This window comes from Populus alba, chromosome 1 (assembly GCF_005239225.2).
Source record: "Populus alba chromosome 1, ASM523922v2, whole genome shotgun sequence".
Classification (NCBI taxonomy): Eukaryota; Viridiplantae; Streptophyta; class Magnoliopsida; order Malpighiales; family Salicaceae; genus Populus; species Populus alba.
The window spans coordinates 16432786-16504874 of NC_133284.1; the positions used below are offsets into that span (position 1 = coordinate 16432786).

At 32.9% G+C, this 72089-nt stretch overlaps 4 protein-coding genes and 1 long non-coding RNA gene across 8 annotated transcripts; 3 read left to right on the forward strand and 2 right to left on the reverse strand.

The window, feature by feature from the left end:
• Positions 1 to 628: 628 nt before the first annotated feature.
• LOC140954350 (uncharacterized) lies at positions 629 to 14976 on the forward strand. The gene is made up of 7 exons (XM_073403690.1): positions 629 to 1011; positions 1310 to 1851; positions 2751 to 3115; positions 11612 to 11727; positions 11809 to 12029; positions 12758 to 14023; positions 14192 to 14976. The coding sequence occupies exons 1-7, from the start codon at positions 629 to 631 to the stop codon at positions 14974 to 14976; spliced, it is 3678 nt and encodes a 1225-aa protein (XP_073259791.1).
• A 791-nt stretch (positions 14977 to 15767) lies between these two features.
• Positions 15768 to 17255, forward strand: LOC118034905 (uncharacterized). The gene is made up of 3 exons (XR_012169440.1): positions 15768 to 15837; positions 15959 to 16088; positions 17003 to 17255. It is a non-coding gene; the product is annotated as an uncharacterized lncRNA (long non-coding RNA).
• A 1702-nt stretch (positions 17256 to 18957) lies between these two features.
• On the forward strand, positions 18958 to 24270 carry LOC118034903 (uncharacterized). 2 transcript variants are annotated; one of them, XM_035040343.2, is made up of 7 exons: positions 18958 to 19440; positions 20126 to 20261; positions 20503 to 20584; positions 21441 to 21616; positions 22886 to 23023; positions 23109 to 23248; positions 23661 to 24270. In XM_035040343.2, the coding sequence occupies exons 1-7, from the start codon at positions 19323 to 19325 to the stop codon at positions 23921 to 23923; spliced, it is 1053 nt and encodes a 350-aa protein (XP_034896234.1). In that variant the 5' UTR covers positions 18958 to 19322; the 3' UTR covers positions 23924 to 24270. The 2 variants fall into 2 exon arrangements, with proteins under 2 accessions (XP_034896234.1, XP_073263235.1); XM_073407134.1 differs by lacking the exon at positions 23661 to 24270 and adding an exon at positions 23511 to 23649.
• Positions 24271 to 30567: 6297 nt separating this feature from the next.
• Positions 30568 to 36009, reverse strand: LOC118034897 (protein ANTI-SILENCING 1). 3 transcript variants are annotated; one of them, XM_073407224.1, is made up of 6 exons: positions 35904 to 36009; positions 34122 to 34522; positions 33592 to 33760; positions 32701 to 32862; positions 32369 to 32607; positions 30568 to 30819 (listed from the first exon to the last, which is right to left on the reverse strand). In XM_073407224.1, exons 2-6 carry the CDS (start codon positions 34473 to 34475, stop codon positions 30760 to 30762), a joined length of 984 nt encoding a protein of 327 aa, XP_073263325.1. In that variant the 5' UTR covers positions 34476 to 34522; positions 35904 to 36009; the 3' UTR covers positions 30568 to 30759. The 3 variants fall into 3 exon arrangements, with proteins under 3 accessions (XP_073263325.1, XP_073263324.1, XP_034896224.2); XM_073407223.1 differs by lacking the exon at positions 35904 to 36009 and adding an exon at positions 35245 to 35374; XM_035040333.2 differs by lacking the exon at positions 35904 to 36009 and having other exon boundaries at positions 34122 to 35152.
• Positions 36010 to 41469: 5460 nt separating this feature from the next.
• LOC118034896 (uncharacterized) lies at positions 41470 to 46642 on the reverse strand. The gene is made up of 7 exons (XM_035040332.2): positions 45982 to 46642; positions 45535 to 45845; positions 44528 to 45259; positions 44041 to 44169; positions 43224 to 43427; positions 42203 to 42403; positions 41470 to 41810 (listed from the first exon to the last, which is right to left on the reverse strand). Exons 1-7 carry the CDS (start codon positions 46259 to 46261, stop codon positions 41688 to 41690), a joined length of 1980 nt encoding a protein of 659 aa, XP_034896223.1. The 5' UTR covers positions 46262 to 46642; the 3' UTR covers positions 41470 to 41687.
• Between the last annotated feature and the right edge of the window lie 25447 nt (positions 46643 to 72089).

Genomic DNA, 72089 nt, shown 5'->3' on the forward strand with positions numbered 1-72089 from the left:
CATACAACTCAACAATCTATATTTATAGTGAAAAAAATTTAGGTGAAAATTTTTTTTCATTAACGCAAGCAACACCATACAACTCTGATCATCTAATCAGTGATCACTCGCTTTTACATACAACTGATGATGGTGCATCGTGTTTCTACTTCCTTACAAGCAAATTGTTCAATCTCGAATAATAGTACTTCTTCATCGATAGCATCAACAAGTCAGGCACATTTTGCATATGGATTGACCATCGATGAAAATATCAATAACAATACTAGCTTTGAGACTAGCACCACACAGGGACCAATTGCTTATCTAAGCCTATTGGGTGGCCAAATCTGAATACCAAAAAAAACGAAAAAGTGAGTTTACCTTGAAATTTCCCTAGCTCTCATTTGCTTTTATATATATATATATATATATATACCTTATAATCATCCATGTTCTTTTTTTTCATTATCTTTCATTTCTTTGTAATTTCTAGGGGAAACATGCGAGTATGTTGACTTGGTGATAAGACTTTTACATGTCCCATTGTAACGCGCTTTTTGGCTCCAAGAACGTCTTGCACGTTCATTCCAAAAAGAATCCATCTTTCTCACTTTGTTGCCTTAATGGTCGAGTTTCCCTTCCAACTATGCAACCAACTCCTCCAATTCTTGATTTTCTTCTTGATCCCAGCAATGGCTCTGCCTCAAAAAAATTTCGGGACAATATACGAGCTTATAACTCTATGTTTGCTTTCACATCAATGGGTGCAAAGATTGATACTTCTGTTAATGATCAACCAGCTCCATATGTGTTTAAGATAAGCGGTCATTGTCATCATTTAATGGGCTCCCTCTTACCTGTTGATGGAGAATCACCAAAGTTTGCACAGCTCTATATGTTTGACACTGCTCATGAAGTTGCAAATAGACTTTTACCATTTACAAGAGGCTCCAAATCATCATCTCTGGATGAGAATATTGTTGTGGATCTTTTAAGAATGCTTGATGAAACAAACGAGCTTGCCAAATTGTTTCGCAAAGCTAGAGACAAAACTCAAAATATTCAATCTATTGATTATAAACTTCGCTTGCTTGGAAAACAAAACCATGATTCACGCCAATAATGATGATCCTACAATCAAATGACATTGGTGGTTGGTTGTTGGAGATATTAGAGATTTTTTCTCGGAACGAGATATAATTATTGAATCCTTTTCAGGTTCTTTAAAAAGGATCTCAAAATTACATCCAAAATTCATGGCATTACAATATCCCCTTTTGTTTCCTTATGGTGAAGATGGCTACTCCTGTAATATTATGTTTGTTAGCCAAGGACATGAAAAAACAAGGAAAAGGTCAAGAGTTCCGATGCGAGCTTATTATGCTTACCTTATCAATGAAAGGCCTGGGTGCGATAATACCATCATTAAAGGAGGTCGTTTGTACCAACAATTCTTGGTCGATGCATTTGTTAATGTTGAAGAAGATCGTCTTGATTATATCAGAGCTAATCAAAAAGATTTGCGTTCAGAAATTTATAAAGGTATCCATGAAGTTGTGCTTAATGGGGATGTTGAAGGTTTCTCAACTGGGAAAATCATTGTTCCATCTTCTTTAACTGGTAGCCCACGTTATATGATCAATAATTACCAGGATGCAATGGCTATATGTAGAGCCTACGGGAATCCTGACCTATTTATTACATTCACATGTAATGTTAATTGGCCTGAGATACGAAGGGAGCTTACAAAAGGTCGAATATACAAACATGAAGACAAGCCTGATATCATTACACGTGTTTTTAGATCGAAGGTTATTGATATGTTAGCCTTCATAAAATCAGGCAAGCCTTTTAGTCAGATAATTGCAGGTGCCTTATTTTTTATCTCATTTCTTCTAAACATTACAACTTTCTATTCTTATTGTCGCACCCCAAAAAAAATCATCAGAAGCGCGGCATCGGGCTGGCGATTTAAGTCTCGTTGTTGCATTTGCTTGAATTTGGTTCGTTGGAGTCGCCACCTAGTAATTCATTGAGGGCTACTAGGAAACCTGATGTACTGGTCTTGTCAGAGATCTGCGGGTAAGAGACTGGTTGTGGTTAGGGAAGGTATTAACACCCCTAACGCACCCTACCTGAGGTAAGCTGCTTCGCGAATTTGATGTGTTAAAGAAGTTTTAATAATTGTCTTTTCATCGGAAATTAGAAATATCACTTACGTATAAGTTAATAATTCTTAACCGTGATCCGATCAAAATATTAAATTCTTCTTTAATAAATTTGCAATTTTATCATTAAAAGAAAATAAATAATAATTCAATAAACAAAATAACACACACATACACTTTCACTATTTTTTTTGTTTCTTTTTCTTTTTCTTTCTCCTTTTCTTTTCTTTTCTTTTACATCCATATTTACAAAATACAAATGGTTCAAAATCAACAAACAATTACATCAAACAATTCAAAATTACAAAATAAACCCTAAAACATCCTAAGGCTTCAGGAACAGTGCACGGGAACAGTGCTGGGAAGGCTTCTGGGGGGAGAAAACAGTGGCGGCGCGTCTTCCCACGCGCCCCCATCACTGGCGGCGCGTGGGTTCACGCGCCGCCGCAAGAAAAACACTGCAACAGGGGGGGGCTGGATCGACTTCTTCCCATCATCCTTTCGTCGCCGGCGGTGTGAAGTAAAGCCACCTGCAAAGTCAAGAACACGCAACAACAGTAGATTTTAATTTTTCTTGCTCCTTCCTGGATCTGTTCTCAGGTCTTCTTCTCCGCTTCAGATCGGCAAATGGGTCTGTTGTGTTCTTCTTCTCCTCTGCTTCAGGTGGCCGCCAGGTGACTGGGAAGCTGCTGGTGTTGTGGATCTGTGACCGTCGGGTCTATTCGGGTGACCTTGTGACCTGCTGGCGGGGTGGGGGTCGTTACTGGTGTGCTGCGGCCGGCGTGAGCACGACGTTGAGAGGCAGATCGGAGGAAGAGACGCTGGATGGTGGTCTGTCGGTGACTCCTGGTGATGGAGTTGAGACGATGGCTGAGAGGAAGGAACGACGCTGTGGCGTCGCTGCGGCTGACGGAGGCAAGCTCGTCCGGTGTTGGAGGAAAAGTGAGCGGCGGCTCTGTGTGCAGGCCGAAAGAAGATGACGGAGAGATGGGGGCTGCGGGGTTGTGGTGGAAGAGCTGGAGACCGTAGGGGGGGAAGAAGATAGGCCGGCTGTCAATTGGAAAGGGACAGTGTATGGCTGAGGGAAGTGGCTGTTTGGCTTTTGGTTTGTGGCCGGCGGCTGTAGGAAAAAAAATTCCAAACCAGGGGGGAAGAGGGGGCGGCCAGGCTTGGTAGAGATAGGTTTTAGGGTTAGGTTATTTTTTTTGTATTTTCTGATATTTCAAAATTACCCCCCCTTTTGTTTGAGTTAAAGACCAGTATTTATAGGCAAAAATGTTGCTAGGTTTTTCACTTGGTCCCTCAACTTCTTCTCTTTTTGTAAATTTTGATTTTTCTTATTTTTTTGTATTTTTTTGAAACGAGCAATATCAACGTCGACTCAAATGCGGAAAAATCAATGATTTAAAAATTGACGCGTGAAAAAGTCGAGCACGTTTTGAAAATCTTTAACAATTTAAATTCTTTTTTTAGACGACGTTGAAAATGCTAAAATGATGAAAAATATATTAAAAAAACATATTTTTTGGATTTTCATTGTTTTTCTCTATTTTTGGATTTTTTGAAAAATAATATCAAAAAACATGGGTCAAAAATGGGGTAGCAACAGATGCCCCCTCTTTAACAATGCTTACGAAGCAAAACTCCTCAAATTTTGCATAGTAAGCTTTGTAAAGAAAACAAAAAGGAAAATGATTTCATTATCTTGGGCGACCTGCCCACACACTCACACTGATATGTTTTTCACGGGCGAACCTGCCCACACATACTCACTCAAGTCTATTTTCACGGGCGACCAACCCACACGTACTCACTCAAGTCTAATTTTCACGGGCGAACCGACCCACACATACTCACCCTTGTCTATTTTCAACGGGCGATCCGATCCCATCTGGCGCTCTCCCAATAGGTCTAATTTTCACGGGCGACCTGCCCACACATTGGGTTTACCTGAGATCCCATCTGGCGACCTCATTCAACTGGAACGAAAATATTGCGTAACCCGGTTAACCTGAAATCCCATCTGGCGATTCCCTTTAACCAAAGCTACATGAGATCCCATCTGGCGACCTCATTCAACTGGAACTAAACTGTGTAACTCGGTTAACCTGAAATCCCATCTGGCGATTCCCTTTAACCAAAGCTACATGAGATCCCATCTGGCGATCTCATTCTGGTCTCATTGTATGGGTGACTAACCCTAGAAAAAAGCTGGTCTCATTGTACGGGTGACGAACCCTGGTGCTGCTGGTCTCATTGTACGGGTGACGAACCCTGGTGCTGGTCTCATTGTACGGGTGACGAACCCTGGTGCTGCTGGTCTCATTGTACGGGTGACGAACCCTGGTGCTGGTCTCATTGTACGGGTGACGAACCCTGGTGCTGGTCTCATTGTACGGGTGACGAACCCTAGTGCTGTCTCATTGTACGGGTGACGAACCCTAGAAAAAAAGCTGGTCTCATTTGTACGGGTGGACGAACCCTATGTTGGTCTCATTGTACGGGTGACGAACCCTAGAAAAATGCTGGTCTCATTGTACGGGTGACTAACCCTGGAAAAATGCTGGTCTCATTGTATGGGTGACCGACCCAAAAATAGAAAAAATGTGAAGAAGTGTGGTCTCATTGTAATGGGTGACCTACCCACGTGGAAAGAATATGAAAAGGTGGTCTCGTTGTGATGGGGCGACCTACCCAAATAGAAAGAATGTGATGTGAGGGGCGGTCTCATTATAAAGGGTGACCTACCCAAATGAAAAAAATATGATGAAGTGTGGTCTCATTGTAATGGGTGACCCTATCCCAGATGGAAAAAATATGATGAAGGTTGCGGTCTCAATTATCATGGGTGACCTACCCGAAAATGGAAAAAATATGAAGTGGGGGTCTCATTGTAATGGGTGACCTACCCAGCATGGAAAAAAATATGATGAACGGTCTCGTTGTGATGGGCGACCTAACCCAAATAGAAAAGAATATGAAGTGGGCGGTCTCATTGTAATGGGTGACCTACCCAAAAAATTGGAAAAAAAATATGAAATGTGGTCTCATTGTAATGGGGCGACCAACCCAGATGGAAAAAATATGATGAACGGTCTCGTTGTGATGGTGACCAAACCCAGGTGGGAAAGAATGTGAAAAAATGGTCTCATTATGATGGGTGACCTACCAGATGGAAAAAAATATGAAGTGTGGTCTCATTGTAATGGGTGACCTACCCAAGAAAAAATGTTTGCGAGGGCCCAAAGGCGCACTCGAAATGAGTAGGGTTAGAAAACGCACTACCTGGGAAGTGAGGCTCAACGGCGCACTCGAAATGAGGTAGGGTTATAAAAACGCACTACCCGAGATGATGGCGAAACATCGACCATGCATTATGATCAATATGCATGTATACTTACCTGAGAAAAATAGGTCCCCCTTTCTTCATGGTGTGTTTCTTTTCTCAAAAGTTGGAGTGTTGGCAATGAACTTCGATGGCTTCTTCGTTCTTGCTTACTCGAGTCATCTCTTGTGATTTTGATCTCTAGGAAAGACTTGATATCATCGTACTTCTTTGTCCTCCGCTTCTTTATCTTAAAGGTTGCCAATTTTGCTCGACATTTTCTTAGAATGGGAATCATGAAGCCAGCCCTATCATATGTTTCTTTATTGCCCCCTAACTTGATCATGCCCCCAAGTGTGGTACTGCTTGATTCATCATGAAGGATTTTCTCTCCTGGCTTCTTCTGAGAATTATCCTCTGATTGATTGTGTGCATCATGCCAATACCCATCAAGATTGTTAATCAGTCATGAACTTGCCTCTATTTGAAACAGTACTCTTTAAGTACATGTTATCATCAGCCTTCTTGGAACTCATTCAGTCATCCAATCATGCATCTCATAGCTTGCAGTACAAAGGCTCATGGTTGTATGCTCAGTGCTCTTCTCATAGACTCCTTTCAACTCTTCTAATCAGATTGTGAAAAGAAATGCCTCGGCCTCATCAATGATGCTACTTCTATCACCCATACTCATGCGGTGAAGTGCTCATCTGGCTTCAAAACAAATTGTCCCACACAGTCAGTCTTCGGGGTGGGTGCCTTTCTGACATTCATTCAATGCAGTTGCGTGGTAACGTCTGTCGATAACCATGTTTCAAAGGATGACAATATGAGATTGTCCTTCAAGTGCATCATTGTTCCACAGTCAGTCTTGGTGGTGTGCATATGTTCGATGTTCATTCAAATGCACTCACCCGATAACATCTGTCAGGAGTCATAGCCATGTTTCAGAGGGTGACCCAAGATGGAGATATGAAAATATCCTTTAAGTGCAGCGTTGCTCATCAATTGCTGCTGAAGTTCACTGAATCATGGATTGTCTTTGAACAACATTGCCCCAGCAATGATATGAATGCTCGTTCATCAGTTTATACTCAATGATGTTTTCCTTTGTCATTGTCAGATGATAATCATAACTTTCCGGGACTTTGATGACTCATCATCTGATTCTTTCTTTGCCCCCAGCTGATCTGGATACTGTTTGTTTTCCTTCTTAAGGTCCACTGTATTGCCCCCAGCTGCTCAACTTTTCAAGGAGTGTCGAGGACTTCAATGTCATTTCTATCAATGATTTTGCATACTCAATCGATGTTCTTCTGTGTTTGATAATCTTCCTTGTTCTGGAATCAACTCTCATATTTCAAAGATCATGTCTATTCAAAGTCTAGTTTGTTGAAATGAAATCAGAGATGTCCTTTTTTGGAAATCTTTTGAAAATCAAGCTTTTTGATCAAAGACCCAACACACGTTATTCGAAATACACAGTCCTTTGATTGTCTTGTATTTTGAAAACAGAAATCGACCCGTTGTAGGATTAAAATGGCTTTTTCCATGGTTCTTTGTATCAATTTGAATCCTCGATATTGGGTATATCATTTGATGGTCTGTGATGAGGTGACATTTTTGTGAATTTCAAAAACAAGATGCTCAGGCTTTATCAAGAAAAGTTGTTTCTTTTCTTAGCATTTATTTTATCAGCATGCATAATAACCAGTAGCTTAATTCATGGAGTCACGACCCTTATGGAAAAGCTCTTTAAGTTTTGAAGCGCCATTTATCGGTTCAAATTTCTTGCTTGATTAAAAAGGGCTTTTAAAAACACGTAATGCAGGCTATGGTTCATGGCTATGAAAGAAAGGAATTTCACAGGCTCAAAAGGTGTTTGAGGGTTTCAAAGACCTAGGATCAACATCAACTATTCATCAACTCTTTTCTATTGTTGTCTTTGTAGAGGAAACGACATATAACCTTGTTAACCTCAAAGTTTAGACTTTTCTTAACATAAGTCATAATGCAAATCCACATTTCCTTGATGAATAACCAACCTTAATCATCTGATAACATCAGAGGCTTTATAATGGACACCAAAAGTCACGTTTATAGCTTAGTCTTTTTTTCTGGTATTGACTTTTGTTGTGTCCTTGATTGAAATTGCTTTTGCTTTTCATAGACATGATAGGCGTTTTCTTTCCTTTATCTTCGACTTGTCTTTAAGTGAAGGCAATTTCAACTTCTTCTCCTTTTTTTTTCATTTTTTTTTTCATCATAGCCTTCCTCAAAACTTTCTTATATGCCCCCAGTCTATGTGTCTTCTTCTAGCTCTCTTTCAATCATTGGACTTTTGTTCTAAGCCTTCCTCTTTATCCATTAATTATATCAATGTCTCCAACATCTCTTATCTGCCCCCAGTATGGGGTGTGATCCTAGTCAGGGTTTTCATGAAAAGAATATTCTATTCAGCTCAAAATGGGACTACAAGGGATATAACCTTTAGAAAGTGAAGGGATATCAAAGATGACCTTTTCTCATTTCAAGCAAGGTCAGTTAGAACTGATAAATTTTGACCTCATCCAATGAATGATTTGGACTTGTAAGAGTCATGATTCACGAGTCCATAACTATCGAATCCACTACATGTCATTATGCATACTGCTAAAACTTAGCTAAATGATGTGTGGTTCAATTTCAGGAGGTATGAGTTCAAAATTGTTTAGTCACCTCATGTCATTTTCAAGTATAGAGTCATTTCTGTAATCAAAACACTTTTAATCTTCCGGATTGATTAACCTTTATCGCATGTTGGAGTTTGATCAAAATATTTTGTCAGGATAAAATGCTAAACATTTGTTGATTTCAAAACAACAAAGAGACAAAAGCAAGGCATGTTTCGTTGAAGGATTAGAGGTGATCCCAAAACAAAATGCAGAATTCCAAAACAATATGATTGACTGTTCATCACCATTCTTGAATCAGCTTTTCTGGCAATATTTGCGTTTTGTCAAGCACTTTCGATCAACATGTCATTCTAAAGATGTTCGGGGGACAATATAGCCAATGACCCCCTCCTTCACGGGACTTCCTTATCTCTTGCTTACCAACTTTCAGACTCAATTCTTGCAATTCTTGCAACTGTTCACTTGAAATAGTTGAGGACCCCATCATGACATCACATCTCTTATCTGGATTATACCACCGAGAAATTGGTGGTTGCATGAGATCTGTCGACGTATAGCAACAGTCTGGAATCTAGCAGATTCTGGTAAATAAACCCACATGGCCACTGCTCAATTAAAATTCTTGCAACTATTCCACTGAAATGGTCGAGGACCCCACCATCACATCGCATATATTGTCTGGATTACGCCACATGGCAAATGAACTTCTATCTTGGCAAAGACATTGGAGTAGTCAATGATGCTTGAGCGAGACTTGACTAGGCAAAATAACTGAGGTTTCTCAATCGAGAGTCATCTTCTGATTCAACTCCCTTCGCGGTTCTGGAATCCATAACAAAACCTTCAATCCTTCACTTCTTCATAGCTCGCTCAATTCTTTCAATGATCTTCACAACATCATGTCAATCTTCCAATGTTGTCGTGGTTGGTTGAGGATTGTTAGAAAACTTTCTAACAGCTTGGTAATCTTGGCAGCGCCCAGAAACTTGTAGTATCGCCACTACCGACGTGTGGAATCACACATTGTCTCTATTGGAAGAGCACCTGATGAATCTAAAACTCCTTTGTCCCCTCTTTGATTTCTCACTAACAGTGCAGCAAACAAACACCTATAGAGGAAGTCCTGCTCTGTTAAAGTTTCAGTCTTCTTCATGTTTTTCAGTCTAGGCATGTCTCTTCTCTCTACTCTTGCATTTTAATACTGACACTGTTGGAGGAAAATCATAGCTGATCTGAAACTACTGTATTCCTTCTTGGATTTCCCATTTGCGGATCTACAAACAGATTCCTGTCGAAAGAGCTCTGCTACGTTGAAGTTTGAAGTCTGCTCGTATTTTTCAGACCAGGTATGGATCTTCAATGTACTAAGATGTCTCCATGCTGAAACTGATGAGAGAAATATTTGTAGCATATGCAACTTATAAATCCCCTTTTGCCTTCCCAATTTGCAGAGCCATAAATTGATTTTTGTAGAGAGAGAGTTCTGCCACATTGAAGTTCAGTGTTTAATCATTGTTATTTTCAGACCATCTTGCTGCTGAAATGGAATTGAGCTCATAATTAGGGCAGCTTCCAAGAAGACTAATGCGCCATGTACAGGAGACCGGTAGTTGTTTGGTTCCATTAGATGATGTGGAGGCGATGAACATTTAACAATGCAATTGGATAAGAACCAGAGTTGTCATTAGTTGATGACTGAAGGCGTTGTTGCTTTTGTTCATGACGAAAAACGGGAGATACAACTTCAATTAGATATGAACAAGCAGTGTTCCCACAGAAGACTGTGCAGATATTCTCTTTCCATTTGATGCTCAACACTTGTTCGAGCAGATCTGAGTCTAGATACTTCACATTTAATGCTCTCAACCTTAATCTGATAATGAGCCTCTATCTGACATCTTTCTTCACCTCCATCATTTTTCTCCAATCACGTGCAGCACAGCTTGTATAGGGGACCTACCTTTCATTCTGGTGCATGCATGACAAATATATGAACATGTAATCTATATGGTGAACTCACCCTTCGAGAGGTGACAATATGGTCGTAACTCTTGTATGATGGACAAGAATCGTGATTTTTGCCCAAACTCTATAATGAAAATTTTCGGAGCAACGGCCAATGTGTCACCCATAAGTCTTGAGTTCAAGATGCTTCAAGAAGAGTTTGCCCTTATGCAAAAACGATAGCACATACAACCTAAGGACAGGTTCTATTCATTATGTGAACATGGGTAGGTTTTCTATCTGGTCTCAAAAGGATCTCATATCTGCCCAGTGACGTTCTTCGTAAAGACAGTATGGGGGCGTTGCAAGGAATGGTTAAGGCACGTATACCCACCATTACCAAGCAGGCACTCAGATATGAGTTGGGTGTTTCACGCATCTGAACCCTGACCAATAGTCTTAGGGCAGATCGCTAGTTCCCCACCTAACCTAGAAGTTTGTGTGTGCTTTCAAAAATAAATACAGGTGATGCATGAGACAATTCTATAAAATGCATGGAAATAAATATTAACAAAAAAGATAAAAATGCAAAATCTTAAACACATAAAATATACAAAGCTTAGTCCAATAATGTCAGAAACAGTACCTTCCCCAGTGGAGTCGCCATTCTGTCGCACCCCAAAAAAAATCATCAGAAGCGCGGCATCGGGCTGGCGATTTAAGTCTCGTTGTTGCATTTGCTTGAATTTGGTTCGTTGGAGTCGCCACCTAGTAATTCATTGAGGGCTACTAGGAAACCTGATGTACTGGTCTTGTCAGAGATCTGCGGGTAAGAGACTGGTTGTGGTTAGGGAAGGTATTAACACCCCTAACGCACCCTACCTGAGGTAAGCTGCTTCGCGAATTTGATGTGTTAAAGAAGTTTTAATAATTGTCTTTTCATCGGAAATTAGAAATATCACTTACGTATAAGTTAATAATTCTTAACCGTGATCCGATCAAAATATTAAATTCTTCTTTAATAAATTTGCAATTTTATCATTAAAAGAAAATAAATAAATAATTCAATAAAAAAAAATAAACACACACATACACTTTCACTATTTTTTGTTTCTTTTTCTTTTTCTTTCTCCTTTTCTTTTCTTTTCTTTTACATCCATATTTACAAAATACAAATGGTTCAAAAATCAACAAAACAATTACATCAAACAATTCAAAATTACAAAATAAACCCTAAAACATCCTAAGGCTTCAGGAACAGTGCACGGGAACAGTGCTGGGAAGGCTTCTGGGGGGAGAAAACAGTGGCGGCGCGTCTTCCCACGCGCCCCCATCACTGGCGGCGCGTGGGTTCACGCGCCGCCGCAAGAAAAACACTGCAACAGGGGGGGCTGGATCGACTTCTTCCCATCATCCTTTCGTCGCCGGCGGTGTGAAGTAAAGCCACCTGCAAAGTCAAGAACACGCAACAACAGTAGATTTTAATTTTTCTTGCTCCTTCCTGGATCTGTTCTCAGGTCTTCTTCTCCGCTTCAGATCGGCAAATGGGTCTGTTGTGTTCTTCTTCTCCTCTGCTTCAGGTGGCCGCCGGTGACTGGGAAGCTGCTGGTGGTTGTGGATCTGTGACCGTCGGGTCTATTCGGTGACCTTGTGACCGCTGCTGGGTCGTTACTGGTGTGCTGCGGCCGGCGGTGAGCACGACGTTGAGAGGCAGATCGGAGGAAGAGACGCTGGATGGTGGTCTGTCGGTGACTCCTGGTGATGGAGTTGAGACGATGGCTGAGAGGGAAGGAACGACGCTGTGGGCGTCGCTGCGGCTGACGGAGGCAAGCTCGTCCGGTGTTGGAGGAAAAGTGAGCGGCGGCTCTGTGTGCAGGCCGAAAGGGAAGATGACGGAGAGATGGGGGCTGCGGTGTGGTGGAAGAGCTGGAGACCGTAGGGGGGGAAGAAGATAGGCCGGCTGTCAATTGGGAAAGGGACAGTGTATGGCTGAGGGAAGTGGCTGTTTGGCTTTTGGTTTGTGGCCGGCGGCTGTAGGAAAAAAATTCAAACTAGGGGGGAATGGGGGCGGCAGGCTTGGTAGAGATAGGTTTAGGGTTAGGTTATTTTTTTTGTATTTTCTGATATTTCAAAATTACCCCCTCCTTTTGTTTGAGTTAAAGACCAGTATTTATAGGCAAAAATGTTGCTAGGTTTTTCACCTTGGTCCCTCAACTTCTTTCTTTTTGTAAATTTTGATTTTTCTTATTTTTTTGTATTTTTTGAAACGAGCAATATCAACGTCGACTCAAATGCGGAAAATCAATGATTTAAAAATGACGCGTGAAAAGTCGAGCACGTTTGAAAATCTTTTAACAATTTAAATTCTTTTTTTAGACGACGTTGAAAATGCTAAAATGATGAAAATATATTAAAAAAACATATTTTTTGGATTTTCATTGTTTTTCTCTATTTTTGGATTTTTTTAAAATATATCAAAAACATGGGTCAAAAATTGGGTAGCAACACTTATTAGGATTGTTTGGCTTAGTTTTCTTTTTATTTTGTAGATGTTTGTGCAATTGAATTTCAAAAGAGGGGTTTGCCACACACTCATATATTAATTTGGCTACACTTGAATTTTAAATGTCGTACACCTGAAGATGTTGATTCCATTGTTTCAGCTGAAATCCCTGACAAACTTACAGATCCAAAATGCTATGAAATTGTTTCAAGATTCATGATGCATGGTCTATGTGGTCTTGCAAATCCAAAATATCAGTGTATGAACGAGGGAGTTTGCTCAAAAAGATTCCCAAAAAAATTCAAGACACATACTGTTTTTGATGATAATGGCTTTGTTTATTACAAGCGTCGTGATCTTAAAGACAATTTTGTTATAAAAAATGGCATTCAGCTCAACAACAGATATGTTGTTTCATATAATAAGGAACTCTTATTACGATATAATGCCCACATAAATATTGAGATCTGTTGTCAGTCAATGTTAATCAAGTATCTTTTTAAGTACGTAAGCAAGGGATCTGACAGATGTAGAGTTGTTGTTGAAAAAGATCATGCTGATGAGATCCATACGTATATGAATTGTCGTTTTATATGCCCATATGAAGCGGTCTGGCGTCTTCTACAATTTCCAATACATTCAAGATCACCTCCTGTTGAGCGACTTCAAATCCATTTGCCATTGCATCAAAATGTTGTTTACTCAGGAAATGAAAGTCTACCATCAATACTTCAAAAACCAGGTATTGAAAAAACAATGCTCACAGAATGGTTCACACGTAATAGAATTGATCACGAAGCACGTCAGCTTTACTACTCAGAATTTCCACATAAATATGTTTGGGATGCTGGTAAAAAAGAATGGATTCCAAGATCAAAAGGTTTTAGTCTTGGTCGATTAACATATGTTCACCCTGCCTCAGGAGAGCTCTATTTTCTAAGACTACTCCTTAACCATGTAAGAGGAGCATTGAGCTTTGATTATCTAAAAAATGTTTCGGGTGTTGTGCATCCAACATTTCAACTTGCTTGCAAGACCTTGGGACTTTTAGGGGATGATAAAGAATGGGAAGACGTCTTTTGTGAGGCTATGGCTACTGCAACATCTCCTCAAATTAGGAATCTCTTTGTCAGTGTTGTTCTTTTCTGTGATGTTGCTGATCCAGAAGTTTTGCTCAATAAATTCTGGCGCTCAATGCATGATGATATTATCACCCGTTTCAAATCCAGCTTTGCCATGCCTAATCTTAAATTATTCGATGATGAGCTTAAAAACTATGTTCTATATGAGCTTGAGCTTCTCTTCAATGTTGCTGGCACATCTCTTGAAAAGCAGAAGCTTCCAATGCCTGATGGGCGTTTATTGTCAGAAATAAAGAATAAACTTTTGAGAGAAGAGCTTAACTACGATATTGCAGATCTTATATGTCAACATTCATCAGCTTTCCCACAACTTAATCAATGTCAACTAAATGTTTATGATTGTGTTGTTAAATCTGTCCTTGAAAAAAGATAAGAATTAATTTTTGTTCATGGCCATGGAGGAACTGGGAAAACATTTTTGTGGCATACAATAATCAATCGGTTGAGATCAGATGGTTTGATTGTCCTTGCTGTTGCATCATCGGGTATTGCATCACTTTTGCTTCCTGGTGGTCGCACAGCTCATTCAAGATTTAAGATCCCCCTTACTGTTTCTGATACTTCATCATGCGAGATTAAGAAAAAAATCGATCTTGCACAACTTCTACAAATGACCTCTCTAATTGTATGGGATGAGGCTCCAATGAATAATCGGTGTTGCTTTGAAGCATTAGACCGCTCGCTTCGTGATGTCCTAACAAATGGTAATGACTTGCCCAATGATAAACCATTCGGTGGAAAATCAATTTTATTAGGAGGAGATTTCAGGCAGATTTTACCTGTTATTCCCGGAGGAACAAAGGAAGACATTGTTCATACATCTCTTTGCAGCTCTAATTTGTGGTCTAAATTTAAAGTTCTCACTCTTACAGAGAATATGAGGCTATCATCCAATGGACTTTCAAATGATCAAAAGAAAGAACTTGCTATTTTTGCCAACTGGATTCTTGCAATTGGTGATGGAACTCAACATGATGTTTTATTCCCTGATGATTATGATGCATCCATGATTAAAATACCACAAGATCTTTTGCTTGAACCTGGATCTAACCCCATATTGGCAATTGTTTCAGCAGTGTATCCCTCTATTCGTGATATCGATATCGATCCATGCTATTTTAGAGAGAGAGCAATTGTAACTCCAAGAAATGCTACAGTTTCTGAGATCAATGATTTTATCTTAAACATGCTGCCAGGAATGAAGCGAATTTACCTGAGTACTGATACTGTTTGCTAAACATCGAGCGATGGTGATAATGCAGATATTTTGTATCCCGTTGAATTTATCAATCAACTTGAGTTCAATGGAGTGCCATCCCACACAATTTCCTTGAGAATTGGCACACCAATAATGCTTTTACGCAATCTTAATTTATCAGCTGGTTTATGTAACGGAACAAGACTTATTGTTACGTAACTTGCTGAGAGGGTCATAGAAGCTCAAATAATAACAGGCTCTTTTATTGGCAATCGTGTATTTATTCCCAGGATTGTTTTTCCAATAAATGATGCAAAATTTCCATTCACAATTAAACGAAGACAATTTCCTATAAGACCGTGTTATGCTGTGACAATAAATAAAAGTCAAGGACAATCATTGAAAGTTGTCGGGGTTTTTCTCAAGGATCAAGTTTTCACTCATGGACAATTGTATGTTGCTCTTTCACGGGTTACATCAAGACAAGGACTGAAGATTATCACATGCGATGCTGAAGGAAATCATTCAATCTATGTGAAAAACATTGTGTATAAAGATGTTCTTAGCTCCTTATCAGTGTCTTGATCTCTCAGAAGCACATGTTATTCTTTTGTCAATCTTTTGCTCCCTGTCTTTTTTTCTTTTCTAAGGTGATGCTTTTTACAAAAGAAAAAATTATTTGATTTATCATTTTTAATTTGGACATGTTTCCATTTGTTGTTTTTCCCCATTCATTTTGAATTAAATATTTGCAATACATGTCATTCTTTTTATTAATATTAGCTCTGCTATTTTTATCATTGCTCCTAATATTTTTTTTATTAATCATTTGCAGGAAACAAGCATAAACAGTGAAGCACGACGTGCACTTGATTTTGAAGATGCAACACAGCAGCTCAGGCAAGTTTACATTTCCCCACACTTTCTTTACATTTTTTTTCCTTAACACGTGCTAAATTTGATGGTTCTTAACCTGTGATGGTTCTGCCTTGCATCTCTTTAACTCCTTTGGTTACAATAGTCATGAAGATGAGCATGACAAAGCAATTGAAGTCCAAGGAAACCTGGGAAACATAGCTACATCTGAGACATTTGATCACTCACTTCCACCTTTGAAAAAACAACGGGCAACATCCTCATCATCCTCGAAGGTTTGATTTTTAACCTCACATTCTTATAAATCAATTTACAATTTGTCCAACATGCCTTTTATTTGTTATTTATTTTCTAATTCTATTTGTTTTTTATTATTTTACGTTTACCTATTTCTCTTCACTTCACAGCCTATAATTCATGAGTTCTTCTTTTCTTTACATGCAACAATGAGAAGAAAACATAATTATTATGTGCACACAATAAATACTTAGATAAAGAAGAAATCATTACAATTATATATGTGCATATGTTACTTAAACAATTGCAATAAATATGGTTACTTTCTTGGTGAATGCTGTAAATTAAAGTCATCCCAGAGGTTGGGGAACCATGACACCAATTCCTGATACATGATATGCACAATGGATGATCCACATTCAGGCAGGACTGCAATCCTTCTTTTAGGTGTTGTAGGCTTTGAAAGCACACCATCCATGCATACATTGCACTCAATTTCTTCACTATGATTTAATGCCACAAGAAACTTTTGTTTCGTTACTTCTCACATGATTTCAAATGCTCCCCTCTTTCATCTTCCCTGAAGGAATAATCACAGCAATGTGATGCTGGAGTTTTTTGAGAAAAAAAGTTTTTCCTTTTTTTTTTCAATTTAGGATTTTTATTGCTTTGAAAAAGGTTTTATAATGACTAGATAAATTGTATATACAATAATGTAAAAAAAAAAAAAGCATGGTCAATTTTTTATATCTTGCTTCATCCACACATTTTAACTTCATCTACTACACAAATGTTCACAGAATTTTCAAACCTTCAATTGCATCTATAACACAAAACAAAAAAAAACAAAAACATTTTTGTGAAGGCTATTTAACATGTCCAAAAATTACAAACAACAATGACTTGGATTTGTTGTCTTTACATAATTTATTTTATTGTCTTTACATTGCAGAAAAACTAGCAATTCCTCTACAAATGACTTGGATTTAGATTTCTGTAGCAAGAACATGGAGAGGAGTCTGGCAACTTATTTTCACTTTCGATGTTGTTTATAACTTAATCTATATTATCATGACTGCTGCCTCTGTAATTTTGATATAGTTTGGAAACAACAATGTCCTTTAAGTGCTCAGCAATCTGACAGCTTATTTGCATTTTGTTGTTGTTTATAACTTTATCTATATTATCAAACATTTGATACTATACCTAGATGCAGTTCTTTTTATCATTGCTTAGCAATTATTATTTTTCATGCATGTTATGCTTATTCTGGTAAAAAACTGTATTTTCATTCATAATCTAAAATCGCCCGCAGCAAAGCGCGGGCAATCATGCTAGTCAAATATTAAAGTTGAATGTTCAAGTTGAGAGTTTAGAAACATAGAACACAAAACCTAGGTAGATCAAATATTTCACCATCTTAGGAACAGTTTATAGAATTGCAAGCCAATATTCTTCTATCAACCAAATGCCAAAGCTCTTCGAACAAAATCTTAAGAACATTGTAGACAATTAATCAGCAAAATCAACTGTATGGGACAACCAAAGAGCCTTGAGATCTTTCATTCATCCACTGCAAAATCTCCGAGCTTCAGTAAAATTTATCTAAACAAAAAACAGTTCAAGGCTTTTTCATCCCTCTGATGAGACCTAGAATTCACTCTTTCTGGGGGCTCCAGTCCATTAATAAGGGTAATGTATGTTTCTATATTTTAAAAATATTTTTAAAAAATTTAATTTTTTTTATTATTTTATTAACTTCAAATTAATATATTTTTAGTATTTTCAAATTATTTTGATGGGGTAATGTCAAAAATAATTTTTTTAAAATAAAAAAATATCATTGACATATATCTTGGCATAAAAAATTATTTAAAAATCAACCACAACCATACTATCAAACAAGCTTTAAACCCACATGTGCTTGGGATTACTTGGCTCTCTATTTGCGGCCCCGAGTTTTAATAAAAAAAATTATTATATTTCTAAATGATTCTAATAAATTAATATATTAATATTAAAAATAAATTTTAAAAAATATTATTTTAACATATTTTAAATACAAAAATAATTTAAAAAACATCCTCAATTATACAATAATCCAATTGATATAGCTAACCCCGGGCCAGATAAGATGAAAAACTCCCAAGCTACTAGTAGGACTGGATTTTGGTTCTTTGGTCAACCTAAAATTCTTCAAGAAACGGGCTTTCTCAACTTAGCCTAAGAACTTGAAGCTAATGTAGATTAACTCAATGGAACCAATTTCTTTGTAATTAATATAATTGAACTTTGTATAGGTCAACCATGACTATTTTCTATGTAATAAAAGGTAATAAAAAAATACTAAATATAATATACCAAAAAAACCAATAATGGAAAATGAATTCATAGCACCATTTTGTGTCAAAGAATCCAAAATCTATTTATAGTACCCCTTATTATCATTATTATATTTATTTTTGCATCTAAAACCTTCTTAAAATTTGATATTATTGTAACTAAAAAGACTTATAAAGAATTACTAGTATGATTTATTATTATATATCATTCTATGCTCCATTTTTTTAATTAAAGAATCATTTGATAATTATTTTCAAATTATTTTTTTCAAAATAAAAATCTCTTTTTAAAAAAATCCTCAGCTAAAAAAGACTACATTATATATTTTTTTCTTATAAACTATGCATTGCTTATAATCTTGATGACGTGATTATGATAGTGTTATCTGCATTACAAATTTTACTGATATGAATATAATGTAGAGTGTGGGTTTAATAGGCGATAGTAGAAATAATAGGGGGTTGAATTTATATTTCCAAGAGAAGCAGAGCCTTAATGCAAAAGGACCGAAAGGAAAAGGAAAAGGAAAGGGGGAAATCAACCCTATAAATCCACTCCCCATCCAGTTCTAGTCTTCTGCGATTAGCCCTCACATAGTAGTAGCTCTCTATCTTTTCTTTTCTTTTTTTTAATTTTCATTTGATTTTTGTTTCTTTTTAATATATCACTAAAACTCTGTTTCATAGAAAACAATTTATATAGCCTTAACAAGAGTAAATCATAGCTTTAGCCAGCAACATTCCCTGCAATATAGAGAGAAAAGGAGATTAATTCTGACGTCAAACTTTGTTGTGTAGTTTAAATAGGTGAACTGGGTTTTGTATCAGTGCTTTTTTTTTTTTTTTTCTATATAATTCTGTCTCGTTTTGGGTTGTTGGATTCTTGATCCACTAGGGTTTTTTTGGGGTTTGTTGTTGCTGAGGGGCAAAATGGACAAGAAGAAGGTGGCTGTGCCATTAGTGTGCCATGGACATTCACGTCCTGTTGTGGATTTGTTTTACAGTCCTGTCACTCCTGATGGCTTCTTTCTCATTAGTGCTAGCAAGGGTATACCTGCTCTCTCTTTATTCTTCTTAAGGTTTTCTATTGTTTTAAGCGGTGAATTTTATCCATTCTCATTAGTGCTATCAAGGTTATACCTGCTCTCTCTTTATTCTTCTTAAGGTTTTCTATTGTTTTAAGCAGTGAATTTTATCCATTTTCATTTGGGTATCTGTTGTTAACTGTGATTTTGGATTCCATTAAGCAATTGGGTTTCCTTTGAATGGTCATTGGTCATTAAGGTTGTTACTTCATTTCTGTTACTTATGCCATTGAAATTTGAATTGTTCTTACATTCATCTGATTTAGTTGAAAGCTTGGTCTAGGTTTTATTGACTGCTGTAAGATGTGAATTTGATACTGTAGATCTTTTTGTAATTGTGGATTGGGAATCGAGATTTCAACATTGATCATTGTTATTTTCTCCTATTTACTATGGCAACACAGAATCAAATAGTCGTTATGTTTATCCCTTGTTCCACCACTTCTTCCAAATGCAAGATAACCCCAAAGGGCTGTGGATCATTTTATTGTCTCTTTGTGCTAATGTGAATGTAGTCATGAAATTACTGAACTAGGACTTGCACAATGATTTATTCGTCATTTGTTAACTGAAAATTGGGGTTGAACCTCTATTCATTGAGACTTTGTAATTCCTCACTTCAAAATAACGTTATCCTTTGAAATTCAGATTCTAGTCCCATGTTGAGAAATGGGGAGACTGGTGATTGGATAGGAACCTTTGAAGGGCACAAAGGTGCAGTGTGGAGTTGCTGCCTGGACACTAATGCTTTGCGTGCAGCATCTGGCTCTGCTGATTTCTCTGCGTATGTTATTTAAGTTCCTTCCATTTATGTTTTGAAATTCACGAATATATATTGACGTATGTATTCCTTTCAAGTGAACCTGTATACTTCCTTATTTAGGCAATTTTCTTTTAAGACCCCTCTCTCTTTCTCTCATGTTTGTGCACACGGTGGCAAGTGGAAAGATGCTAAATGATCAACATATCATAAATTCAATCAATATAGAGGGGTTTCTATAATATGTCTGGTATATTGTTTGCAGGAAATTGTGGGATGCATTGACAGGGGATGAATTACAGTCTTTTGAGCATAAGCATATTGTTCGAGCATGCGCCTTTTCAGAGGTAGAATTGAATTTTGCTTCTATTCTATTACTTCTTTATTTTCTTGAGCCTGATTTGTTTTGTTTATTTGTAATGTTTCATTATAGAAGGTATTGTTTTGTCAATAGTACAAGAAGGGAACATTTTTCTCAGTCTTTAAATGTCCAAGTTGTCATAGTCTTCACATTTAATGACAGAGTGACATGCTATTCAATGTAAGAGGAGTCAACATGCAATTGATCCATCAAAAGGAGATGCTTAAACCAAATTCCAAATGATTGTAGCAATTTAACGATATTGTTTTCTGATATTTGTTTGAAAGTGCCTTCAAAAGTTTCAACATTGTCTCAATTGCTGTTAAAATTATTCAATTAAGCTGATTGTTTATACATTTACCAAGTTTTTATTCTCAGCGGAGTATTGAATTGGGTTTCTTGCCTGACATTACGGGCCTGGTCCTTGTGCTGGTTGTGTTTCCTTTTTGTTCTTTCTGTATTTTGGTGCACCTAAGTTCTAAGACATGTTAGTTTGAGATAGATTATAAGTTGGTAGCTTTAGTTGTAGTGTCTTTCAATTAACTTGTATGTAACCTTTTATTTTTGCTGTTGGGTCTCCTTTCCTTCATTTGTATCACTTCCATTTGATTTTGCTTTCTATATCCACCGTTTGATTTTTCCTTTTTAGAAATATATTATTTGGTTCTGGATTTATATAATCTGATTCCTTTGTATTATTTGCATTATTATGCAATCATGTAGGTGAGTTTAAACATTAATAAAAAAAATAAAATTTCTGAGTGAAAATATGTATCTGTTTCTATGGCATTTTCCTTTTTTTCTGCTGTATGCATCCAATAACTAAGTTGTCCTTTGTGCAGGATACTCACCTTCTACTTACTGGTGGATTTGAGAAAATTCTTCGCATATTTGACTTGAATCGTCCAGATGCACCCCCAAGAGAAGTTGACAATTCACCAGGTTCAATCAGAACTGTTGCATGGCTTCACAGTGATCAGACCATATTAAGTTCTTGTGCTGATATTGGTGGTGTGAGGTATGGACAGTAATAAATGATCAAGCCTGATCCCATGTGATGTCATATAATTATTTGCTTTCATTTGTGGCTGCGCTTTGTTGTTTGATTGGTTGAAACGGGGTATTTTGTGCTGTTATATTTGAGATTCTACTTCATAATGAACTATCAATATGCTGTGTGTGTCATTAAGCTTAGTGCTTTTTAAAGATATGGGATATGTGAACTCAAGCTTGTCACATCCTTACAGACAGGTACTTGTAATAGTTATCTGATTTTGGTTTTTGTTTTTGTTTTTTAACAAGAAAACCTTTATGAAAGTTCCTGTTGGTTTCTTTACATTATTTGGTTCAATTTAGAGCCATGTGGATATATACTCTTAAAAAATAAGATGATAAAAAAAATAGGAGAAATTTTTGGGGTTATGTGAACTGAACTTAATTTGATGGGGTTTTTTTTTTTACAATTCTCTTACATGTTGATGCATTTCTGTGTTATTAGAAAGTGAACAAACAATAAGAATTTACAGTCTTTGATCAGAGACTGTTCCAGTAAAGTCAGTAAGAGGTGGTCACTCAATAAACCTACCTATATCATTCTCAATTCTAATACTAGACGCTGCGTTCAGCACTTAGGCAACCACACTAATACTAGATGTTGGGTTTGGCACTTAGACAGCCACAAGTTACTATCTCTTGTTGTTAGATTTAGTAAGAAGATGTTTGTTTTTGCGTTTTAAAAGTACTTTTGAAAAAATAAAATAAAAATTTATTTTCTTCTTTGCTCCAAAATAAATTATTTTTGGTGTTTTCATATCATTTTAATGTGCTGATGTCAAGAATAAATTTTAAAAAATAAAAAATAAACACTATTTTGATGCATTTACAAGTGAAAAACATTTTGAAAAGTAACTACTACCAAAATACCAAAATACCAAATGGACTCTTAGTTTTGGTTTAGTGTCATCATAATCCTTGAAGGAAAGCAGTTAATTATTGTGTCTTTGTTTTCACCTTGAGTAATCTATTGGAAAGTGTGCTTTATTTATTTATTGGTACAGAAATCCCTCTTCTACTTTATTGTTATCATCATGGAAGGAAAAACAGTTAATTAATTGTCTTTGTTTTCACCTTGAGTGGTTAATTGGAAAGTGTGTTCAAGAAGGGCTATATATATATATATACAGCCCTTCTTGATTGAGTTTCGCCATAGATGTATTATTGGTACTGAAGTCTTTCCTCGACTCATCATTGTATTGTTGTACTCCTAATTTAATTGCTGACTCTATAGGTTATGGGACATACGAAGTGGCAAAATTGTTCAAACACTTGAAACAAAGTCACCTGTAACAAGTGCTGAAGTGAGTCAGGATGGTCGTTATATAACTACTGCTGATGGATCTACAGTTAAATTTTGGGATGCGAATCAGTAAGTTGTGGTTTGGATTCTTCCTTTTGCGCCTTGGTTATTTCATAGGAATTGCCTTGTAACTTTTCTCATTTTTGTTTTCCAGTTTTGGATTGGTGAAAAGCTATGACATGCCATGCAATGTGGAATCAGCTTCATTGGAACCAAAATTTGGCAATAAGTTTGTTGCTGGAGGAGAAGACATGTGGATCCATGTGTTTGATTTCCATACTGGAGAACAGATTGGTATGTGTAACTGCTCCAACTTTGTTTTTGTTTTTTTTTTTTTTGAAGAAAAAGTTCAACATCTAAACACAAAAAGTTGGTTTGAATCTCTGTGCTGTCTATTCTTGTTGAATGGGAAATTTAGATTTCATAAACGACTTCCATGAAACTTTCATGTTAAAATTGCTTGTCAATTTATGTTTTTGAGGAGCAATGAAATGCAGTTTTTCTATCAGAATATCTGTTGTTAGCTAATGCCTTGACCTGAATGTTCTTTTACCAGTCTTCAACCAGGCGAGAAAATGATGGACCTGAGCTGAATATATGAGTAGTAGTACTAATGGTTGATGGCCCCTATATTCTTCAGAGAAACATCGCTGATGTTCCAAGTTTCAGTAATAACCATCATCTTGCTCGTGCTCTGTATATGCAGGATGCAACAAGGGTCACCATGGTCCTGTTCATTGCGTACGATTCTCACCTGGAGGAGAGTCTTATGCATCAGGATCCGAAGATGGAACCATCAGAATATGGCAACTCAGCCCAGCGAGTCATGATGAGAATGATTCTCTTCCTGGGAATGGACCAACTGGGAAAGTGAAGGTTTCAGCTGATGATGTTGCCCAAAAGATCGAGGTCTTGCATATCAGCAAAGAAGGAAAAACTGCTGAGAAGGAGAAGGCAACTGATGCCTGACTTGGGCTTCGTATTGCTTCACCCTCTTCTTGTTTTGTCTCTACTTGGCAAGTGGACGCTGCTTCTTTTGCATTTGCTCTGCCGTGGAAATAAAAGGGTCATGAAAAAAAGAAAAAAGGAAAAATCTGCTTTGTTGGAAAATCCATCTTTCGAACTTAGCCGCCTTTATAGTTTTAATGATGTAGAACTTTAAGAAAATGACGATTGTACGGTTGCTAATTACAATAGATTTTTGTTAGCTTGACTATCTAATTCGTACATGCTTCTTCTGCACTGGCTGGCATAACTTTTGTTTGTAATAAGTTTTTAAAAGTGTTTTTGATTTGATAAAATATTAAATTAATGTATTTTTAAGTGTTTTTTTTTAATAATTTTGATTTGTTGATATTAAAATTAAAAAAATTAAAAAATATTTTAATATCTTTTTATTAAAAAAATTATTTTAAAAAGTATTGTACAACAGTCTCAAACACTTCTTATGCATGCTGCATGGATAATTTATTTTCATGCAATAAAATAAATATAGATATTGTTATTCATTTTCATATTCAACCTCCTTATTGTCTCTTGTAAATGTAACTCTTCGGTTTGGACACTAAGATGCAATGTGCTCCTTCCCTAAATATTTAAAACATTTAATATATTTATCACAAGTAGGTTGATATTTAGATTTACCTTTCCTATTCGTATGAGTATTCTTTTTGGCCTTAGGTGGTTTGGCCTTTGCATAAGGTTTTGGTTGGGTAGCCCCCTCTCTCTTCAAATTCGGCCTCCATATCGAAGAAGATGAAGCCGAATTGGTCTGAAAACGTGTATTGCCCTTTCTTTTTATTTGCCTCTCCATCTTCGTTTCCATATGGACCATGTCCTTCAATTCCACACAATGTTGTAATTCTACAACATTCGCAATGTTTCTATTCAGTCCATTTAGAAATCTAGCCATAGTAGCTTCCCAATCCTCAATCACATTGGCCCGAATCATGGCGATCTTCATCTCCTTGAAATAATCATCCACGAACCTAGAACCCTTATTCAAACCCTGCAATTTCATATATAAATCTCTATAATAGTGGTTAGGCACAAATCACCTTCTCATCAACACTTTCATCTCCTCCCACGACATTACTGGCCTCTCTCCACTACTCCTACTAATAACATTCTGATCCCACCAAATCAGTGCATAGTCTGTGAATTCGATGACAACCAATTTCACTTTCTTTATCTCCGAATAGTTATGGCAATCAAAAATCCAATCCACCTTTTTCTCTCACTCCAAATTTGCCTCGGGATCATTTTTACCTTGAAAAGAAGGTATTTTCAGTTTGATAGCATCCAAATCACCATCCAAATCAACATGTCCCCCAACACTACGGAAATTTTCCCTTTGGTCGAATTGGCCCCTAGTTCTATTCCCAAAATTCCTTCGGTTTCTAGGTTGTCGAAAACCTTCCCGATGGCCTATAGCCTCATACTCAAAACCATCATCACCAATATCATCAACGACCTCCTCAAAATCCTCATAATCAGCTCACCTTGGCCTTTCGGCCCTACTGCCACTGTTTGCTTTCAGTTCAGCCCCAAGCTTCCTCACATTTTGGGTGCTTGTACCAGCCTCATTACCACGTTTCTCCACCCCATCAAGTCTGTCACACACGTTTCCCATCACAAAATTCATCTTCTCCATCATCTGTGTCATAGCTTGTATTTGGAACGTAAGTTCTCCCTTGGGATAGGGTGGTGTGTTGTTTTGATCTAACATGATAGTACCTGCAAAAATTGGTTAATGGTAAAAAAAAAAAAAAAAAACATTATCCTCACGTTGCTTATGTTTCGCTCAAACACTCTGAATGCAAAACTGAAACCAACACCAAATAAAACCAACTTGACAGCGCAATCCAAATATATATATATATATGATTTAAGAAGCAATAAAAACCAGAAAACAAGCAAAACGAAACTGCAGCAGTCTATCGAAATATGAACGAAACTGAAGACTCGAATAAAAAAATGGAAACAAAATATGAAAAAATGAAACAACACCCATATATGTTGGATATGATGAAAATAAACTGCAAGAAATGAAAACAACAGAAAGAAAGTGAATTTCAAAAGTTGAAGCAAAATAAACTCGTTTACGACAAGTTAAGTTCGAATCTGGAACCTAAAGTCAATGATGTCCAATTGAGCTAAAATTTCAGATATAGTGCTCTACCAACCCAAATAGACAGAATATGAAATTTGAGTAATTTACGATAAGGTTTGATAGACTGACGCAAAAACATTATAAATCAAACTAATTAGACCTCGAATTTGAAACCCAAAGCAAACAATAACCAATTGACCCCAAAATCAATATGTGATGCGATTAGGGTCCCAATAATAACAGAATCAAATTTGAGCTCATTCCGAGTTGATTTGGTCAAATTTTCTTTTGTTTAGTTTTTTTGCGGCAGAAACAAATGAATGACTTTTTTTTTTTTCTCTGTTTTTTTTTTTTTTTTTACTCTCTTTTTTTTTTTTATGCCACTGATATATATTGGTCAGGAACCAAACGAAATAACTTTTTTTTTTTCCTGATAGGATACCAAATCAAGAGAAGAAGAAATTGAACACTAAGGAATTTTTTTTTGCAGAAACAACAAGAAACAAAAATTTTAGAAGGATATAACCTAACTAATGGAGTGTGACATAAAGATAACTTGTACCTAGGCACCAACACTATTGAAAACGGAAACCCTCACCCAACGAATATTGATTCGCGAACGAGAAGTATAAGGATGACACCACGAAGCCAGTTGTTCTTCGATAAGTCATTTTCAGTTCTTTAGAGAACCAAGGAAGGGAGATTATCCCACCAACACACAACAAGTGCAGCAAATAAGTTTATTGATTTGAAAATTACGTAACCTTACATGTTTAGTTATGCCTTTATTTATATTGACTCTAGACTTCAAAGAAATCCTAATTGGCCCCCTTAGGTAGACTTATATGAAGCACACTTACAATTGACCCAAATAAATAATAATAACCCAAAAACTAAGAAAAAAATAATAAAAATAAAAAAAAATTAGCTAGAATCAAATTTGTATTGCTGAGTTTTTTAACTTCAATAAAAAAAAAAGAAGTTTGATGTTGAAGAATTATATATATTAATAAAAAAAAGTTGTTAATGTAATATTGCATATAGAATCTCAAAATAATTTTAACTAGTGGGAAAAAAAATAGAATTGTTGTGGGTATGTAATGTAAGGATAAGGATATTGTTTATGTTAAAATAAATAAATTTTAAAATGTATGAACAAATAAACTAAGAAAAAAATTTGTATTGCCATTTAAATTCTAATAATTCTAAATAAAAAATAATCATTCACATGAAAGTAAAATATAGATAAATATGATATTTAACCCAAACTTTTCCATTTTAATGTATACTTTTTTTTTTATATCTTTAAGGTTTTTTCTTACCAAGAAAAAATATTTTTTATTTTCATAAACACATCTTGAAATTAAAACAAAAAACACAACAATTATAGATAAATTAGAATAATTTTTTTGAAAAATTAAATAAATACAAATTAATTATAAAAAAAACTGCTATTTAAAAAGGATGAAATACACAATCTAAAAAATCAGATAAAAAGGAAGTATTAATTGAAATTTAAATAAAAAAAACATAAAAATATATCAATTAAACAATAAAACAAAATTAAAAAGAAAAAAAAAAGTTGAAATCATGTTGGGCCTAGCAAGTTAGGCTCGCTCATGGGCCTTTAATTTTTTTTTTTTTGGAAATAGGGTGGATAACATGTTATTTATCCCTAATTTTTTCAAAAAAAAAAAATAAAAAGGCAAGAAACACATTATAAACTTTTCTAGTTTTCAACCTCGAACTGAAAATCAGACAGGATGTTTTTTTATCCAAAAATACAATTTTAAAATAAAAAAGCACCTAAAAAAGTTTATATGATGTAAATAAACTAATAAACCAATCAAAAAACCTTAAAAAATAACATAAAAACACAAATCCAAAGTGCAAACAAAATCCTCTCCCAAGTTTAATCTCATTCTTGTTGTTTTAAGATTAAGACAATAATAACACCTAAGAAAGTTGAATAAGGTGTTTCACTAATATTAATAAATAATGCAATTTAATTTCAATTAAAAACAATAAACATGATTAATCAATAATATAATTAAAGTGTTTAAAGTGAAGAGTATAGAGAGAGAAATTGCAAACTCATTTTTAACATGGTTTAACAAGCTTACATTCACACCTCAAATACCAAACTGTAATTGAGTAATTATATGTATTGTATTCTTCTAATAATCTAAGCTTAAGAGTACAATGTTCTTAATAAATCCACATCAAGTTTTTTCCACTACTTGAAAAAAAACTCTTCTTCAAGATTTTTATCCATTTGGAGATATACATTCTCCAAGATTTTTTTCACTTGAAGACATGTCATCTTCAAGAATTTTTTTTTTTTTTTAGTAATATTCTCTCACCAATATCAAATTTTTTACCTAAATCTCATAAGTTTACAATTATGTTTTTTGTTTACAACAAAAAACTCTTTTAATGAGTGGATAATACAATTAAAGTTTGTATCTCTATAACTCTCTTAATAGCATTTATAATATTTGAAGGTGTTTAGGTGTAGTGAGCACGAGGATAAATATTGCAGTGCTAGGATATAAAGGTTAAAATTAGCTCAACTTCAAGTATAAAAAGGATTTGTTTTTCACTTGAAATAGTTTTTTATATCATATATGTCCATTATTCTCTATTATTTCTGCAATTAAGAGTATTATTTATAAGTTTACAAAATAAACTAGTCATCTATAGCCGTTGGAATGCCATTAATAGTTGAAGCAATCGATTGGTTCATTTAGAATTCTAGATTTTAACAATTTAAACTTGATGAATTCTTTAAACTGATTAATTAATCTTATATGTATGCAGAGTGAAGTGTGTGAATTCATTTTAATTGTGTTATCAAAGATAAGATGTACAGATTTATACATTTCACTAAAATGAATACTTAATTCTATGTCTTCACTTGCTTTTGTTCTTAGACTTCATTCCATTTTGTTTATCCAAATGTTCTTTAAATAAACATGTTTAAACTTATTCTTTATGAAACAATATTAGTCCATTTTCTATTTAGTTGTTATTGTCAAATATATAAAAATATGAATATATGACCCAAAGGTCAATATGTTTTTCAATAATTTCAAGAGAAAACACCTCAATGAAACTCCATCTATCAAATAAAACTCATTGATATCAAAACTATTGTTTTCATAGTTTAGAAATCGATGTCAACCTAAGATATTTTTTCTCTATTATTGGAGTCTGACGACTCTCTCTATCTTCTCTCAAATTAAGAACTAAAAAATTAGACAAATAAAGTTATGAACCAAAAATAAAAAATAAACAAGCTAAAAGGATCAAAAATCCATTATTTGAAAAGTAGAAAAATCAAAGTGAACTTTTCACCCTAATTTTGAAACGACCACCAATTTCCTTTGCATTTTTTGCTTTGGTCCTTTGCATTGCAAGTTTTTTTTAACTTCCATTGATTTTCCAGTGAACGCGAGGTTACGTGGGGGATGATCAAAACGCATTAGTTGTAAATGACACAAGCAGCTCTTTGCAAATAGCTGAAGGCAAGTTCTGATGATGTTTTCTTGCATATAAATGTGCCCACGTACCCTAGGACTAGCTCTTTTCAGTTGAATCAATGACTGGCTATTGTGCCAAATAAAGCAATTATATCAATTTAATTAGCTCTGTGAGAATTTTTCATTTTGAAGATGCAGAAATGATCACAAACAATACATTAGTCATCAACGATGCAAACAGCTCTCAGGAGGCAGTAGTTAGGGGTAGTAGGTTTAAAGATCAGAAAATTTCAGCTAGTTATGCATGAAGGACTACTGATGGTTCAGCTTTGTATATAACGAGTTGCAATGCCAAGGGAGTTCATATTATTATCATTTATCAAGCCTAGCTAACAAATTTGTTCCTGAATTTTGAATATGTTAGAACTAATAAGAAACTGATCAATGATTCGGGCAGCAACAGGCAAATACTGTCGATGGTAAGTAAAGTGCTGCATGCTTAATACGAGTAAAAAAATCCTGTGTCTTCAACTTCTGGTGCTACAGTGTTTTAATATAGATACAGCAATGAAGAATATAATGTTATATTATAAAACAAGATTCTAAGCTTTTGACAATATTGGACTCCATTAGATGCAGGATGGCAAATCTACACACGCCTGCTCCAAGAGTAGAATAAATTTGGAACTTGCAGGCAATGAATCCCATCACAAGCTCAAAGACTAGCAAAAAAATCGTTTGCACAGATATTCTTTATGGCAATAATTAAAACATGTAATAGATGTAATTAAAAATGCATATAACTGGAGTGTGTGTGTGTGTGTGTGTAACTTCAGCAGCTTTCCTTATACTTGCAGTGAAGCTAAAATATATCGAAATCCCAAGGATGGACACTTCATCATTGAAGTGGGGCTGGCCTAAAATCATATATTCTAGGAAACACTTGGGCAAAAGCTAAATAGAGTTCTTTTAATCAGGCAAACAAAAAAAAAATGGGGGGCAGAATAGGAAAATTCTGTTATTTGCACATTTTATGTACGGGTGCATGCCTATCTGTCCACCACAATTCCCAAAATCACCTGTGTATGCCAATGTATCCACCAGAATTCACAAAAACAAAAGATAAGTTCATGCAAAAGCAATAGCATCCACGGCGAAATTGGATTATCGACTGAGCAAAGTCTCACTCATGGGCTTGATGCATCCAGATGTCACTTGTTACATTTCTTCTTCAGCTGGTTTCTGATTTCTTCTAATTCCTTCCCTTGTCGCTACAGGAATGGAACCGGTAACAAAATTAATTTCAATAAAAAACAACTGAATAGGAGGAGAAAAAGGAATTTCTAGAGCAGAGGCAAGACAAAATGACAAAATTATGGGATTTCTGGTAGCACAAACGCACAAGCAAGGCCACGAAGAAGTATATGTGATTCATCACCTAAGACAACTAGGAGGAACTGGATTTTTCTTCTAAACAAAACAACGGAAAGAAGAAAGCCTTGCCGGGTGGTTTTAATATAGTAAAGACATAAATCATTCATATACACTTGATAGTGATTGAATTTCTCAAGCAATCACATCCATATAGACTAAAATCACATCTAAAAAGAAGGCTTATCAAAACATTGAACTCTTTTTATTCTTTTTTTCTTTTTTGCAATTAACAATGAATTGACAAGAAACTGAAAGGAAAGCCTCTCACACTCAATTGCTTCTATGCTACAAATAAGCAAGGCTCAAGGCTAATTTGTTAAGATAACAATTAATTCAAGCCTATTCTTAAAACTCGCTTTATAAAGGAGCCAAATTAGAGATTTAAACTCATTTAGGCTCATAAGCTAGCTTACCAGCTAAGCTAGGTTTAAATTCTTTAGTTGGAATATTTATAATGTCATGAAAATTCACAATAATAGGAAACAAAATAAGTCCATGCTTAAAGTTTTTATATTTTTTATTATAAACAATTTTTATTTCAAGGATTAGACTAATCAGGGATTTAGCCCATGCTGGATGCTGGTGCCCTAGATTTACTTTTCTCGCCCCAGACCTCAAAAGTATAGTGCTATAAATAAGTGAAGGTAACCTAGTAAAATTTAAGCTAGTCAAACTTGAGCTTCATGTATTTGGCTCCTTATAGACAGGAGTCAGGCTTGAACCTTGCTAAAACTAAACAAGCAGAGTGATGCTCGAATCTGCTCAGCTAATTTGCAACCCTAATAACTTCCACTTGTTTATAACAGCCAACCTTTGGGTTTATCATGTCACCTGTTTGATAATATATTTTTCTTGTTTTTAGTGTTTTTTTTTTACCTAAACTTCTTTGATCAAATAATTTCCTTTCACATCTTTTTAGCATTTTAAGTTTTTTTTATGAAATTTCTCACTGCCATTGTTATTGCAAATTCTTTCCAAGTGAACATGAAGAATTAAGGATGCTTCAAAACTAAAAAAGTTTACATATCAACACTCTTTTCATCAATGTTTTTGGTCAATAAAGTCTTTTCATGATTCATCTTACAGCCCTGCCTAAGATTTGATGTTACAGGGACAAAAGTGTTGTTCCTGAAGCCTATGAGACAAATGGGAGGTGCCTAAAACTCTGACTAGTTTGTAATCATCCCTGATAGAGAAGTTCAGAAATACTTCAAATAGAATGGCGCAAATGTTTATAGGAAAGGAAAATATGTTTTTCTTCTTTTTAGTGGATTGAAAAACCAAAGCATATTGACTTCTCAATAACATTCTAATATACCAAAGAAACTTCACAGGGTAATGGTCGCGACTCCTGAGAAAGGAGTAAAATACTTTGTGAGTACTTACAGGATCCAGGTTTCGAGTAACCTGCACAGATTTGTTGACAGTTTTTACACCACTATCTTGTCGAAATCCAAAACCTACTTCATCAGAAATTTGGCCTGCCTTTTCACCCAGAAGCTTTCTCTTCTTATAAGGCCGGGTACATGATGCATTTGGAGGCCAGGGATCCTCGGAGAACTTCGATTTGTAGGGCTTGTTTGAAAAGTGTTGCTTGTCATCCACATTTGTACGAGTCTTGGACTCTGGACAATCAGAAATGAGAAATCTCACCCACTAACTTGAATTTTTTATTTAAACAAAAAAGGAAACGCATTTAAAAGCACATTGGATATCACCTTTAACCACTGGGCTGCTGCGTCCCAACTTGCCATCCTTTACTGCATGACGATTCATTTTTTCCAAAACTACTGATTTTCCAGTCAATTCTTTTACTTTTGGCTCGAGAGTTCCAGGATTGCCAAGCATCTGATTTCTTCTTTTATTGAAAAAAAGCTCCACTGCACGTGTTCAAAATTTATGAGAGACCAGGTTTTTGTAAATGTGCATCGATAATTCACCAAACAACGATCACTTTGTTACAAGAAACATGGGTCAGAAAGAACTTCGCAGACACCTCACACCGGTCTCCAGTTTCTAGTATAGAGAAGATTCAGAATCCAACATCATATAAATTTGCTCTTGCCAACAATAAAAAGATTAAAAAAATTGGTCCGATACAATACGGAAAATTGATTTACAGATTAGAAAAGATCAATACCAGTATTGTTGAAGGGAAAAACAAGGGGTGCCACTTGTTTATGAGGACCAAAGAAACCATTTACAAAACAAAGAGACAACAGAATCTAGTTTGGCATCATCGTTAACAGATACTTCCATGTACAAGCACTGTAGTTCTAAACCAACTATCCAATAATTAAATACAAGCCTACATCTCCCTATTTGACTCTAGAAACCACCTCCTCTTCAGACATTTAGATCCAAATTATATAGATTTAATGCTAAGCAAGGAATAAAAGGAATTCAAAAGATGGGAAGGGATACCCCGTCATACAACCTGGCCAAATCTTTTACGAGAAATATGCAAAACCAACTTATCCATCCATTAAAGACAAAGCTGTCCTGCTTGGATGCTAATTAATGAGGAAATGGAAAGCAAAATATGGCAAAACTCTTCATTGTCAATTGGAAGAAGAACACAACTGTACATGAAATAACAGTAGCCCAACCTTTAAATCCACAGATCTGATCTGCAAAGCTCTCAGATATGCTGCATGTTCCAACATCAAAAGAACGGTAAAAAATGTAGTCAGCCATTTCCAACTGTTGTTCAGATGCTTGATGATTTCTATGGTCATTTGATGCACAAACAACATTACATTTCCCAACAATTGATTCCTGAAAAGAGCAAATCATTTTATATAAATTTGGACATGGCGATGAGAATCATCATTTAACTGTAAAACCCAATGTGGACTATAATTAGGCAAATACCATCATTTTTAATCAGCAATACAGAAGCTTGTTCATGCCATTATTAAGCATGAAATTATATGAGCTCTTCCTGCTAATTAAGTTCACAAAAACAGTAAAGGTCCCTTAAAGATGATTTTGCACAAAAAAGAAAATTATCATTCTATGGTTTTAGATCACACAATATTAGAGCAAAACATTATATAAAAAAAAAATCAATTGCATTTGCACAGCTAACCAACTCGGAAGAAAATACAAATTGATAGCAATTGAGAGTCTGATTTACCACACGATTAACATTGCTAAGGCCTTTACCCTTGCCAGAAGCCAAAAATAACTCATTCCTGTTTGGCTTATAATCTCCCAAGAAATTGCGTATGTCCTTGGGACAAAAGAACCACACTGCCCTCACCATCCTTTCATGGGCTGCAGTCTCAAAGATTTGCACAAGTTTACCAATGTTAGCCCCGGAGTCACCTTCACGGTAAAAACATACACAATCATGAAGACAGTATTTAACTCCATCATATGTAAATGACTCATAAAACTGTATCTCTTTATTCAACCGCCCAACTCCCCTCTTAGTACCCCACTTGAATATCTGATTCTCTAATCCATTTTCCTTCTTGAGATGCGACATGGCGTATTTATTTCCCGCTAGCAACACTCAGCCCCTTATTTATGAAACTGCCAATCCAAAAATGGTAAAACCAAATGAATCATACTTTGTCAAGAGCAGCGATACATCTCACATGAACAGAAACCTCTACCAGGTTAAAATAACAATGAATGGGCAGAAACGAAGCGCATAACAATGTTAAGGCAACAAAAGTCGAAACTCTATAACCAGTGTATTTAAACAATAATTCCTTCGTAAGAACAACATGTTTCAATCAGGTTCTTCTTTTCATCTCGGTACTATTTCTATGATAACAAAGCAAGAAAACAGAACATGTTTTTGCAAGGACTTGCTAGCTTACTGATGCTCTAACTTTCAATTAAGCTTCTTGCAATAAAGAAATGCCTTTAGAAATACTCCTTGAACTATTTCAAAGAACCCTCGTGAATAGTCTCTAAATTGAACAGCCAAGCATTTCACACTTATAGTTTTAGAGGAATTCGTATGGCAATATAATTCAAGTTGCCGCGCCAAAAGCGAAAGAATAAGGCCCATGACCCTTAAGTAAAGGCGCCACTAGCAAGAAGTGGGCACCAACATGAAAGCTAAACTGGAGGAATTCCAAACACATATAACCATTATCATGCAAAAATAAGCACCCCTCTTAAACTGAATTTCTATCACTCACCCACAACACACACACACACACAGAGATAGAGATAGATTTATCCTTTAAACCAAAAACCCTGAAATTAGGCAAAAATAACCATATGGGCTCAAAGTTCCAAACCTAAAGGAAAATAAAACTGATCATCAGGAGAGAAAAATGGCAGAGAGGAAGTATGACGCCCAGCAAGTGGAATAAACTAAAACGAGTGCACCCCGCCCAGAAGGACAAAAACAAAACCCAAAAAATCCACAGATCTAAAAATAATCGCCAAAAAAAAAAAAAAAATTTTGAAATTTGAGTTACAAACGCAGAAACAAACACTTCCTAAGAAAAAGAAAAATTAGTTGAGGAAAACCAAACGTCAAAGCCGTTAACAAATTTCAAAAGAGAGAGAGAGAGAGAGAGAGAACGGGTATTTCACACCAACCACAAACAAGTTCAAAAATAAAACTCAAATAAAAAGGGAAGAGGGGGTTTCAAAACCAAAACCTATTCTATAACCATGAAAGGTGCTCGAGCGAACGAGATAAGGAGTGCCAAACGCTAATCGGTAGAAAGGAAAAGAAATGAAAGAACCAAGTTTTCAGAAACCAAAACACAGCCTTAAAATGTACCCAAACCAAAACAATGGCATATTTTAAAATGTATACAAAGAGAGAGAGAGCTAGAGAAGGCGTAAGCACACTAGCTAGCTAAGACCAAAGAAAAGGCCGACAAGGTATACCATAAATACCAGAGAGAGAAACGGAGCTAGGCAAGCTTGAGATAAACATGCTTACTCTCTAAAAGAGTTGATTAAGAAGGCAATGATTTGCAGCAGGTTGGCGTGAGCAGAGCTTAGAGCTATATAGTAGCATGGGAAGGAAGGAAACCATCACAACAGGACCCGAGAAAGAAAAAAAAAAAAACCTTAAAAGTACACTGGTTGCAATGAAAATAAGTATAATATAGCTGTGCTAATGTGCGCTTTATGCGTATGGAAAATAGCGAATACCCGTGCGGTGGTGGTGTGTACTTCTGCTGCTGCTTACACAGTGACAAGGAAAAGATGGCTGACGGAACGGTATTATTGCAGCAGAACCATTTCTACGAAACGGAGAATACCACCACCACGCATACGTGCTATCAACTTTTCTTTTCTTTTTATATATATTAAAATTATTAAAAAAATTATTATAAATAATTTATTTTTTTAAATGATTTTTTTAACCAAAAAAAAATATTTAGGCTAAATGACATGCGAAAGTATTTTAGCTTTTTTTCTAAAAAATTGAAATTGTTACAGTTTTTTTTTACTTTGTTTTGTTTGTATATGTTTTTTTGTTTTTTTATTATAATTTTTTTTAAAATTATTTTTATTGATTTTATTTTTTAATATTGAGATAAATAAGAGTTTAACTTTGTAATTTTTTTTTCTTTTTATTTTATCTTTCTATGAAGTTAGTGTGATTTGCAAGTTTGTCAAGGTAATCCAGTTACTCTAAGTTTATGAATGTGATATGTTTTTTTAATTGAACTTGATATTTTTATAGTTTTTTTTTCATATTGTTAAAAAATAGTTTTAAAAAAAAACCATGCTATTAAATTGTATGAATGATTAGTACTTAAAAGTGTATTTTTATCAAGGTTTTATATTATTATTTTGCACTTAAAGTATTAATAACTCCTTAACTAAAGCATGTTTTATAATAATATATCTAATAATATAACATATATTTAATTTATGGTAATTGTTCATATTCAATGCAGGCCTATCACATAAATGAAAGGATTAATTGATGAGTTTAAGTATTGAAATTGAAAGGACAAAGAGAAGAGCCAAACTTAGAAAAAAGATGTTGATGCAGTCCAAACTAGAACATTGTTCGGTAATTGGGTCATATATCGAGTTCTAGATGTCCAAATGACCTCAATGTTTTAGACATATTCGGTAAAACATAGGCCTATAACTTTCATATGAAGTCCAAGATTTAAAAAGGTCGTTTTTAAGTCCAAATTATAGCAACAACGAAGAAGTCTGAATCTGTCCTACAGTCCAGACACTGTTCAGTGTTCAGCCCATATATCAAGTTCTAGAAGTCCAAATGACCTCAATTTTGTTTCTTGGAAAGATAAGACAATTTCCTATAACTTTCATGAGTATAGGTGGTTCCAATTATGATGCTAGCAATAACGTTTTATTCAGACAAGAAGATAAAGATTTTCACCAAGTCAAGAATTGGCCACCCACTCAACAATTAGTCATCAAATCAATAGTTCTAAATTTTAGCCTATAAAAGGAGGCATTTGTCATGCATTTAGGGGCTTGGTTGTTTAGATCAAGAACTTGCTCTTACTCTTTCTCTTTATATTTTTTATAATTATTAAGTTTTGCTTTCATTAATATCTTGTTTATGCCTTTCATTTCCTTTCCTTTACTTAGTTAACTTGTATCTTATTTATGTTCTTATTTTATTTATTTATGTTTCTCTCTTTCATTATATTTAGCTAAGTTTATTATGTCAATGTGAAAAGGTTGCACTAATAGTGTAAACTCAATATGGACCTTAATGTTTAATATTAACATGTCTTATCTTTTTTATCTTACTAATTCTTAATATCTTGCTTGTTAAATGGTTAATCTAGATTTGTGTTGTATAACATTTGGTACAACAAATGTTTGGCACTCTCATAGCCCAACCGTATGGTATTACCTACACTTGTGCTATGAAAGGAACTTGATTTGTTGTTAACATAAGTTAGCATCATGAATTCATGATAATATTTAAAAGTTTGGTGTTACTTAAATAAGATAATTAATATGATAATGTTAATAATTTATGATGAGCTATTAATGACAAATCATCCGATTGGAACCTCCTTTGTGTGTGGTTTCCAGTTGAATAATAAGAATTTATACTATATTTATTTGAAATATTATTAATGGATCCTCTAATCTTAACATTTGTTTTTATTATTATTTAATCCTTACATTAATCTTCCATCTTAAAATTCTCATCAACTTCTTCTTTTTTTTCTTCTTTTTCTTTATTGTTGTTGTTGTTGTTGTTATATTATTGTTGTCTATAATTTATACAATTAACCTCCTTATGATTCGACCCCGGTCTTGCCGAGTTATTTATTACTTCGGCACCCTTATACTTGGAAGAAGACATCAATCTTTTGATTGTGTCAATGAAGTAACAAAAATATGAAGGAAACCATTGTTCACCCAACACCCATTACACTATGGATCACAATAGTAATTCACAGTGTTCTACCATTTTTTTCCTTTTGAATTATTATTATGATCTTTTTTTAAATCTATTTTTGTCGATTTCATCTTTTAAAATTAAGATTGTTGAGAATTTAACTTTATGATTTGCTTCTTTTTATTTTATTTTTATACGAGGTTAGCATGGTTTATGGGTTTGCCAAGGTAACCCATATTGTCCCGATTTATGAGTTTAATGGGTTATTTTTTTTTTAATTGAACTTGACTTTTTATATAGTCTATTTTTTTCTCATATAGTAAAAAAAAAAATAGTTTTAAAGAAAAGTCATCTTCTTAAACAATAAAAAGTGACCAAAATTAAAAGGTGTGAGAAATCATTGTTCACCCACATATATTGTACTATAAATTACAATAGTAATTTATAATGTTTTGCTTTTTTCTTTTTTCTTTTTGATGTTTTTGAATTTTTTTATGATTTCTTTTTTCAAATTTATTTTTGTCGATTTCATCTTTTAATATTATGATGGTTGAGAATTTAGCTTTATGATTTGCTTCCTTTTATTTTATTTTTATACGAGGTTAGCATGGTTTATCGGTTTGCCAAGGTAACCCATATTACCCCGATTTATGAATTTAGTGGGGTTTTTTTTTTTTTTTAATTGAACTTCACGTTTTATATAGTTTTTTTTTTTTCTCATATAGTTAAAAAATATAATTTTAGAGAAAAGTCATTCTAAAACTTTATAAAGTGACAAAAATTAAAGGGTGTGAGAAATCATTGTTCACCCACATATATTGTACTATAAATTGCAAAAGTAATCTATAATGTTTTGCTTTTTTTTTCTTGATGTTTTTGAATTTTTTATGATTTCTTTTTCTAAATTTGTTTTTGTTGATTTCATCTTTTAATATTGGGATGATTGAGAATTTGACTTCATAATTTATTTCTTTTTATTTTACCATTTCTATAAGGTTAGTATGGTTTACAGGTTTGTTACAGTAACCCGAGTTGCCCTGGTTTATAAGTTTGATGGGGTGTCTCTTTTTCTTTTAATTGAATTTGGCTTTTTTATTATCTATTATTTTCTCATATAGTTAAAAAAAATAGTTTCAAAAAAAATTATGTTATTAAACTTTATAAAGTTCATGACTTATTCACATGTTTGGCTGGTTAACTTGGTTTGCAGGTTTGATAAGTTTAACTTAAAAAAAAAAAAAAAATTTCATCCTTAGGTATTGAGTTAATTGGAAATTCAGTTTCATAATTAATTTCATTTCGTCTTTTATAAGGTTATCATAATCTAAAAAAACATTTCGGTATTGAATTGGTGTTTGATTTTACAATCATCTATTTTTATTATCATATAGTTAAATAAAAAATAAATTTTAAAAAAATTATAATCTCAATTGGGGTCCATAACTTTATAAAGTTGTAACTAGTATATGTGTGAGTATATGAGTACTTGGGGAAAAATGATAGAACAAGTTTCGTACAAAGGATGAGTATAGGGATATCATATAACGGTAATCGGAACAATAAAATTGATATAGGACATGGCAAAAATAAAATCGTCTCTCTCTCTCTCTCTCTCTCTCTCTCTCTCTCACACACACACACACACACACAGAGACAAACTTCACATTTAATTTTGCGTTGTTTTGTGCCATAAATCGAAACGTGTCCTTAAATCATCAATGGCGAAGTTACGAGCATTGAAGGCAAACGCATGCAAGTACAAAGGTCAGGGAAAGGAAAATCAAAACCCCGATGTCCAATTGATTTAATTAAAGTTGGCCATTGGGGCGATGGAGACACATATATAAATCAAACATTTTTTTAATTCTTCTAGATATTATTTTCATAATTTTTTTATGTTCAGATACATTTTTAAAAACTGATTAACGAGATTTATTTTTTAATCATAGCAAAACTTAACCTTTGTATGGAAGTGTTTTCCGATTTAAAGAAGATGAAAAGACATAAATTGGACAGCATTTTACTATTCTTTTATATATAAAAAACAATAATATATTAATTGAATACTTATATCATTAGAAAATAATAAATCACTTAGATTATACAGAAAATCATATATTAGAATATATCAATACATACATATATAATTGCATTAATTTGATATATTAGCACACATAATACTTCAATTTAGATAATATTGCTAGAAAATACAGTATAATAACATGTTATATTATTAATAATTATATATTTTAAATCATATGAACTATTTTATAAAAATAGAACACCATAGAAAAAGAAAATATTTTCAATATCATGCAAAGAACAAAAAATGTTTCATTTAAATAAAAGTTCTATTTTTATATATATATAAAAAAAGCTAATAGCTCAAAAATATATAATTTTTTAATTTATTTTATATGATTTGGCTAAACACCAAAAACTAGTTTCCAACTCATATTCCATAAGACAACAGAAAGTAATTCATCTTTTTGAAAATCATTTTCCTAGAACTCACTACGAAATTTTATTATTTTTGCCCGTTATATCTTTAAACTTCTACCAAATCCAACCTAAATTTCTTTGAAAAATACAATTCATACAAGCAAACTAAGATTTTATATGAACTGACAAGTAAATTGGAGATCTCACATTATTTAAATGATTGCGTTCAGCATGAACAGCATTGCTCGAAACCTATTCCAATCCCTCCAGCATTAAAAACTAACCTCCAGTTTCCACCATTAGAGACTAAATTATAATTAGCTTACCACACATTACTCCCGAAAATTAAACTCCATTGACAGATCCTAATCAATGGGACTTCAATTGGCCTCAAATCAATTCACATCAACGGAAATACTATAATCAAAACTACTTTTGGACAGATAATGAATCAGGTTTAAGAAGCTTCATGCCTAGAATCACTGGCCAAAGATTTTCCATCCATGCATATTAAGAGTCGAGAATGGGAGTTGCTAAAAAAAAAAAAAAAAGGCACTGCAAGTTAAGCTACTTTTGAAACATACAAACTCAAATATGCAATTCCACTCACATACCTGTACAAATATGAGCTATTTTCCTCCCTTGGTGTGAAAACAGCAAGATCTGTTTGAATGAGCTTTTAGTTAACTAATTAGACCTGGCCCGGGGAAAATTAAAAACCGAAAAAGTAAAATAACAGAGATGAAATTACAAGTGAAAGAACTATAAACCTTGGGAATCAGGGCATATGAAGAAAATTGAACATAAAAAATACCCAAAGAAGAGGAAGACATTAGTCACCCTCCTGGGTTAAATTGCTTACGGAAGAAGGGTATACAACAGATACAAGCCTATGGATAAGGTTAAAAAAGAAAAGAAAAGGAAGGTGATCTATTGCTTTTCCAAATCTGATTCCAACAAGAGTCTGCTTATGAATGGTGATATAGCTGCCAGTAATGCCTTGGGGCACTCCTCGTGTGGAAGATGGCCACATCCAGATATAGCAACCAGTCTCTGCATAGAAAATAACACTCAGCAAGAATCAACTAATTGAAAAAAATGCTAGTGTTCAGTTTCTTCGTAACTTTTCCCCCTTGAACTCCTTGTTAACAATAAATAACAGCACAGCCAATATCCATTTTAAAATAGTATCCTAGCACCGAAGTAGTCTGTTTCAGTTTTTGCAATATGAAATCATGGTTGGTTACCATGTATAAAAGTTTTCTTTTCCCTTCACACTTTAGAGTGGGATTTGGATTTCTGGACCACCACTAGCATTTACTGCAGCAAATTTGCAAAATGGAAACTAAATTTCTCATCCTTCATTAATTATCTCCAGAATGAATAATGACAGCAATATTCCAAAATGTCCAATCCAATATTCAAGTAAGAACAGAGAGACTCACAGAATTTACAAGTTTTGAAGCCATGGCTTGAGAAGATTTAAGTGGAACAAGTACATCTTCAGCACCGGCTATAACTAACACTGGCATGCCTGCTACAGCCTTCAACAAAGCTGCAGAATTTTGTGGTGAAAGGACTGTCTCACATGAAAGTTTGCCTATCTCATGGACTGCTTCATCCCAACCTTCGACACATAGTTGTGCCTGATTCCACACCAAGTCAGTCAAGCCAACATCAAGGTTGACATATTAGAATATCATAAATCCCGGATAACAAAACACTATTATCTTTTCTTTCATGCACAAATACTCACTACAAACAAGTTCAAGTATTTCACTTGAATACATAACTACAGACATAATGCGAGAGTGAAGAAAACCAGATCAAGCATAATTAGCACTAGGAAACAAATTACAGAGGAATGCCACTACAGACATTCGAATGAATACAACAGGTTTAGTGCTAGTGGCAAATACAAGGGATTTTGGCAATATGACTGTTCAAGTCATACCTTCCCCTGGACATTGTACCCATGTCCTCAATAAGCAATCACACCCTCAAAAACAGGTATTGTGTAGGTTGTTACTATTTCCCTATCCATTGTGTTCCGGTCTCACTATTTAAGGGAAAATTAATCTTGGTCACACCAAATAAATCCTCCGCGTGGAAGCAAAGCAAAGGAACATATTTCCAACCAAGTATGGTGTATCTTCAATTCTCGCAAAAAGAATCCAATAAAAAGGAAGTTCCTTTTCCAGTAATTTAATTCCACTTCGTAATATTTTTTCCATACACGGCTTCACTGACAATCAAAAACCTAGAGACACCAAATAGGCATCAAACCCTAAAGGTGTTTTATCCTGACCCATAAGCAACAATGTCTGCCTTAAAAAATCAGATTAGATGAATATAATGACAAGCTATGAGGGTATATATCAGAGAGTATTTTCTAAAAAACAATTTGGCCCAGGCATGACCAATGACATGAGAGAATAGCCATGCTGGAAGGAGGCATGAACACACCTTATAAAGACTCAAAATCTCTGTTGTTAGTTTTGTAGCATCATACCATGCACGCCTGTTCACCACTTGAATAATTTCTGTTTGCAGTAAAGGACGAACCAGGTGTTTTTTTCCAAGAGAAGTGCACATAAGTATCCTAGCAAAGGCAGGAACCACTTCTCTAGACAAACTAACATTTAGCAATACCACCCCTTTAACTGTAACCTGAAAATGCACAAACATACACATAATGAGAAACATGGCAACCAACATTAGAATTTCAGACACTTGGAAAAATGTGCAAAATTAGAAAGTGCATTTTCACCATTGTCTAACAAATCAGATGAAATTCTAGAGTTTTAGTCTAACTTCAAAGAACTTGATACTAAATAATCAAAATTAACTACAAACTAGGCATCCAAGATATGCCATCATAACAGGAAGTGTATACAACATCAAATGCATTTTGTGCAATAGTTAAATCTTGGAAACCACAGGGCAGTGCTTGCTAAAATTATCCACAAGTTCCCCTTCTTTGGAAAAATAAATCCTAAAAATTCTACAACTTCAACTAATCAAGAGCATGTTCTGGTACAAGAAAAGCTCCAAAGTCCTCTCTCACAAAAAACTCCACAGTAGAGAAAGTGGTAACATCCTTCAAGCAACCACACTAGTATCCCGATTAACCTCTTAACTCATCACCATCTCAACCACAAAACCCAATGAATGACAGGAGCATGCATAACATTCCTCAAGTTACTTGCTATTCAACTCTCTTCCAATATGGTTTAGTAGAGAGATATGCAGCATCACATTATTTAACTGTTGAAGAACTTACATTGAAAGAAGTCATTGATTCTTGGACTCTTTGAGTGGCTTTTAAAGCAAGCAAGCCTCCATCATCATGACCAACAAGCACCACCGAAGAAAACCCCATCTCAGAACAGAAAGAAAGAAGCAGGTCAACCTGAAAACACCAGAGCAGACTTAAGCTTCAAAGCAATAGTTAAGTCTCCATACAGATCAGGTAAAGATGAAAAGACAGATACAACACCATATAACATGTCAAATGTATGTGAAAATGCTTATTAGAAGCAAACTGCATAAATCTACTTGACAAAACAATGAATTGAAAGCTGTAAATGACGAGAGTATAAATAGCTAAATGGATAATTCTGCAACAGAAAAAGATTTCAGTTGCACGGGTGCATCTCCTTCCTTTTAATTTTCTTAAGATTGCAAGAAAAGGTATCTAACAGTTCTTTCAATCCAAAATGTTTATGGAACTCTGACTTCATTCTCTGTCAACTAACATCTTGACGTACCTGAGTTTCAAGCTTGTATGGATTGGGCAGTTCTTTATCCTCCCAATCCTTGCGACGTAGACGAGAAGTTAACCCCCAACCAGGTCGATCAAAAGCAGCAACTGCACAGCCAACTTGCCGAGATAGCACTCCCATCACATGCCTCCATGAGAAAACTCCACCTCCAAACCCATGAACTAGAACAATACCTAAATGGCCATTTTCCTCCATATCTAGCTTGGGAATCACAGAGTTCAATTCACACATTCCATCCTCCTGAACAGCATCATCTAGGTTCAGAACAGGAATTTCTTCAGATAGAGCAGAAGTTGGAGAACCATCCAATAATGGAGCATACAGTGAAGAGCTGTAAAATTGATTGCTATAACTCCTACATAGATGATGCTGAGTTTTTGCCACCGCACTAAATGGCTGCCTTTCAAGTCGTAACCTCCCCACCACTAGCTTAGGTGAGCTACCGCAAGAACTAGATTCAAGGACAGTGGTTGAAGATAAGTACCGAGGGGGTGCACCGGGAAAGCAGAGCTTGTAATGGACAGTAAGTCCCAGGCATGTAGTGAACAGGCTGTCAATGTCAGCAAGTAATCTGACTGGGAGTTGCCCTTCATCACGAGTTGTTCCAAAAGGCCTTCGCTTCATTTCATTGTCACTTCTTGGGGTTCTACCCGCTGTGGGAGTTGGAGATCTTGGAACCTTTTGATAGCCCGAGAAAACACTTTTACATGAAAGCACCTGGTAATTTAATTTAAACAGAAAAAAGAGCATTAAACTTCTAGATATTGTTGAAAATAACAAGAACAAACTTATAGATATTATTGAAAATAGCAAGAACAAATATATGAAACTAACAGTAACAAATTTGTTAACTGGAAACAGAAAATCCAACAATGTTCACTATCCTTTAAGAATATAGAGGTTCATGAAATGCTTGATTCAAAACAACCCAAAAAAGGATAAGATATTACAAAACAAATGAGAAAAGGAAAAACATTGGCATGCAAACATACAGCTTCGGGGTCAACTCGGTGAAACATAAGCTTTCTCCTTGCTCTAGAGCTAGTTCTATAAGCAACCACAGAGTGTCCAAGCGCAAAGACAACAGACGAAAGAAACAAGACAGGCATCCCCCATGACTTCTTCAGATGAAGCTTCTGTCTTGAAATTGAGGAAATTGAAGCTTCAGCCTCAATTTGAGAATTGACAGTGAAAACACATGTCTTGATTAAAAGAAGCATAACTGAAACTACAGAACATAGTGTCACAGTTCCAAGGTAAGGTCCATGTGATAGTGCTGGTGCATCACACATTGAATAAACACCTGCAATCATCATCGACGCCATCATCAAATAACTCATAAATAAAACACAAATTCCATATAACTAATCAGCTAATAATTTTTTTTAAAGCACATAATTAAAATTTCAAGATAAATAAAATTTATGAAAAATACTTACAGATGATGAGGAAAGATCTGATAAGAGAAATGATAGGGATATCGGTGAAAGAGCTTTTCAAAGAGTATCTACGCAAATGGCTTTTGAATCCATAACATGTCAAGCACGTGAAACTCGACACCAAAAAGAAAGCAACCACCACGTCGCCAATAGCCACAAGCACCGGAATCGATGATGCCAACAGCGACGCCACCATCGCCACCATAAAAATCACCGTCCTTACACACCTCCTCGCCTTCTCCACCACCACCCCCCAGCATCCTCTCGCCGCCGGCGCCATAACCTTCCTCTTCTCTCCAAGAGCAACTAATAACTGTAATTAATCAATAAACTAGGTGATTCTCTATATTCGACGTAAAATATTGCACTTGAAACCATAGCCGAGTCAAGGAAATAAGGATGATAACTCTGGTCAGCCGGCGGTTCAATGGCCATTCCTTGGACGATCCGTGTCGCCGGAGAATGGTGATTTCAAATGAAACGGCCAATAGAAACGCCCTTTAGTCAATAATTATGGCTAGGGTTTCAAAGGCATCGAGTGGGAGAGAGAGAGAGCGCAGCGCTTGTCCTTCTTCGGTTTCAAATGTTGTGCTGTTTCTCTCTCTTTCTGGGATTTGGTTTTGAATTCTCTTTTTATCAGGATTTTTCTCTCTCCTCTGTTTTTTGTTTTTTCAATAGCTGAATTAAATAATTAATTTAAATAAAGTAGTAATAATTATTAGGAATATTAGCAAAAGGGTAAAAGAAAATTTTATCTGTCTGACAGACATCCGACTTGATTCCAGTCTGGTGCACGTCTGGCACTGCCCACTTTCCTTTCAGTGTTGTCTTGTGGGGACTCGCCTACCCCTGGTTTTTTCTTTTTTCTTTTTTTTTTTCTTTTTTTTTTTCCCTTCCTTTCATTTCTTTTATCTTTTGGTGCGAAAAACTCTCACCTTTTCCCCTGTCTTTTGTATGAGAGTACTTGCAGGCTTTCAAATTTCCAATACAAAATAAACGGGAGTTGTGGGTTTTTTTAAAGTATTTTTTATTTAAAAATATATTAAAATAAAATATTTTTATATTTTAAAAATTTATTTTTTATATTAGTATATTAAAAATTTTTGAAAATATAAAAAAATATTAATTTAAAGTAAAAAAAGATAAAATTTTATTTATCTTTTTTCAAAAATATTTTTAAAACATAAAAATAAATAGTGACAGTGTTATCATAAATGCATTCTGGATACCATGGTTTTTTAATTAAAAATTTGAGAGATGTTGTTTATATTTAATAAATTATATTAATTGATTAATAAATAAAAACTAGTAATGTTAAGTAGAAAACTAACATTTCATGTAAAAGAAAAGGATTGCTTAATATTCATATTTTATATGGCCGTATAATTTTTTTCTTTTTAATAAAATAAAAGGTAAAAACTAATTGGTGCCAAGAATAAAAAAATGCTAGATGTTTGGTGATTTCCCCCCGATCATATAGAAAATCCCATTGAAGCGACTAATACTATTTATTTTGTTTGTATATTTAGTCGCATAAATTACATAGTATTATAAATAGTTATCTTGGTGTTTACCCATATGCTAGGAGAGTTGATAAATAAATACATAAATTGATTTAAGATCTAATTATCAATATTTTGACCTAAAAAAAATAATATTTCTTGATAAAATTGATTAATTAAAATCAAATTTTATTCCTTAAAAACCATGCATACACCTTTTGATTCATTCAGTTCATCAAAAATCATGAAAAAAAATCAATAACTAGATCCCATTTAATGACAATAAAAGGGGTTTTATCTTTATTTTTCTAGAAAAATGGTTTTTTTACCTGTTTACTTGTAAATATATAAAAAAATTATATTTCAAGCAAATATTTAACATTGACTATTTTTTTTATCTTATATATTTTTTATTCATTTTATCTTAGATTCTTTTTCCTCAAATCTTTTAATATGTTTTGTATTGTAATGTACATGTACCGATAAATTTGAAAATTAATATTCATTGGAATCAAAATCAAATTAAAATATATATTATGCATTTAAATAACATAATTTGATTAAATACCTTGCCCCAAGTCATCTGTCTAGGGTTGGATTGAGATATTTTTTAAAAATATCTTGAAAAATATCACTTTAATAAAATATATTATAAAACATTTTTTATAAATTGAGTTTCTATTCTAATTCAAGATAACTTTGTAATTGATGTAGGAATTGTGTCTATATATATATATTGTCCATGCCAATGAGATGCTTATTGTTAAAACTTAAAAATTTTACTTAGAAAATCCCAAGCTCAAATTTAAAGATGTAATTTGGATGTCATTTGTAAAAGAGAGCTATTCATATTATATAATAAAAAGGTTTGCTGGAGGCTAAAGATTCATATCATGTTAAAGATATTTTTCATCCTTTCATCTCTTTTGCAATTTACTTTTTTTTAATGAGTATGATAGAAAACTTCAATCAAACTTATTGGAATGAAAAATTTTGTAATTACAATTAAGAAAACTTCTCATTGTGTATTGATATTGGTGATGTTTATGCTTATATTGATCAAGCCTTTATTTTTTTTTAATCAATAAAAAAAGAAAACACTAGATTTAATAACAGATCTTTTATGTAAAAACTAGTTGATGCAGCTCTCATGTTCACTCAAAATTAGTGGTGTTTGTTTATGATTTGTTGTTTCTTATATTAAAGAAAAGACATTTTCATCTAAATAAATTAATAAATTATTTTAAGGACTAATGGAATCATATATGAGAAAAAATTTGAATAATGTATTAAAAACCAAATATATTTGATTATATTTGGACACCTCACATAAACAAAAACATTATACTATTTAAGAAAAAAAATAGACACATATTCAAGACTTTTTATTTTTGAAATAGAGACATTTTATTATTTTGATTTATTGAAAACGAGACTTTTCATTTTTTTTTATATTTGTTAAAGAAAAAAAATCATGGAATAAGCTATCAAATATTATGATTAGTAATTGGTTATATATTTCCTATTCTTGTATATGTCTCTATATAATTATAGGTTATAAAGTAGCATGGTCTACATTTAAAAATGTAATCTCATCATTATGAATGTATAAAGAAATAACTCTTCGTAATTTATTTTTCTTTATATGGTACAAAAGATTTCACAACTCTAGCCAAAGGAGTCATGAGTGATAATGAAGAAAAAAAGTCAACCATATCATATATGACTTCAAAGTATACATTATAAAATCCCAATCATCCACTCTCTCCATCATCCAAACAATCCTAATGCAATTGTTATACAAAAACCTTTGTTGGAAGACAACTACTATATGTAGGGTTAATATATAAGCATGGCCTTGATGGTCAATACCAAAATTAGCTTTGTTGATGGATCAGTTGAGAAGATAATTATAGACAAACCGAAAGAACTGCAACAATGACATCATTATAACAACTTAGTCAAAACATGGCTACTAGGATCAATGTCAAAGAAAAATTTCAGGAAATGCTATAACCTATAAAAACATGAGACAGAATGTGGTTTGAATTACAAGAAATATTTTTTTAAGTTAATACTATCTAACTCTTCCATAGAAAGAATGAAATCTATGATTGTGTGTAAGGTAACATAAAAAACTCTAAAGTAAAGCCTTGTTCTTCACTTAAAATGGCGAGAAAAATGTTTGAAAATCCTTACCAACAACAGCATCCCTATAATCTTATCCAAATCCACAATATCCTTAATTACCTACCTCACCTCTATTATCATCTCCTAAACCACCACCATCACCTTGTCGTTTTACATAATTCACCAAGACCCCCATATTTTTATAAGATTTTCCTATCAATATATTGTTTTGCTTTAAGATCGTCCCAACAACACATGGAACTCATAAAAAAAACTTATTAACTACAAATGGGTCTATAAAATTAAGCTTCATATTGATGGCATCATTAATAGGTACAAGGTTTGATTGGTAGCAAAATGTTATAGTCAAATTGTAGGTGTTGATTATTAAAAAAACATTTGCTCTGCTAGCCAAGTTAAGCTTCCTAGAATTCCTACAATTCGATATGGCATTTGCACCAACTCGATGTTAATAATGCATTCTTGAATTATGATCTTTTTAAAGATGTTTAAATGTTTATACCTTCTGATTTCACATGAAAGGGAAAGAATCGAGTAAGCAAGTTGCACAAATTTGATTATGGTCTGAAATAGGCTTCACAACAATGGTTTATCAAGTTGTCAGGCGCTCTTAAATGTTTCATCAATCATGTTGATGATGTAATACTAGTAGGAAAAAAGTTAGAAGACATTAAAGGCACTAAGCAATCTCTTTCAAATCATTTCAATCTCAAATATTTGTTAGGTATAGAGATTATGTGATCAAAACAAGGAATCACTTTATATCAAATAAAATATGCATGGGAAATTTTAAAAGATGATTTTCTAGATGCAAAACCTTCACGGTTCTCTATCGAGCATAACTTGTCACTCATATGAACAAGTAAGGAGCTACTGATTGATCCATCCCTCTACTGGCAACTTATGAGCTGATTGATTTGACTTACTATAACAAGACTTGATTGGTTTATGTTGTTCATGTGCTGAGTTATTTCATGGACAAACCTAGACAACCACATCTCAAAATCGCACACAAAGTCTTGAGGTACATTAAGCAAACACTTGGACAAGGGATTTTCTTACCATCTACAATTTCATTGGAGCTGTGAGCATTTTGTGATGCTTAATGTGCCTAATGCAAATATACAAGAAGATCAATAGCTAACTATTGTATTTTACTCGATTAAGCACCAATTTCTCACAAGACAAAGAAACAAAGCATTTTGTCTCGTTCAAGTGAAGAGCTCGGAAATCAATCTATGGCCACTACTTGTAATAAGATTACTTGATTGAAAAACATATTGACAAAATTGATAGTTAATCACAAACAACAAATTACATTGTTTTGTGATAATAAAAAAGAAGTAGTGCGAGTAATTTACATTCAAACTACAAATTAGTTAGTTGAATTATTCACCAAGCTATTAAGTTTGACATAATTTTAAATACTACTCAGCAAATCATGTGTCATTAATGTACACTCCAACTTGAGAGGGAATATAAAAAGAAAGAATCCGCATAATAATATATCAGGTATTGTAATTGGTTATTTGTTTTTTATATATTCTTATGCATGCCTCTACACAATTATAGGTAGTAAAATAGCATGATTTGTGTGTAAATTAAGACATAATATTATCATTGTGAATGTATCCTGAGATATATAATTCTTCATCAACTACATTTCCTAAAAATCAAACCCTACCTTGCATAAATCCATATCCATGCAACAATTAAGACTTGCCATGTCAAATTAATCCACACCCACGAGTTCATTCAGATCTTCTGTATTAATTAAAGAAAATGGAAAATTAAATCCTCTTGGAATCGTAAATTTGAAACGTGGTTTCATCATTTGTCGGAGACCATTTCTTCCTCTGAGAATGGTTTCCTTTCTTGGCTCATGTCAGCAAAATTAAAGAGGCATTCAAAATCATTACCATAGCCCTTTTCTCGTGTACAATGTTGCTGGATGGTTGTCTTCTATGGTAGAAGTCAACATCTCAATGGCTCTTTTCTGGCAACCATTCATTGAAAAAATTAAATTAAATGTTCCCAACATTGTTCCCGCAAATGATTGATACATTACCACAAAAAATCTAAATATAAAATTTATATTAAAAAAAATTGAATTAAATAAAAACAAATAATATAGAATCATGAAAAGGAAAAGGTAACTAGAAAACCGTTTTAGAGTGTGTTTGGAAGTTTGACAATGGTTATTTTTCGTTTCAAAACACATTAAAATGATAATTTTTTTTTGTTTTTTTAAAATTATTTTGAATATTTATACATCAAAATGATATAAAATAAAATATTAATTTAAAGAAAAAATAATTTTTTTTTAAAACCTCTTCCAAAACACAATGCCAAACATAATTTAGTAGAATAATATTGGGTTGTTACCAATATTTAATAACTTTTTTATAATCTATGTGGAAAGTTAATTAAAACATGAGTCTCTTTTAGAAACCGTGTATTTATATATACATTTAGGGGGGAAGAATAGGACCAATAGGTAATACTTTTTGATGAAACAATTAATTTTTTTCTTAATTATGAAATGTCTTTTAAATTTACATTTAAGGTTAACTAGTTATTGTTTGAATTGATGTCGTAACATTTCACAACCGTTTTGACTAAGGATTTTCATTATTTTTAAAAATATTTCTTTTCTTTTTTTATTTGGATATTTCTTGGAGTTACCTTGTGTATCATTGAAGATTAATTTTTATTATTATTATTATTAATTATAAAGGCAGACTTGCCATTGGTTTAGCGCATTCAAAATAATTTAATAATCATTTATCTTAACTCTGCCTGGTATTTCATTTTTCTAAGTCAACAAAGACAAACATGTGTCAAGAAAATGCTATTTAGATCTAGACTTCGGTAGTAGATTTAGTTGGTTTTTGGAATTGCTGTAATAGTTATTTGTTAAATTGTATTTTTACTTTAAAATATATTAAAATAATATTTTTTTTATTTTTTAAAATTTATTTTTAATATCAGTACATCATAAAAAAAAAATTAAACAAAATAAATATTTATAAAATTTTAAAAATATTTTTTAAATATAAAACAAACATAACTTTATTGAGTTTACTTTAAAAAAAAAAAAAACTCCGTGTAAAAATACCATTTCACTCCAAATCCATCCTGGGGAGTTGTGTCAGGTCTAGCAGTTTTTCTTTTTTTAACATTTAAGTGTAATTAATAATGATTGGCAATAAAATTAATGAAGGGAATTGAAAGAGCAAGAACTCCCGTAAGAGAGAAGGTGGTCATTAATGGAGAGGATCGCTGTCGGGACTAAAAAATAAAGACACCAATCCCCCGCTGACCCAGGTTCACGTCAAGATTACCACCACCGTCGAACCAAAGGGGGCCATGTGGGTCCTGACCTGTTTTGTTGGGCTCGTGCTAGGTGGAGCTTCGTTGTTTGTGGGGCACCAACGTTCCCATTTTATTAACCCAAAACGGATCACAAGAACCACACCGTTAGTACTGTTCCAACCGCCTAGGAATATTTCTTTTTTCTTTTTTTGGACAAACAGCCTAGGTATCTTTACAGTACTATAATTCATTTATACTTGTTTCCTTTACAATTTGATTCTTTTCATTTTTCAACTATCCAGCTTTCGTGGGTTATAATGAGAAATGGGATAAATTACGAGCATCTTTGTTCGTGGAATATTATTTCCTCTATTTTCTAATATGAAAAAACAAATGTTATAAAATAAGTTAACAAATAATATTTTACAATCAATCATAAGTAATACCGAATTGAAGGATAATGTTTTATTTCCTATAATATTCACTATCACCAAAGTTAACCTCAACAATCACCGCTGGCAACAACACCGATTTTCAATATTATCACTATATATCAACCTTATATCATATATCAATGTTATTATAACCATTATTTTATTACCAATATAATTATAATATTATTATTATTTCATCATAATCTCACTGATTTTCAATATTATCACCACCATTATTTTATTAACAAAATATCTATCATTCAATTTAAAATCATCATTTTATCAAATTGTTACCATTATCACTACCACAACAACCATCATCCTATGACAATCATTGTCAATATCTTCATGACAACAATAACTATAATAATTATTTTTATTATTTTTATCATCTACATAACAACTTTTATTTTTTATTTTATTATCATCATTTAAAATTCAACATTTCCACCATTACTGTCTTATTATTAAAGTATCTACCATTGCAATTTACAATCATCATTTTATCACTTTGCTACCATCGTCACTGCCATAACAACCAATATCTTACAACCATCATCCTTAACACGATCATAACAACTATCATATCACTTTGTTACCATCGTCACTATCACAATAACCAATATTTTACAACCATCATTCTTATCACGATCATAACCATTACCACAACTATAATCATCATCTTTACTATTTTTGTCACCAACAACATAAATTTATAATTTTTATTATATTGTTATCATTATTTAAAAATCACTAATGAAAAATAATTTATTATACAAGAAAATATTTTCTTTATGAAATAAAAACAATAAAAAATAATTCATTTTTTAGAAGAATGCTTTTAACATAATTTTTTCTTAGATATTTTTTGTTGCAAAACAAATAGATCCTAATGCTTAGATTTATTTTAATAAGATTTGTAAATCATTTTCAAATGATAAAACTATGGTTTTTCTGATTTTTCTGAAAATGAGCAAAAATAATTTAAAATCAAGCGATCTAACATATGTTCAAACCATAATTTTCATAACAACTTATGATGAACACAAACTAATTTTAATAAACGTAGTTTATATATATTACAATCCTCGTTAATCATTTTATATGTCAAAGCACACTAATAAAATTTAACTAAATATTATTTATCTTTACAAGCACAACACAATGATTAATCAACAGATCCTAATGCTTAGATTTTATTTTAATAAAATGGTTCAAGATCAAAATAACTTATAGAGGAAGTGCATAAATTATGAAAAGCCCACTATTACAAGTACCAATTAAAATCCAAGATTATGTACATCATGTCTTTATGTTTTTAAAATTCATATGTTTTTGGATTAAAGTAGTATTTGATTAATATATATATATGTGCTTTGCAATGGTATCCCTTGCTTAACCAAAAACATAATTGCTTATTATGGAATCTTTTTTAAAAAAATTCAAATGATAATTGTTTTCATTATTTTTTTTCTATTATACATACCAAATATGCTAGTATTTAATGTATCTCGATTTCAACTAATTTTTTTCAAATCATTGATTTTATTGAAATATATGTATTATCATTCTATTTTTTTTTTAGATTTTTAAAATTAACAATTACTCTCACAAAAAAACACGAATATATTTTTTACTATATTTACAAGTTATGAATTATTTAATATAAATTAAATATATTTATTAATATATTTTTGGTACATTACAGTCATTATTAATCATTTTATATCTCAAAGCACATTAATAAAATTTAACGCCATTATTGTCCTGCAACTATTCGAGATGTGATTTCCACGATACATGGATCTTGTTCTTAACTCCTTTTCTTCCTTTCCTCCTTAATTACCATGACAGTAAAAAAGGAAATTAAGCTTTTTTACTAGCAGAGTAGGAGACAAAAGGGTGACCAAAAATATGAAAATGGGACATAAAGGCAACTGCAAAAGGTCGACATGTATCGTATGTGGACTCACTCTGTCCTTTCTGCCTCAGAAGATGACGTTGCATGGGCCCTGGCCATGTCTTGCTTTCCCTCCTTCTTCTGTTTTTTTCCTCTCATATTATCATAAATATCCATGGAATAATATTATTTGAGAAAGATTTTGTTAGATAATATATTTTTATCTTATTATACTTTAAAAACATAATATTTACTAAGATTTTGTTTGTTTTTGTATTTAAAAGATATATTTTTTTAAAATTTAAAATATTTTTATTTTTTTATTTCAAATTAATATTTTTTTGATATTTTTATACATTAATATCAAAAATAATTTTTAAAAAATAAAAAATATTATTTTGATATATTTATGAGTGAAAAGTAACTATATTATCAAATAAACTCTAAATAGTAGCTGAGCTTATGATAATAGATAATTCTAAGTAGTCAATTTACAATAACCAAATATATTATTTAACTGAATATTTTTAAAACAATATTATTCCACCAATTTCTTACTTTTATATGCTATTCGCTAAATTTATCCCCTTTTTTCTGGTAAAAAAATTGAAGTTACCGGTAGGTCCCAATGATTAACAGTGCACCTTTCTTCCTTTCTTTCTTTATTCGAATTCTTATAAATAAGCTACTCTCTTATTTCTTTAACAATTCAAATATTTCAGAACATTATAATATGAGAACGAAATGATATAAAAAGAGGTTTTAATTTTGAATAATGGACAACAAAATAAAAATCTAGCTAAATTTTATAACGAGCTTAATATAGTCATTTTGTATCAGGCATTTAGATTGATGCATTGATAATAAATTCTTTATTTCCATAAATTCAAAATAATAATATAAAAAATCAAATATACTTATTATCTAATCTCATATCTCAATGAACATTATCATGAGCGGTTCTTTGAAATTGTAGCATATCATACCTTTTAAAATAATTTTTTATTTAAAAATATATTAAATTTTTTTATTTTCGACATTATAAATCAAAACCATAAAAATATATTAAAAATATCAATTTAATATTTATTTAAAACCAAGAACACTTTTGAAAGTTTCTAAAAGCACCCCCTACACATGCTTCGCCTAAGGAGGGAGAGCGTTGTCGAGACTATTCTAATTACATCATTGAAGGCTGTTTTTCAAACACTTTACGAGGTCTCATGTGCCATCTAAATGTGACGATATATTTGATATGCTGGTATGTCTAATGCACGTGTTAGTTTTAAAATTATATTTTATATTTATTAAAATACTAAATTGCTCCTCAACTAACTTTATTAGTACTAGAAAATCAATATAAAAATACAAAAGCCCTTGAACCTTAATTTAATAAATCTTGATTTTAAAGGTAATTTAGTTATTTTATTTTTCTTTTCTTTTTAATATTTGAAAAGTGTTTTCCAGAATTAGGAGAAGAAAATCATTTTTCTTTGGAAAGACTTGGGGTTTTTCTTTTACTTCAAATTATTTTTTATTGATAAAATTTTTTAAAATTAAATAAAAAAAATAAAAAAAAAGTTTTGAATAAAGCATTTTCCACCAAACAAACAGCAAAATTACATTATTTTCCTAACGGATTTGTTCTGCAGCTTAATAATTGATGCTTTGATTCCTAAGATGTATTATTTCTCTTTTTGACATTCAAGCCATGTCAAAGTCACAATTATAGTGGGAATTATACTCTTAATAATGCTTAAGGTGACTAAAGTCAAGTCACGCTATATCATTGCCAGTGCTAAATATATATATATATTATAAAAACAATAGATTATAATTGCAGCAACTTTATAACTGCATAACACACACATGTATAGCTAGTGGAATCCTTCGTATATTTATGAAGTGTCCCACCGCTCCTTACTTGAAGGGATACCGTGACCTAATGTCCTCTAGGAGTGAGCTGTCCACAATTAATTTATTAATCAACTTTATTTTGGATAATTTTTTTAATGGTTTTCAAGTTAAGGGCATACTAGACATTGAACATGGAGAGAGAGAGAGGGTTGCTTAAACCTTTGGGCATGTGATGATGTGAGAGAAAATTGATGAAAATGATGGTCGATCAATCCTCAAAGTTGCTGCAAAACAGAACATTGTGTACCATTCCTCACTAATAGCTTTATTTGAAGTTTGTGTACCTTTCTTCCAGCCTTTTGTAGCAGCTTTCAACAGAACAGGGGAAAAAATTTGAGATATTAAATTAATTATTAATTATTAAGTCTATTTTGAATTGGCTCCCCTTTAATTCTCAAATTACATATTTATAGCTTAAGTTGACTAACACTAGTTTATATATATATATTTTTTATTCTATATTCTCTGTGGATAAATAATTTTTTCCTGGGTATCATATTTTTTTTTTTCATTTGCTATTTAGTGCTTAACTCAGATTATTAAATTTGTTTATAACACCTAAACAATTTAGGAGGAAAAACAAAATCTGGCCCGTTGCATAGCAAGGCCCCCACCTGGTTACTTTGCTATTTATGCAGACGATTTTTTTTTTAGTTTAACGTGAGTGTCTGGACCAGTTTATGCGCACCTCGACTAATCCCACGAGCCCTGAAGTTAACGATCATATAAGCCTTCAGTGGCCATCATACGAGCAATTTAGAGCTCGAACCTGAGACCACAGAGGAAACAAACCTCTTGGTCCCAAGCTCTTACCACTGGGCCACCACCTAGATGATTAAATGATTTTACAAGTATAGCTAAGCACCTTGTTTCTATAGAACAACTAATTTAATATATGGTCCCCTGGCGAGGCTCTCCACCTAACAACCCTGACAAGAACATTTATATAAGCTTCGCTATCTTTTTTTTGGAGTTTTCTCTTTGAACTAACCGTGCAAAGAACAATATTTGTACTATATGAACCGAAAGCGAACCTTTTTACAGTATGAGACATTATTAATATACTATAAATTTGAGATGTGTGTTTATAGTTTTTGAGTTTTATTTTTGCATCTGGGTCATGGATGTTTGTGTTATGGTGCACATATCATCTTCAATAGATGATATGTGAAAGATTTATGCGATTTAGATGATAGTAAATTGGTGATCCGCACTGTATTGGATGACCAAACTTTTCCCAACATAAAAAAAAAATATATATTTAGACAATGAAAATATTTTTAAAAAAGCAAAAAAAATCTGAAACTCACAAGTTATTGACTTGACTAGATTTAATAAGCTCAATTAATTTAATAATATGATTAAAAAAATTAATAATAATAAACAAACTAAACAAAACAAAATAACTGACAATGAGCAACTAAAAAAAATAAATGCTTACCAATATCACAAAAAGATATCCTCTCAATATTATTAAAAGGTCTCAATGATTTTATTTGATAATAAAACAAAAATTAAATGAGAACGTGATAACTTTATATAAAGTAAAATGAAAAAAAAAATAAAGGTCAATTGTCAATAAATCAAATGTCGAATGATGAAAGTGAAAACAAAAACAAATTAAAAAAAAAAGGACCAAGAACCCGACTTAGTCCACTTGAGTAGTCAAATCCACGACTTGGTCGTGAAACTGAGATAAGCTCGTAGAAAATAAATTGATTAAAACTACGAAGCTCAACTATTAAACAATCCAATGTTGAAGGGTAAAACTGAAAAAAAATAATTTTAAAAAAGCAACGAAAAAAGATACAAGTCAATTCGGGTTAACATGTTGAAGGGTAAAACTGAAAAAAATAATTTTAAAAAAGCAACGAAAAAAAATCCAAGTTAATTTGGGTTAACATGTCATGTTTGTGACCCATGATATAAGATTGGGATAACCCATTGAAAGAAAAGTGAAAAACATCATGAAGCTCAATCCTAAAGTAGTCAATTGTTGAAGAATGAAATTAAAAAAAAACCTAAAAAATATGAGTTAGCTTGGGTTAATCTTCAAAACTCATGACTCGGATCATAAGCTCGACACTATTTCATAGAAGGCAAACTTGAAAAAACCAATTCAATAAAAAAATAATCCAAAACCAAACAAATAGTAATCAAAAGAACGACGATCGAATTTGACTTAAAAATAAATTGAAACTAAATACCAAGGGATGAGATTGAAAAAAATAACAATTAAGAAAAGGATAAAAAAACAAATGAGAATAAAACGAACGAGAACCAAATTTGATATAAAAATTGAATGAAATCAAATGCCGAGGGATGAGATCGAAAAAAAAAATCAATAAAAAAAGATTCAAAACAAAAAAAATATCAATTATAATAATGGTGACTTAACTTACTACAAAAATAAAATGAAAGGACACCTTTTAATTTTAGCAAGCCAACAAGAATCTCAAGGAGAATAGACAACAAAGGGAGGAGAAGAAAAATAGGTCATTGGAGCTCCACCGTCACGCCTCCATCAACACGCATCTTACAACAAAAGCATGATGAGCCGCTTCCAACTCCACTACAAAAAAGTGATGTTTGATCATCAAGTGACTCCTCACACGTTACCTAAACACGAGGGGAGTCTCTCACATATGCTAGCCCATTTGCTTTGCTCATTTACCGAATCTCTATATTTGTTTTAGTTTTAATTTTAATCTCTTAATACTTAATTATTTTAAATTAGTTGAATTTTACTTTTTTTGAAAAACCAAGCATCAACTTGTAAATTTTCATCGATATTGAAGGATTATCGTATAGAGAAAACTAAAACAAATTATCAAGTCAAATCTCAAGAGAAACCAATATAGAGGGATCAAATTAATTCTCGAATATTAATAAAAAACCAATCTGAGATTGTATTTTATTTTGAAAAATAAAAAATTAACCGAGCAAAGGAAGAAACATTCATTTGACACCTTAAAATACCTTCATAACATATTCAAGAGAAAACAAACTTTTAACACTCATGACATCTATATCAAAACAAGACTTAAAAATACCTTCCTAACTTGAACTAAATATATCAATTTACCAAAAACAATCAATAATAGGACTCAACATCGTAGCCCATTTCTTTTTGTAGCATTGACTAATCGAACCTAAAGCCCAAAGAGAAAAGGCGAGAAGTTGTCTTAATATATAAAATCTGATGATGCCAAGCTGTAAGATCCTTCAAGAAGTTGGTTTTATGTTGAAGTTTTATCATTGATTTAATTTTTGGAGAGAAAATCTGATTAATTCTATTTACAAAGGTGTTTTAAGTTTCAACTACAATATAAGAATAATAAAATTTTATATTTCAAATAAATGCATGTGTAAAAAACACAAAATGTTCTTTTATCGGATATATAATAAAACTATATGTATTTTGTACTCTTAGGAATGACGATTTGTCCTCATCAAATTGTATTCTCAAATCAACTTCAAGCAATCTTAATAATTATTGATCAAATTGATTAGATGGCATATGCCGTGGTTAGGTTAATTTCATCTTTCTTTCAATAAAATAAAGAAAAGAAAACCATAATTTGGCTCCAAAAGTATTACCCTATCATTAATTTCAACATTATAATGTTGATTTTATCAAAATTGATCTAAACATAATGGATAGGAGAAAATTTTACTATTTCGAGCTTTTTTATTTTTATATTTTAAAAATATTTTTTAAAACTAAAAAATCTTTTATTTTTTTCTTCAAATTAATTTTGTGGGTGTTTTCATATTATTTTGATATTCTGATGTTAAAAATAATTTTTTTTAAAATAAAAAAATTGAAAAAACAACCATAACCATAATACTAAACATGTTGTTCATGCGTCGATTGTCAAAGCATCAAATGAGCTTCAATTTCCTCTATAGAACAATTTTATCGTAAAACTATAATAAATTTGCTATACTTCACAAGAATCTGTAAAAAAGTAAAATTGTCCTTTAAGATAAATTAGGTTGGAAGCATTTAACAATCACGTTCGAATTTTGGATGGAATATTTTAGCTTACCACCAACAACGGATAGATTGAAGGGGTGGTGCTGTGTAACATCAATTACATCTTCCTACAAAATTAATAAAATCAAAAGATTAGGAACTTAATTAATAATGAAACAATATATTAGGGAGCTAAATTGAAGTTTCTCCTTGAAAAAAGATCGCCCCTTCAATGTAATGGCAAACAGGGACCATTGGATCTTGATCGTGGACTGCTAATCACAAGGCCCTGATCAACTTTGAATCCATTAGAAAGCTCTTCCTCCTGTTTTTCTGCGTGTCATCTTCCATCTGAAAAGAATAGCTGTGGCTGTAGACTGGGATTGTTGCCTTAATTCATGAAGTGAGAGCTGGGCCAATGTGCATAACTAGAGTGAAGTAACCGAAATACATGTAAAACGACAGGTAGTTGAACTGGGCATGAACTTTGAAGTGATACAAAGATTGTCCTCTAGTCTAGATGTTGTTGAAATGCTTTCGTCACTTGTTTGGTTTGGTTTTTTATAAGATATATTGTCGCCTTTGGATTGGTATGTGTTTGATTTTTTTAATGTATTGTATGTTTTTTTTTTTTTTAATTAATATTGATGTTCGGGTTAGCTTGCGTATAGTTCGACTGATTTCATAGGCCCTAAAATTAATAACTATATAAATTTTCAGTGGCCTTCAAATTTATGATTTAAACTAGTAAAAATATTATATCCTATTCTTTGTTAGATATATGTATGTTTTTATTGTTGCTCGAAAGTCACAAAAAACATTTGTTTTCCTTTCTAGCTCTTATAAAAATCAATGCATATAGCTAGGATGGAATAGATTTTAAATTGAATAAATTAAAAAAAAAATAAAATAATATTTGTCACATAACACATTTACAATTCAGGTGAATTGAACTTAGTGAATTCTTCTAAGAGAAAAGTGTGGATTATGGGAGTGTGTGACTTGGACTATTGTTTTGGCCGTGCAGATATATGTCTTTAATCTGCCACATTGGAATTTACAATCAAATGTGTTTTTGTTCTAATCACAGTGTAAGCCGCATACATAGGATATGCCGGTTTGTTTGAAGAGAATCTTTTTTATGATCAAACCCAATCATGTCGTGCATGAGCAAGCTCCGTAAAATTCAGTAGCCAGTAAAATAAGTGATGTAATAGAATACATATTGTATTTTTTTAGCTATTTTACCTATTTATACTTAGTTTTATTTATTTCATTTACTTAATGGAAATGTATCCATTTCCTCTGCATTGAACCGATTGATAGAATATAGTTCAAATATGTTTTATAATGAAAAGAATAAATGTCAATTGTTGTTTGAATCATAATTCTTTTTTTGTTTTTTTCCATGAAACTAACTTCTTTTTATAAGGGTCTTGATCTCTTCCACATTCATGCTTACTTACACCAGCAAAGAGACAACAATACGTCAGTAGGTGTTAATACAGGGTACTCTTATGGCTTGTTTAAACGATTCGATACCATTTGAATGGAAACATGGAAGATGATCTATAAGCCTTGCCGCAGGTTCTTGAAAATAGAAGGAAAGAAGATAAACATTAATTACAGACAAGCATCTTCAAAGTGGGATCTCAAAATGTGAGCACGGGCAGAAACATATATAAAAACGTAGGAAGCATGGCAAACATCAATGTTCAGGCAATTAACTTCTGACCAAGCAAGAAACGGCGCACTGCCAGAAATGGAAGTCCAAGAACAGGAAGAAGGATTGCTTGACGAACAAGAACAAATTCATCAAACCTGAAATATAACATAGGTTAAAAAATAACTTAATTGGCGATGGGAGTTTACACTGCAAATGACTACAGTAAGAAAACAGCTTAAACACTGCAATTTGATGCAATACCAAAGGAATAGTAAAGAAATAAGCACTTCCAGCGCTAATGCTTTCAAGGAACCTTGTTTTCCTAATAACAGAAGAATGATTGTTGGACTCCAGGCAGATAAAACAGCTACTGTTTTCATCGCCAAGTTCCAATCGCAATTTAACTCTATCTCTGTCAAACAAAAGACTAACCACAACTAAAAACAGTTGACCCAGCCCAATTACATAAACCATTCCTGGGACGTAACCTTCTGCAATTCCTTGAAGCAATGGAGCCAGACTCTGTATGTTACTTTCAGCCCCCCAAACGCACTTCTCTAAGCACATAACCTCAAATAGTTCCCATGGGAATGTACTTCCGAAGTCCCCCAAATATGCTGCTAGTGATGGTTCTGTGTTCAGCAGCCATGCCAATTATATTACAGATAGAATTGCCCCAATTTTAGCAATATACGTCCATAGTGGATCACCAGAACCTCCAGAACCTCCAGGAGACAAAAGAGAACTCAGATAGAGATTATTCACCCTTTGCATGGCAAGAAATATTATAAAGAGTGAAATTAACATGGTCCCGAGACCAATTCCCATCAGCTTCAGATTAAATTCAGTCCATTTGGAGTGAGCCAGCTCTGAAACATTTGACAGGAAACTAGAATAAGAATCAACTTCCTTGTAAGAGCAGGTAACAATGTGTGGCAGCTTTCATTTCTATACAATAGTAAGTTCTTAGTAGTGTGTGCCCAATTCTGCTCTGCCTGAACTTATACATCTGATATGTGGAGCAAGTCTTCAGATGAAAATCCAATGACAGATGAAGCTGAATAAACATCAACGTATCTTTTCACCAACAGAAGGGAAGTAATATCACGTTGGAAAAACAGGGATGGCGAATAAATGCAACATTGCCTTAAGAGAGTAATAGCCAAGGTGAAAAACAGGCAGCGGTGGTGGTTTGAATCTTGCCAGCCCGTCCCCTACAGGGAAAAGAAAAGCAATATATATGCATGCTTGAAAACAAAAAATGAAAACATCATGTTCATAGTTAATAAGAGTATGCTACCTCCACCCTAATTCACAAACACATGACAAATCGTTATCTATATCCTTCTCAAACTGGCACTACTAAAAAATATAGTAATTAGCAACTAATTATTCCATTGCAAATAATACTAAAATCCATTGCTAAAACAATTTAGCAACGAAATCAGCAACAACAAATATCAAATGCAGATTTATCGTTGATGATTTTTTAGCAACGGATTTATCCGTTGCTGATTTCACAGCAATGAAAATTCCGTTGCTTACCATCAGCAACGGATAATCCAATGCTAACAAACCAGTAATGGATTATCTGTTGTTGATTGATGAATTATTTACAATTAGCAATGGAGAATCTGTTGCTGACTATATTATTTTTATTAAATTATTTTTATTTATTTATCAAAATGACTTTTAATTTGTTTAATTATTTTTTTATGGATATGTTAAAAGTTGTAGAATATATATAACCAACATAAATTAATATTAAAAATAATTGTATCACTAATAAAAAATGGAATAAAAATAATATTTATATTATAAAAATTTAGTTAAATTTGCATTAATACAAATAAATCGAAATACAATAAAAAAAAACAACAAAAGATACAATCATAGTGCTGGTTGCGAAGATGAACCATAATATTGTGGATCGACACAAGATGAATCAGGATATAGTGATCGAGATGTAAGTTGATAAACTGGTTGAAATGTGGGACCCATAGGTGTCATTATCTGGGGAGCCATAGATGGCGGCATTGATGGGGTCAAAGGTGGTGGCATACCTTGGCCAATATTTGATGTCCCACCATGGTATCTAAGATTGTTCACAAGATATTCTTTCATGGAATCCATTTGCTGTTTCATTTCAAGAATAAAATCATCTTTTTTTTTTTTTTTTTTTTTATCTTCTTTTGCAATGCTCGATATGATGAACTGGGATATGATGACTCCACCGAGTAGGAATGTGATGATGAGCTTTTACTAACTATAGATTTTGGCGTTCGAGGTGCACCAGATACCCTACCCTTTGTAACTCCTCCTGAAGCCACACACCAAGCTGCTCTATGAAATGAATGATGATTTTCCCGATTAGTTCCATACTTTGAAATCATCTCCATTTTATAATTTCCCTACAAATAAAATACATGTAATAATAAATTCATTTGAATGTTAAATAATACTTAAGTTATATAAATAAATAATCAAATAAAAATACATAGGACCACTTTTTTAGACTTGTTATCGACAAAGCTACCAGACTGCTTAGTATTTTGATGCAAAGCTGAAAAGACATCATCCCATGAAGGTTCTTTTCCACCAACTTCCTCTTGCTTTCAAGATTAATAAATATTATAAAAGATAAATATAAAAATTTTAATTCATTATCTTAAGCATAAAAAAAAATAATCCTTACCATGTTAGCTCGATATGATGCAAATGGCATTGTTCCTCCAAAATGAGTGCTTATTTTGCCATTTATTTTGGTTAATTGATTCCTCCTAGCAAATTCAGACCTTCTTTGAAATTCAGGGGTGGACCAAACATCTTTGATCATTTGATTCTAGTTGTAAGATCCCACATCGGCGGGTGAGGGATGTGTTGCTGGCCTTATAAGTGGTGCTGGTTGCCAACTTGTTATACGCGTTTTGGGGCGTCAGGCTCAGAAGTGGGCTCGCGTCACCAGGAACAAAACCGTGAGGGCGGTAAGGCCCAAAGCGGATAATATATGGCAAGTTAGGCCGGGCCGTTACACTAGTTGTCATTGTTTATCAAAGCAGGACCTTTATCAAGACAATCTATAATATTTGTAGTGTTTTCTTTTGACATGGCTCTCTTGGGAGCTCGTGTCAATTGTTGATTCAAAGCTATCCTAGCCTTATCTTCCTAAAATTTTATGAACAATCGACTCATCTTTCTCAGGAAAGGAATATTTTTTCTACCAAATAATATATATACCAAGTAAAAAGAGTGCACAAAATTAAAGTATAGAAATGATTAATTATATTGTGTTATCTTGTTCAGAATTTGCAAGATGATGTAATAACTAAAGAAATTAAATGATATTAAAGAGTAAACAAGAAATAAGAACAAATTATAACACAAATCAGTCCCGCTATTCAGTTGATAATTTATGGTTACAAATAACAACGCAATTACCAGCAAACTTCTATAGCTATTCAGTTGATAATTTTCATAATGCTACATTAAAGTGATCGAAATTGAAAAGAATATGGCAATTAGTGTTGGTTCTTACCTTAAACTCTTTAAAGAGTTTATCCTTGCACATTAAATCTACTTTTTCTCAAGAGTGCCATGCTTCTTTAAAATTGGACCTTAAAATATCTCCGATTGCACGTCCACACGATGCGTTATTGAACCTGAAAATATATAATAACAAAATTTTATTAAACAAATAATTACACAATAATAAGTAATTTTTTTCATACATGAAAATATAACCTTAATAAGTTAGTTTTTAAAAGTTTCAACTTACTCTGTTGTTCCATACAAACAAAGCTCTTTTTTTTTTTTTTTTCCTTGTAATTGGATCTATTGGTGTGTCAAAACCCTTCCTTTTAACACTTCGATTATAATTGTATGGAGAAGATGTTGAACCGTGGTTTGATGGAACACCATCTTGACCCTTATCATATACACCTCTCTCATCACATACACCTCTCTCATTACTACCGTCTCACTCATCTTCATCTTTAATGTTCACATCATTACTATCACCATCATCACAATTAACTCTCTCATAACTCCTATATGAATTATGTCATCTATAAACAAGTTGGTTATCTCGAGAGAAACCTATTTGAGTTTGAAGCAAATCTTGAAAGTGAAAGCCCTCACAATATTGATATGCTTCAACCCTTCCATAATCATATTGAGGGGGATGTGTACTCCCCAAAGTAGGTATATAATACTTATTTGCATTTTGATACACAGGTTGATGAAATGTGGATCCTTTATTATTATGCCTTGATGGAGTTTGAAATGATTTGGATGAAGTGGACATGTCACTCCTTGAAGTGGACTTGTCACTCCTAGAATCTAATATAGATCCTCATCGAGGCATGCTAAAAATCAGAAAAAATATATACATTATCATATGAATATTTACAACATAACAATAAATTAACTCATAGTTAAAGTATTAAGAAAAAAAATTCATAGATATTTTCCCAAGAGTGCCTTAACTAGAATGAAAACAAACTGTTAAATCTTATTTTTTTTTCCAATTCAAATACATATCTTTCAATTACTGGTGATCAATTTTTTTAAACTAACTTTATCAAAAAAATCCCCAAGTCCAATTTTGAGATGTATTTTTGTAAGTGCAACTTCATTACAAATAATATCCAGTTTATGATGTTCAAAATCAATAAGGATTGTCCACTTAATAGCCATCACTTCCAAATATATTATACTTCAAATAAAGTAATTACTATAACAAATATATATATAAAACATCAAGACCTTAAACAATTTATTTGATTCACCAGGTTGAAAAAAAAAACTTACATAGTGTGGAGGAAATTATACATAATAGCAATGGTATTTTCACAAGATGTTAACAAAAAAAACTAATCCCATCATAGCAATGATATTTTCGTATTCTAATATTCCAATAATTTTGCTATACACATTTATCAGACACATTCCTGATTCCATCCATTGACATACCTAGTTATGAAGAACTTTATCCTCTAATACGAAAATAGTGTCAAAGTACTCCTTATCCTGTGATGGTAATTTGGAACTCAAAGTAGTCCTTGCAATAATAAAAATCAGCCATGAAGTTTAAATTGTCAAAAGGCAATTACCACAAACAATAATAATAATAAAAATCTGAATAATTAATTAAGCACAAATTAAAATTATGAGTATGCTTACCTTAATGTTTGTTTCTATAAATAAAAACATTGGGTACGAAGAACCCTTTCATTCATGCCCCAGCATCTATCAGCAAGAAGACGAATCATAAAATAAACTACAACATCAAAATCACAATTTAAAGATTGATACTTGAAAAGTTAGAAATGGTTTTAAAGGTCAATGAAAATGATATATGTAATGTGATTCATAACATACGCTTGAATAAAATAATAAAGAAATAACATTGAAAGCCTAAACTTGTCAAATACTATGATGAAATAATATGAAATCATCCATACATATAATAAAGATAATTCATTAAATATACTACGAAATATAATGAACTTGTGCTACTCATTATTATCATCACTCTTAACCATGTCATCATCATCACAGAAAACCATGTCGTCGTCGTCACCACCACCACCATCACCACAACAATCATCTTTATCCTCACCACCACCACCACCACCACCACCATCATCAACTTCTTCTTCTTCTTTCGTAACATTTTCATCTTCGTTTTCCTAATTTATATCAAGTTGAAGCAGTTCATGTTGATCGATTTCTTCATAATAAGATGATTCAACAAGTATATTTGGATCATCAAGTGTTTGAGTAGGAAGGACACGACATGGTTGAGAAATCTCATTTGATTGATCAATATCAAATGATCTCATATTGTTGGCATCTTCAATAAATTCACCCATGTCAACATTATAACGACTTCTAGCAGTTGTCTTCATAACCGTCCACCATTCAAAGGATTTATTACTAGGTGAATATGTATAGTAGACTTGTTGACATTGTTGTGCTAACACAAAATCTTCATTTCCATGTAGTCGAGATGTATGCTTGATTTTAACAAAACCATTTGAACGATGCACTCTAATCTCTCGTTTTGTATCATACCAATTATATTTAAACATAAATAACTTGTACTTACTCCCCAAGTATTTTAGCCGAACACCTTCTTTAAGCATTCCATAATAATCATGTTCATTATCATCATAACAACTTCCTTTCACACAAACTCCACTATTCATTGTCTTTTTAAACGACCATAACTTTGAGTATGAAATTTAAAATCATTCACATAATACCAATTATAACATTTCACTAAATTTAAAGGGCCCATAGAAAGTCCAAAGAGTTCATTTTCAATTCTGTTAGATTAATATTCCACCTAGCATAATAGTTAACTCCATAAGAAATAGTGATTTAAAAGAGATTAGTAATTTTTTTAAAGTAACTAATTGACATAAAATATAAATTAATTTTATTTAAATACTTGCATTATTTTTTAACCAATTTGAAAAGATCTCTTCGCATAATTTTTCAATTTCAACATCACTCGCATGTGGTTGTTGTGACTTTAGCTCTAAAATGTTAAAGTTACTAATAAATTATTATAAATTAAGTACAAAATAATATTTCATACTTACTTTAAATAAGGCTTCAGTTCTTGACAATTGAATATCACATAGTTATGCATAATTTGCACTTCAGCATTTGATAACTGTCTTCTATAAAATCTTTTGGATAATTTTTTCCTTAGATAGGAAAAAATAAAAAGACGTCCATCTAGACTTTTAAGGCCACCATCATCATTCCGTGGAACTCGATTCCAAATTGTTTGCATGTCATCACCAAAATAATGAGATGCAAAGTTGATAATTTCATCAATCAAGTATGCTTCATATATGGAACCCTCAACTTTAGCTTTATTGGTCACTTTCTTCTTCAAATAAAACATATATCTATATCATTTCTGTCAATAAGTTTATTTTTTAAAATAAAAAAGGAATAAAATTAATATAGTATGAAAACATACCGTTCAAATGCATACATCCATCGATATTGAACTAGTCTACCAACTTTTACCTCGTAAGGTAGATGTATCGTTAAGTGTTCCATGGAGTCAAAGAAAGATGGAGGAAAAATCCTTTCAAGTTTGCAAATCCTTTCAATTATATTCATTTGTATTAACTCCATGTATTGGGCATTTAAATTTGTTGTACAAATATCTTGAAAAAATACGGACAGTTCAGTTAATGCCTCCCACAATGTCCTAGGTAAGTAAGGTTGGAAAGTAGTTGGAAGAAGTATTTGAATGAAGACATGACAATCATGACTTTTCATACCCGAAACCTTACATTGTGCCTCTTTTACACATCATGAAATGCTTGAAGCATAACTATCGGGAAATGATAATTCCTTCATCCATGACAAAACTTCTTGTTGTTGTTTCTTGTCTAGACAATAAGTGCCTTTAGGTTTGTAAACCCGACCACTCATATCTTGCTGCAAATGTAAATTTGGTTTCTTACAATACAATTGAATATCCAACTTAGCCTTTAAATTGTCCTTACTTCTATTAGGACAATCCATTACTGTATAAAAAATATTCTTAAAGACATTTTTCTCAATATATATGACATCAAGATTATGATGAATTAAATTTGTATGCCAATATAAAAGCTCCCAGAAAATGCTCTTCTTCACCCAATTGTGTTTAACATTAAAGCCAGGAATTTTATCATTATATAATGAACTTCCATTATGTCCCTCAGTATACTTGGATACTTTGTTTAACATTTCCAAACTAGATGGACGAGGTAAAGGAGGGAGCCTTTCAATTACTCATTTCAAAAACTTATCATTGATGATTTTTTAGCAACGGATTTATTCGTTGCTGATTTCGCAACAATGAAAATTCAGTTGCTTACAACCAGCCACAGATAATCCAATGCTAACAAACCAGTAATGGATTATCCGTTGTTGATTGATGAATTATTTACAATCAACAATGGAGAATCCGTTGCTGACTATATTATTTTTATTAAATTAATTTTTTTATTTATCAAAATGACTTTTAATTTGTTTAATTAATTATTTATGGATATTTTATAAGTTGTAGAATATATATAACCAACATAAATTAATATTAAAAATAACTATATCACTAATAGAAAATGGAATAAAAATAATATTTATATTATAAAAATTTAGTTAAATTTGTATTAATACAAATAAGTTGAAATACAATAAAAAAAAAAAACAACAAAAGATACAATCATAGTGCTGGTTGCGGAGATGAACCATGATATTGTGGATCGACACAAGATGAATCAGGATATAGTGATTGAGGTGTAGGTTGATAAATTGGTTGAGATGTGGGATCCATAGGTGTCATTATCTGGGGAACCATAGGTGGCAGCATTGATGAGGTCAAAGGTGGTGGCATACCTTGGCCAATATTTGATGTCCCACCATGGTATCCAAGATTGTTCACAAGATATTCTTTTATGAAATCCATCTACCGTTTTATTTCAAGAATAAAATCATCCTTTTTCTTTATCTCCTTTTGCAATGCTCGATATGATAAACTGGGATATGATGACTCCACCGAGTAGGAAAGTGATGATGAGCTTTTACTAACTATAGATTTTGGCATTCGAGATGCACCATATACCTTACCCTTTGTAACTCCTCCTGAAGCCACACACCAGGCTGCTTCATGAAATGAAGGATGATTTTCCTGATTAGTTTCATACTTTGAAATCATCTCCATTTTATAATTTCCCTACAAATAAAATACATGTAATAATAAATTCATTTGAATGTTAAATAATACTTAAGTTATATAAATAAATAATCAAATAAAAATACATATGACCACTTTTTTAGATTTGTTGTCGGCGAAGCTACCAGACTGCTTAGTACTTTGATGCAAAACTGAAAATACATCATCCCATAGAGGTTCTTTTCCACCAGCTTCCTCTTGCTTTCAAGATTAATAAATATTATAAAAGATAAATATGAAAATTTAAATTCATTATCTTAAGCATAAAAAAAAATAATCCTTACCATGTTAGCTCGATATGATGCAAATGACATTGTTCCTCCATAATGAGTGCTTATTTTGCCATTTATTTTGGTTAATCGATTCCTCCTAGCAGATTTAGACCTTCTTTGAAATTTAGGGGTGGGCAAAACATCTTTGATCATTTGATTCTAGTCATCATTATTTATCCAAGCAGGACCTTTATCAAGGCAATCTATAACATTTGTAGTGTTT

What these genes read in the sequence shown, in the direction of transcription:
- LOC140954350 (XM_073403690.1), top strand. Translation starts at nt 629, where the DNA reads ATGCAACCAACTCCTCCAATTCTTGATTTTCTTCTTGATCCCAGCAAT. An exon ending in ACAAACGAGCTTGCCAAATT is followed by an intron (nt 1,012 to 1,309) that starts GTTTCGCAAAGC and finishes TATGTTTGTTAG; the next exon opens with CCAAGGACATGAAAAAACAA. An exon ending in TGGTGGAAGAGCTGGAGACC is followed by an intron (nt 12,030 to 12,757) that starts GTAGGGGGGGAA and finishes CCATTGTTTCAG; the next exon opens with CTGAAATCCCTGACAAACTT.
- LOC118034903 (XM_035040343.2), top strand. Translation starts at nt 19,323, where the DNA reads ATGGACAAGAAGAAGGTGGCTGTGCCATTAGTGTGCCATGGACATTCA. An exon ending in GGCTCTGCTGATTTCTCTGC is followed by an intron (nt 20,262 to 20,502) that starts GTATGTTATTTA and finishes TATTGTTTGCAG; the next exon opens with GAAATTGTGGGATGCATTGA. An exon ending in CCATACTGGAGAACAGATTG is followed by an intron (nt 23,249 to 23,660) that starts GTATGTGTAACT and finishes CTGTATATGCAG; the next exon opens with GATGCAACAAGGGTCACCAT.
- LOC118034897 (XM_073407224.1), bottom strand. Translation starts at nt 34,475, where the DNA reads ATGTCGCATCTCAAGAAGGAAAATGGATTAGAGAATCAGATATTCAAG. An exon ending in TTAGCAATGTTAATCGTGTG is followed by an intron (nt 33,761 to 34,121) that starts GTAAATCAGACT and finishes TGCTCTTTTCAG; the next exon opens with GAATCAATTGTTGGGAAATG. An exon ending in TCAGATCTGTGGATTTAAAG is followed by an intron (nt 32,863 to 33,591) that starts GTTGGGCTACTG and finishes GAACACGTGCAG; the next exon opens with TGGAGCTTTTTTTCAATAAA.
- LOC118034896 (XM_035040332.2), bottom strand. Translation starts at nt 46,261, where the DNA reads ATGGCGCCGGCGGCGAGAGGATGCTGGGGGGTGGTGGTGGAGAAGGCG. An exon ending in ACCGAGTTGACCCCGAAGCT is followed by an intron (nt 45,260 to 45,534) that starts GTATGTTTGCAT and finishes TTAAATTACCAG; the next exon opens with GTGCTTTCATGTAAAAGTGT. An exon ending in AGATTTTGAGTCTTTATAAG is followed by an intron (nt 42,404 to 43,223) that starts GTGTGTTCATGC and finishes GTGTGGAATCAG; the next exon opens with GCACAACTATGTGTCGAAGG.